Below are 72,089 nucleotides of genomic sequence, written 5' to 3' on the forward strand. Positions count from 1 at the left end.
AACGTCCAGCAGATCCATCAGATGAGGAGCTCGCTCTCCTTCCCAGTTTGTCTCTCAGGTTCAGCTGGACACACGATATTTGCCAAAGCAGCTGGTCACCAACCATGACGTCTAAATATGAAGTTCCTCTGACTGCTACCTGAACAGGAAGCTGTTCCCATCAGAGCTGCTCATGACGCTCACTTCAGTGACAGCTTTGTGTTAAATAGAAGGCTTCACCTGCTTCAGCAGACCCCCACCTGCTTAAACCAGACTGTTAAAGAAATGTTTGGACCCTCAGAGCTGATCTGTGTTCAGTTTGAACATAATCAAATGTAGGGTCTAATCACAGCTGAGAGGAACATCTAACAGAATGAGCTACAGTAACACCATCCCTGCCAGCGGCCTCCTCACACCACCACATATTTAACTCCACCCAGAGCTCCTGCTCCAGCTTAGCTGCATTTCAGACTGAAAACATGTTGATGGATATCAGATATTATAGTGCCAGGACATTTTTCCTGAGAATCTGTTCTGGGAAAGTTTGGAGATAACATTCCTAAAGTCCAGGAAGACTGCCCCCCCACCAGCTTCCTTTGTTTTTGTGTGATCAGGTTTTATTATTGTAGTCAAAGTGTTTAAACTTTATTAGTGAAACGCTGCAGCTGAACTGGGAACACAAAGAAAAAGGACACGAGCAAAATGTTTGTTTCACTCTGAGAGCGAAGAAGCTGTCAGAGTCTGAGGGAGGAGGGGCTTCTTTCTACCCCCACCCATCCACTCTGAATCATCCAATAATAATCTACATAAATGAACGATGATACAGTTTAACTCCAGCATTAATCATAAACTAAGAACAGAAGCAGCAGTGTGTCTAATGATGTGTAACATAGAAAGATGAATAGATTTTCTACATGCAGAGTTTCATAAGTTTGACCTTTTCTGCAGATTCACTGGATAAATATGAGTGATGCTAAATCACAGTCTCAGCAGCACAAATACACCAAACATCAAAATCCCTCATTTATTTGAAATGTCAAACACACATGTACGTGTCTACATATTCTAATGAATTCATACTGGCATTAATGATCACTCAGCTGGAAGGATGGAGGAGTGCAGGAGGAGGAGCAGCACAGGTGGGCGGGCAGGTGAGCGCCACATGAGGCAACGAGCTTCAGAGCTCAGGTAAATCAAACAGAGGGAGTCCTTCACGTTCCACAGGTCTGCAGGAACCAGAGAGAGCACGGCTGTAGTGCTGACACCAGACAGTTCATGAGAGAACAGACAAGAGAACAGGGTTCCCAACACTCATGACGGTAGTGCCACACTGAAGTTTCCATTAAGTGCTTCAAATGCTGAACTTCCACTTCCAAAGAACCAAAGCTTTGGGTTAAAAAAAAATCATGATTGAATTATTTAATTAAAAATCATGATTGATAAGATAAGATTTGCGGGGAAATTTGCGCATTACAGCAGCTCAGTACAGAGAAAAAATGAAAAGAATGAGTAAGAACAAATAACTAAACTAAAACTAAAATAGAATAAAATAAAATAGCAAAAAACTATACACATATACATGAGCACTATATACATAAATATATATATCAATTTCAATACACACATTTACATATAAACACACACATCAAAACACTATATACAGATATCAAAATATTATATACATTTGTAGCCGGTAAGGTACACAGCATACACGGTATGCATTATATGGGTGAGTGTAATAAATAAAATGTATCTGACTGTATGAATAAAGTGATGGCAGAGGAGGTAAAGTGTCCAAGTGACTCAAGACATTATGAAGCGTCATACAGTCTAACTACTGTTGGGATGAATGACCTGCGAAAGCGCTCCTTCCTGCAGCGAGGATGTTTCAGTCTCTGACTGAAGGAGCTGCTCAGCTCACCCACGGTCTCATGAAAAGGGTGATGGGGGTTGTCCATGATGCTTTGCTAACATCCTCCTCTCACCCACCACCATCACAGACTCTAGAGGACATCCCAACACAGAGCTAGACCTCCGCACCAGTTTGTCGATCCTGCTCCTGTCCCTTTCGGTGCATCCACCCCCCCAGCAGGCCACTGCATAGAAAAGGGCAGATGCTACCACTGTGTCATAAAAGGTCTTTAACAGAGTCCTGCAGACACCAAAGGACCTCAGTCTCCTCAGCAGGTGGAGTCGACTCTGGCCCTTCTTATACAGGACGTCTGTGTTTGTACTCCAGTCCAGCTTGTTATTGAGATGAACACCCAGGTACTTGTAGGAGACCACTGTCTCAATGTCCTTTCCCTGGATGTTCACCGGTGCTGTAGGGGGTGGCTTCCTCCTGAAGTCTATGACCATCTCCTTCGTCTTGCTGGCGTTGATTTGGAGTGCGTTGTTCTCACACCAGCCGACAAAGTCACTGATGACCCCCCTGTATTCCTGGTCGTTCCCATCTGATACACATCCAATGATGGCCGTATCATCTGAGAACTTCTGTAGGTGGCAATGGTCTGAATTGTACCTGAAGTCTGAGGTGTACAGACTGAACAGAAAGGGTGAGAGGACAGTGCCCTGTGGCGCCCCCGTGCTGCAGACTACTACATCAGACACACAGTCATGGCACCTCACATACTGTGGTCTGTTGGTGAGGTAGTTGATGATCCATGCCGTCAGCTGACTGTCCACTCCGGCTCCCTCCATCTTCCCTCTCAACAGTGCAGGCTGGATGGTGTTGAAAGCACTGGAGAAGTCAAAGAACATGACCCTCACAGTGTTCCCCGCCTGCTCTAGAGAGTGAGAGAGGGATCTGTGCAGCAGGTATATGACGGCATCGTCCACCCCAATGCCGGGCTGGTAGGCGAACTGCAGGGGGTCCAGCGCTGAGCTCACCAGTGGGCGGAAGTGGTGCAGGATGAGCCTCTCCATGGTCTTCATCAGGTGAGAAGTCAGGGCCACAGGTCTGTAGTGGTTGGACTCCCTGGGATGTGCGATCTTTGGCACTGGAACTATGCAGGAAGTCTTCCACAGTTCAGGAACCCTCTCCAGATTCAGGCTCAGGTTGAAGATGTGCAGGACCACCTGACAGAGCTGGTCTGCACAGTCCCTGAGCAGTCTGGAGATGATTCCATCTGGACCCACTGCCTTCCTGATCTTTGTCTTCCTGAGCTGACTTCTCAGCTGATCAGATGTGAGGTGGATGTGAGGCTGGGTTGGGGTGGGTGATTGGGCTGGCTCCGCTGTGGGTGAGGGTGAGGAGAGTGCAGGCAATGATGGCATTGCACCAGGAGAGAGGGGGGTCAGCATACGGAAGGGGGCAGATGGGAGCTGAGGGGTGGGGGAGGTGGTCAACGACCCAGAGTCAAATCTATTGAAAAATAGATTCAGGTTGTTAGCCCACCCCCGGTCAGCAGACACTGTGGCTCCTCCATTGTCCTCAAAGTGGCCAGAGATTTTTTCATGTTTCTCCAGACTTCTCGGACTTTGTTATGTTGGAGCTGTTCCTCCATCTTCCTCCTGAAGCTCTCTTTGCCACTCCGGATCTTGTTGTTGGATAAATTCAGAAACGTATCTAAAACCAGAGGCCATATGAACATCTCCAGAAAAGTTCAGTTTGTTTTCTGCCCTATGCTATCTTTTAGACACTTGAGCACATGAACAGGGAACAGGAAAGCACACAGAAACACTGACCTCTTTCAATGTCGCACTTACAGCAGTCTTTAGAGGTCTCTAAGCTCAACAGAAAGCTGATTTTGCACCCACCTTAACTGCATGACATCAGTATAACCTCAAGCCCATCAGCCTTCTCAGAACTATCATAGAGAGTGTGAAACTCAGATTGGTCGAAAGGTCACACACATGAATCTTCACACCTTGATCTTACACTTTTAATATAATACACATTTAATATGAAAGGTCATGAGGTCATAGAAAAATTCCCCTACTTAGACATTCTTTTACATAGTCAACTTAAATGAAAAATAGAGATACATTTAATACAAGCATAATTATTATACAAAAATGGTCATCATACTATTACAGAATTCATTTTTCCAACAATGAGCTACCTCCTTCATTCCCTGAAAGAATCAGCTGACAGGTTTGTGGTCCAATCAGGTGATTCACTGATACCAATCTTTTTTAAGTTCATCAAACACAACAAAAAATAATCTTGTTATCTTCACTGCATTTCATCTGCGTAATTCATTTGGTATAGACCCTTTTCACATGACGTCACACAACTTCTGTTGTGTGATGTCATGTGAAGCCTTGATGCTGGGGATCTTTACTTCCGGTGGGTGGAGTTTACACAGTCTAATACATTTGCCACAAATAAGGTTTTAGGATATACTATGACATTAGGTCCTTACAGTATAGACTGGGGTTGCAACATGTTTGCACCATTTTATATATATATATATATATATATGTATATATGTGTGTGTGTGTGTGTATGTATATATATATATATATATATATATATATATATATATATACATACACACACACACATATATATTAGGGGTGGGACTCGATTAAAATTTTCAATCGAGTTAATTACATGGTCTGTAATTAATAAATCGCAATTAATCGCAAAACCATATATCAACAAATTAAACATTTTCAATTAAAAAAATCCTTTTGCTACTAAAATTTTTTTTTTTTTTTTAGCCTGTCATGTCTGGTAGATCTTGCAAGCAGAACTGTGATCTGAATGCGTTGTTGTGCCAAACATATTTGCTACTAAAATTTTGAATGAATAGACATATATGTTTAACAACAAACATGTTTATTTCTTTTTGAAATGTTTTTTTAATTGTTATTAAACCAACAGATTGGGCAAAGTGCTATTATATTTATTCAGATTTCAAGTATTTCAGGAACCCCTGATTGTTTAACTTATCTGAAAAAAAAAAAAAGTCAACAGCACACTAGCCAATAATGATAGCACCATTTCTTGTACAGAACTGTAAAAATGAAAAATAAATACAACAACTATACAATATTGCAACTCTTGTGAGAGTTTAACATCTGGTGTAAACAAAAATTAAAGTGCCATTTCTAAAGTAACAACCGAATTATGGCAAAATAACATATTGCATTTAAGAGCTTAGAATTTAACACAACATTCAACCTGCAATTTTTTGTACAACCAAAACATATAACACTGAGGCTACTCTTTCTCCTTGAGCCAGTTACTGAGACAAACAAGCCTGTTCACATTTTCAGCGCTTAAGGCTGCTCTTTTCTTCTGGATGATGTTCCCAGCAAGTGAGAACACCCTCTCACATGGGACAGAAGTGGCAGGACTTGCTAGGTATTTTCTAGCCAGAGCGGAGAGCTGTGGATGTGCCCCTGCATGCACTGACCACCATTGTAGTGGGCAGTCTGTCTCACTGATTGTCTGTTCTGCTTTATAGAGTCAGAGTCAGAAGAAAAGCACAAGAGGCCTTTCTTTTTTGGTGGCTCATCTGTGGGCTCAGAGGTAGCTTTTATAGATCCATCTTGAAGGAGTTCTTCATGCTTTTTCCACACGCCTTCTCGCTCTTCTCTTGGAAGACACTTTAAGTCCTTAAAGCGAGGGTCAAGCACTGTAGCCATTTTGAGCCAATCATAATTAAGTGCAGCTCTGACAAGTCCTTTATGAAAGCAGTCTTGAATTTCACAATGTAGGTAGAATCCTCATCAGAGACCTTCATAGTGTGGTCCAGGAATCGTAGGACAGGCAAGACCGCAGAACATGAGATGTAAGTCTCTCCACCGAGAAGATCAGTCACATACCTGCAGTGAGAAAGAAATAAAAATAAATTAGTTTATCAATTACAATGATCAATTTAGGCAATAATTATTTAGGAAATATTTTACATTGTTCCATTTACCTGCATGGTTCAAGGATGGCGGCCAACTTCTCTAGTTTTGTCCACTCTGCTGCTGACAATAAGACCAGTTTGTGCCTCTGTTTGTCCAGAGTAGCCTTTACTGCCTCTTTGTTTTTGAGAAGACGACAGATCATAAACAGTGTGGAGTTCCACCTTGTGGAAACATCCTGGATTAGGGTTTCATTTTCCTGGTCAAGTTTCCTTTGCTCTTGATACAGTTCCATTGTGTTGGCTGGACTGTGTCTGAAATGACCCACAATCTTGCGGCACTTTGCTAGTACATCATTAAATCCACAACTGTCCAGGCACACCGTGATTGATCTCTGCAAAATATGTGCAACACATGGCATGTGCTGAAATGGGAGCTGTCTTGCTGCTGCCATCATGTTTCTGGCACAGTCGGTGCCAATTGTTGTAACCTTTTGCTCAATTTTCCAGGACTCAGCCACAGAAAAAAACTGGTCTGCGCAGTTTACTGCATAATGTCTGTTGTTGACTTTTTCTACAGTGAGGACGAAAGACGCTAATTGCCATCCTTTGTTGACAATGCATACTGTGTGCGCGGTCATGGCAAGGTAGTTAGAATTGCTGATGGAAGTCCAATGGTCCCCTGTCAATGCAACACACTCAACTCCATTCAGTATGTCTTGTTTTGACTGCTTTTCGTCATCATAAAGCTGCGTAATCTTACTCGCCATGGTTTTCCTACACGGGAGTTCGTAAGCAGGGTCCGATGTCGCTATCTGTAACACAGACTGTAGCCCCTTATCCTCTACCACCGAAAGCGGTCTACAGTCTGTTGCAATCCATTTAGCCAGGGAGTTGCTTAATTTCTCAGATGTAGACTTACTTATTTTGGCCCTGAAACCTGTCATCTGGTCCAATGTGGGCTGGCTGAAACGTTTGTTTGTGCCACTGCTGGGGACGCTGACATTAGCTCTGGGGACGGCTGTTCCTGCCGCAACATGTTTTGCATTGAGATGATATTTTAGGCTTGAGTAGCTTCGGTGAAAAGCAAACTCCTTTTTGCACAACTTACATACAACAGTAGTCTTTTCGAAAGTCCCATCAGAACGTTTTTTAAAGCTAAAGTTGTCTCTCAGTGGACCAAGAGGAGCGGCTTCGTCGTCCATTGTTATTTATGGATGTCGCTTGTGCATCAGATTTACAGGCATGCTAGAACACGTGAATACAAATGTTCCGGCTCCAAACTTTAAAAAATGTGATTAATTGCGATAAAATTTTTAACGCGTTAAAATCTTTGTAATTAATTAATCGAAATTAACGCGTTAAAGTCCCGGCCCTAATATATATATATATATATATATATATATATATATATATATATATATATATATATATATATATATATGAGCCCCCAGCTATTTAAAGATGGTAATGCATTTCTAAGATAAATATAAGAGTGAATTGTAGGTATTGCTTTCCATATATGCCCTGTATATTATCTTTGCCAATTTACAATAAAATTTTACTATCAGAATTTGCAGCAGCTTAAACTAACTATTAAAAGAGTTATTTTGCATTATAAACATGTACAGAGAGGTGATTAGTGTGACTGTCATAGTATGGAAGGTCACATGACATAATGAAATCTATGTTAAAACTGACATATCTCACTTTGCAGGTCCTCTTCCAGATCCTCACATCATGGCCAGCAGGGAAAAACACGTCCACTACCAGAGATTTGCAAGTTGCTGCATGGAGTTGAAGGGGATGAGGAGCTTATCCTCTCACAGAGGCTTGATCATTTCTATCATGAAATCTACATGGATGTCTTCTTAAGTTGTAAACCCTGAGGAATCTAGTTTAATGTTGAAATGACATTGATATGGTAAATGGACTAGTTCTTATATAGCGCTTTTCTACTCAGTATGAGCACTCAAAGCGCTTATACAACCTGTTTGCATTCACCCATGCACTCCCATTCATACAAGCACTTCCATTTTTACGAAGCTAAGTGCTTTTAATTACCTAACATTCACACACATTCATACTACGACAGAACGGTCGGAGAGCAACTTGGGGTTAAGTATCTTGCCCAAGGATACATTGGCATGTAGCCCGGAGTAGCCAGGATTCGAACTGCTGACCTTCCGATCAGTAGGTGACCTGCTCTACCTACTGAGCTACAGCCACCCCAAAACAATGCAAAACAATGTCGGACTCTGTAGTTTTCTCTGGGCCCCTCCCCAATCAGACCAGGAGCGACATGTTTAGCCGCATGTTCTCCTTGAATCGCTGGCTGTCTGAGTGGTGTCCAAAAAACGACGTGGGCTTCATAGATAATTGGCAAAGTTTCTGGGGAAAACCTGGTCTTGTTAGGAGAGACGGCATCCATCCCACTTTGGATGGAGCAGCTCTCATTTCTAGAAATCTGGCCAAATTTATTAACCCTCCTAAAACCTGACTACCCAGGGTTGAGACCAGGAAGCAGAGTTGCAGTCTTACACACCTCTCTGCAGCTTCTCTCCTCCTGCCATCCCCCCAAAACCCCATCCCCATAGAGTTGGTGCCTACTCCCAGACCACCAAAAAACAAAGCTAAAATCAGCAAAAAGCTATTTAAGCATAAAAATTCAAAAACAATAAATAATACAGCTTCATCAACTACACCAAAAAAATAAAACAATTAAATGTGGATTATTAAACATTAGGTCTCTCACTTCCAAGTCCCTATTAGTAAATGATTTAATAATTGATCAACGTATTGATTTATTCTGCCTTACAGAAACCTGGTTACAGCAGGATGAATATGTTAGTTTAAATGAATCAACACCCCCGAGTCACAGTAACTGTCAGAATGCTCGAAGCACAGGTCGAGGAGGAGGATTAGCTGCAATCTTCAATTCCAGCTTATTAATTAATCAAAGACCCAGACAAAGTTTTCATTCTTTTGAACGCCTGACTCTTAGTCTTGTCCATCCTAATTGGGAAAATCAAAAACCTGTTTTATTTGTTATTATCTATCGTCCACCTGGTCCTTACTCAGAGTTTCTGTCTGATTTCTCAGACTTTTTATCTGATTTAGTGCTCAGTTCAGATAAAATAATTATAGTGGGTGATTTTAACATCCATGTAGATGCTGAGAATGACAGCCTCAACACTGCATTTAATCTATTGTTAGATTCAATTGGCTTCTCTCAAAATGTAAAGGAGCCCACCCACCACTTTAATTATACTCTGAAACTTGTCCTAACATATGGCATAGAAACTGAAGACTTAACAGTATTCCCTGAAAGCCCCCTCCTGTCTGATCATTTCTTAGTAACATTTACATTTACTTTAATGGATTACACAGCAGTGGGGAATAAGTTTTTTTACAGTAGAAGTCTTTCTGAAAGTGCTGTAACTAAGTTTAAGGATCTAATTCCTTCATTGTTAAGCTCTTCAGTGCCAACACAGTGCAGAGCAGCTACCTAAACTCTGCTCCCAGTGAGGTCGATTATCTCGTCAATAGTTTTACATCCTCACTGCGTATAACTATGGATACTGTGGCTCCTCTGAAAAGGAAAGCTTCAAATCAGAAGTGCCTGACTCCGTGGTATAATTCACAAACGCACAGCTTAAAGCAGATAACCCGAAAGCTGGAGAGGGAATGGCGTCTCACTAAATTAGAAGATGCTCATTTAGCCTGGAAAAAGAGTTTGTTGCTCTATAAAAAAGCCCTCCGTAAAGCTAGGACATCTTACTATTCATCATTAATTGAAGAAAATAAGAACAACCCCAGGTTTGTTTTCAGCACTGTAGCCAGGCTGACAAAGAGTCAGAGCTCTGTAGAGCCGAGTATTCCTTTCACTTTAACTAGTAGTGACTTCATGGATTTCTTTACAAATAAAATTTTAGACATTAGAGAAAAAATTATTCATAACCATCTCAAAGATTATTCTTCATGTTCGGCTGCTTTCAGCACTGCTGGTATTTGTTTAGACTCTTTTGCTCCAGTTGATCTTTCAGAGTTAACTTCAATAGTTACTTCCTCCAAACCAGCAACATGTTTATTAGATCCCATTCCTACTAGACTGTTCAAAGAAGTCTTTCCAATTATTGATGCTTCAATCTTAAAAATGATCAATCAGTCTTTATTAGTTGGCTATGTACCATAGACCTTCAAGGTGGCTGTAATTAAACATCTACTTAAAAAGCCATCACTTGACCCAGCTGTCTTAGCTAATTATAGGCCAATCTCCAACCTTCCTTTTCTCTCAAAGATCCTTGAAAGAGTAGTTGTAAAACAGCTAACTGATCATCTGCAGAGGAACGGTTTATTTGAAGAGTTTCAGTCAGGTTTCAGAATTCATCACAGTACAGAAACAGCATTAGTGAAGGTTACAAATGATCTTCTTAGAGCCTCTGACAGTGGACTCATCTCTGTTCTTGTCCTGTTGGACCTCAGAGCAGCTTTGATACTGTTGACCATAACATTTTATTACAGAGATTAGAGCTTGCTACACGAACCTGCCCTACATCTACAATAACCCTTTATTACAATAGGTATTAAAGGTACTGCACTGCAGTGGTTTGAATCATATTTATCTCATAGACTTCAATTTGTTCATGTAAATGGGGAGTCTTCTTCACACACTAGGGTTAATTATGGAGTTCCACAGTGTTCTGTGCTAGGACCAATTTTATTTACATTATACATGCTTCCCTTAGGCAGTATTATTAGAAAGCACTGCATCAATTTTCATTGTTATGCAGATGATACTCAGCTTTACCTATCAATGAAGCCAGATGACACACATCAATTAGTTAAACTGCAGGAATGTCTTAAAGATATTAAGGCCTGGATGACCTCTAATTTCCTGCTTCTAAATTCAGATAAAACTGAAGTTCTTGTTCTCGGCCCCACAAATCTTAGAAACATGGTGTCTAAGCAGATACTTACTCTGGATGGCATTACTTTGGCCTCCAGTAACACTGTGAGAAATCTTGGAGTCATTTTTGACCAGGATGTGTCCTTCAATGCACATATTAAACAAATATGTAGGACCGCTTTTTTGCATTTGCGCAATATTTCTAAAATTAGAAACATCCTTTCTCAGAGTGATGCTGAAAAACTAATTCATGCATTTATTACTTCTAGGGTGGACTATTGTAATTCATTATTATCAGGCTGTCCTAAAAGCTCGCTGAAAAGCCTTCAGCTGATCCAAAATGCTGCAGCTAGAGTACTGACAGGAACTAGAAAGAGAGAGCATCAGGTGACCCTGAACCATCCCTTAGTTATGCTGCTATAGGCCTAGTCTGCTGGGGGGTTCACATAATGCACTGTTTCTTCTCATTCACCTTATTTACTTTGTTTATACACCACTCTGCATTTAATCATTAATTGATATTAATCTCTGGCTCTCTTCCACAGCATGTCTTTCTCTCCCCTCAGCCCAACCGGTCGCAGCAGATGACCCCCCCTCCCTGAGCCTGGTTCTGCTGGAGGTTTCTTCCTGTTAAAGGGAGTTTTTCCTTTCCACTGTCGCCAAGTGCTGCTCATAGGGGGTCGTTTTGACTGTTGGGTTTTCTCTGTATTATTGTAGGGTCTTTACCCACAATACAAAGCGCCTTGAGGCGACAGTTTGTTGTGATTTGGCGCTATATAAATAAAATTGAATTGAATTGAATTGAATTGAATATGCCTTTCGTAAATACATTTTCTCTGCCAATGCAAAATGGACTTAAATTGTGTATGTACTTCACACACACATATAGTTTTTTCTTATTTTTTTAACAATCATTGCTCCATGTACAATGTTTAATAGAATTATTAAACGTTTGCAAGAAACTGCCACAGACGTTGTTTCTGCTCACAGTTGTTTTTGAGCCTGACTGGTTGTATTTTATGTTTCCTCTGTTCTACCCGTTGAAACCACTTTAATCTCAGTGCTTTTATTTAGCTTGTGTTTTGTATAATAATTTGAGCTAGCTACTTGATTCATGGAACTCGTGTTGAATCCAGGGAACAGAACTGAGCACATGAGTCAATAGTTCTTTAATCTGTTGACTGTTTTAGTTGTCAAATATTTCTAGAAGATTTAAATGATTTGATCTCCTTTGATAGGAGAAAGCTTTTTTTTTTTTAATACGTGCTGTTTTAATTTGCTGTAGTGTGTGTTTCTAATCTGATACGGAAAAAAGATCCTGATGGCTTGGAAGCCTTTCCTCTTTTTGCTTTCATCCTAAATCATCTTTGTCAATTGGTCTGGCACTTCTAGGGGAGACAAAATTTCTGTTTTTTTGGTGTGTTGTTCACATATTTGCATATTCAAAATAAAACAAGTGGCACAAAAAAGTGATAATTTCTGACGTGAGAAATGCTTTTTTCCCCCAATATCACTTAAGTTGTTGTCATTATCAGGCATGCAATTCAGATAAGATTGAATACATGTTCAATATGAAATGCTACTTTAAAATAACTCTCATTTTAAGTTAGGAATAGTAAAATAGTGAATAGAATCTGCATTTGTGCTCAATCTGTTATAAATTCAATAAATTTCACTTTCAGAAATAATTTAAGAATCTAAAAAAAATATTTGAATACAAATTAAATTAGCTGTAGCTCAGGAGGTAGAGCAGGTCACCTACTTATTGGAAGGTCAGCAGTTCGATTTCTGGCTGCTCCAGGCTGCATGCAAATGTATCCTTGGGCAAGATACTGAACCCCAAGTTGCTCTCCGACACAAGCATTGGAGTATGAATGTTAGACGATAACTCATGGAAGTGCTTGTGTGAACTGGTAAGTGTTGTATTAGTGCTCAGCAGAGTAGAAAAGTCCAATATAAGAACTAGCCCATTTACCAAATAGTTTTGCTTGTACATGTACATGCAAAAATCAAGTTAATTCTACTTCAGAAAAATCATTACAAACATAACATAACAAAATTAATTATTTCATACAAAGTTTTTTTGTTTGATCTACATAATGAAATGAAGTTGCTTTTACTTGCTAATTTCATTTACTATATTGAAAAAGTTGAGTGATTTATACAAAGTTTAGTTTTGCTTAATCTACTTGACAAAATTAAGTTCACTTTACTTGGATTTTATATTTCATGTAAAGAAATAAGTAAGTACTTTAAACACAGAACAGTCTTGCTTTATCAACATAAATAAATTATGCAAATAGTTGCCTTAATTTTATTATGTAGAGAGGGCAGGATATTTTTATCAGTGTATACGTAAAATATATATCAACACACATTTCTGTCACAATACACACATATTAGATTGCTAAAGCTAACTAACCCCGCAAACACACATGCACCAAGCTGAAAATTTTTTCTGGCAAGAACCCTGCACACAATAAAATCTTCCTCCACCAAATTTCTGTTAAAATATGAACATGTTATCAAAGCTATTGGGGTTATAATAAAATACATTTTTCATGATTAAAAAGTTTCAGTACTTGTGTTCATCTCCTTCACAGGTCCTTAAACTTCTTTTCCCAAATGCTGTTAGTTTATTCCACACATATCCCAGAGCTGGTCTGCTTCCTTCATCCACTCTGCTTCTCATCTTCAGTTTCTGGACCATCACTGTGTCTCTTTCCTCCTTCTCAATCTTCTCAATCAGGAAGCCCAAGTGGGCAACAGTGGACACTGAATCAGCTTTCAGGGCGATCTGCTCCAGTCTGACAACATGTTGGTACGACTCATCCAGTAACTTTGATCGCTCTGCTGTCAGCTGCTCCATTTCTTTTTCAAGATTTTCCAAAAGACTCTTCTTCCTCTCACTTTCTTTTTTATTCTTTTCATAGTTCTGTTGCATTTCTGATTTGTTCAGCAATGAATCATCTTTTTCCAGTTTGTTAATCTCCTTTTTAAGACTTTCCACCTCAGTCCTCTTCAACTGACTTTCTGACTTATTAGTTTCATATTTCTTTTTCATTTCTTCATTGGTCTTCTGAACTCTCCTGGTCTTGGTCACATATCTCCACTTTTCTTTCACATGAGTTGACACAGGACACTTCTTGGTACAAACAGTGCAGCGGCCTTTTTTCATGACCTCACAGTCTTTAGGATACCAGGCCATTGTGCATCCAGGATAGTGACAGTTCTCCTCACAGACTGTACAGCAGACAGCTCCTTCAAAAAATACCACCCTCCACATCCCACCATCAATGGGTTCTTTATCTTTGTAGACCTCATCAATTTCTACAGTGAAGTTTTTGTTATTGTTCATCTCTTTTTCGTGTTTTTTTAGAGTTTCTTGAATTTTTTCAAGTTCTTGGCTTTTTTGTGCTCCTTGTGTCTTTTGAGCTTCTTGACTCTTGAGAATGTCTTGAATGTTTTGTTCTTGTTGTTTCTGCAGAGCTTCTTGGTTCTCTAGAGCTTCTCGGATTTGTGTGATTTCCCTGTGTTTTAGTTCAATAAACTCGATTCTCTCTTGCAGGTTTTGGATGCAGGCTTTCAGTCTGATGCGTTCATTTAACACTTCAACTGTTTTCATCAGTTTCTGAGGTTTAGATTTCCCCAAGAAAACTGTCAAATGATCCATGTTTTTCCGTGTAAAGTCCCACGAATCTTTTATCATCTTATTTTCGTCTGGTCGGTCTTTATGTTGATGGTTATTAAACAGGAAGTAAAGAGGCTGATTCTTTTCATTTCTGGCACATTTAATTTTTGCATCTTCAAGAGCTTTAAGAGCATTTTCAGGTTGCATTCCATCTGAGTGTGTGATCAAAGCTACAATGTTTTTCTCCATGTTTTTTCCAAACAGAGACATCACTGCATCAAAGCTGTACTTAAGTCGGTCACTCAGTCGATTATCACTCGCCTTCATCATCAGACCCACTGCATGGAGTTCATTAACTCCATCATCTGATCGAAACAAGTCCAATAATCTTTCACTGATGATGTCATCGTGTTCAATCCCTCTGGTGTCTCCAAATCCAGGAGTATCGATAATGGTCAGAGAGTAGGGCAGAGCTTCATCTTCAAAACCAAAGATCTCGTACACGATCACATCTGAGGTCTGACTTTCTGTCTGACTTTCTGCCTGACCTTCCATCTGACCTTCTGCCTGACCTTTCATCTGACCTTCCATCTGACCTTTCATCTGACCTTCTGCCTGACCTTCCATCTGACCTTCTGCCTGACCTTCCATCTGACCTTTCATCTGACCTTCTGCCTGACATTTCATCTGACCTTCTGCCTGACCTTTCATCTGACCTTCTGCCTGACCTTTCATCTGACCTTCCGTCTGACCTTTCATCTGACCTTCTGCCTGACCTTCCATCTGAACTTTCATCTGACCTTTCGTCCGACCCTTGTCCTCCTCTACGATCTTAAACCAGACTTCATCCTCAAACTTCACTCCCATGGTGTAGTTGAGCAGAGCGTTGATCAGAGTAGATTTTCCTGCTCCTGTTTCACCAACAAGTAAGATGGTTCTATTTGTCTTGTTTGGATTTTTTTCACCAACAATTATTCTTGTCAGAGTTCCAATCTTCTCTTTCTTTGGTCTCAGCTGGTAGACAGCAGGAGGTCCTGAACGGATCAGAAAACTAGTTAGGATGATGTCTTCATATGTTGATGAGAAGAGACAGTTCCTGCAGAGAAAAACAGAGAATGTCTTCAATGGACAGATAAACATTATGATCATTATTATTGTTCTTATTTCTGGATTTCTGCCAATACCAATACAAATCCGATGTTTCTTTTTTTTTTTTTTTCAAACAATTATTTTTGAATGCCGAGATACATTTTACATAAGTCAACAGTCTTATGTAAAATGTATCTCACCAGAGGTGGCAAAAGTACTGACATTCTATACTTAAGTAGAAGTACAAGTACTTGTGTTAAAAAAATACTTTGGTAAAAGTTGAAGTATTGGTTCAACTTCTTTACTCAAGTAAAAGTAAAAAAGTACAGGCTCTGAAATGCACTCAGCTTGAATCTGTTCTGTAGGACACAAACTGTGAAAGGGAATTTAAACACAGCTCTGTTCTCTGTGTCCTCCATAGTAGAGGGTGACTGTGTCTCCACCTAAACACCAACATGAGGATACTCAGGGGTTACAGTGGGATTCAGAAGGTGGAGGAACCCTAAGATCAGCTGTAGTGGCTCTGCATGGGGAGAAGAATCACATCGTTCTATTGTAGCTGCAGTAAATGATGTTGGTGTGCAGGCTGTGATCAGCTGACCTGCTGCTGCTGTTCTGAGGTTTACTGCTCTGTGTGGATGAACTGAACTCACAAAGATGTAACCCAGTATTTCACAGCTATCTGAGCTGATCTCCATCCCCTACACTGACAGCATACAGGCTGTAGAAATGTTGGACTCAGTGAATGAATCTCAGCATCAGCAGCTTTGATTCAAACTCATCTCTGCTGCACTGATGTAACCTGTAACTCTGACCATGAACACAGCCTCTGTGCACCAACACAGAGCTTTACTGTAAATACAGTACAGCAAGCTAACCTGTTTAATACACGCTAAACTGCAGTATTTTCATACAATCTTTGAATAACACAAAGTCAGCATACCTCAGTTTGTTTTCAGTCCTTACCTTTTAATTCTAACCTCTCTTCTTCCTCTCCTGTCCTCTTTCTCCATGTCTGAGTGAACTTCTCTCTTTGCTCTCCTACAGCAGCTCTTCTTTTAGCTAGCAGACACACTGTGTGACAAACTGCACACACTTTGTGTGTTTGCTGATATTTGTTGAGCATTTAGAAACGTTGCATTTACCTGCCACACGTTGCTCCCTTCATGCTCGCTCCTCTTCAGTAGCTAAGCTGTTTATATGCCTGGAGCACAGCTTACGGACTTGGTCCAGCCCGCTGTGACCCCTGATTATAGTGCTATAAATGATACATTAATTATATGGGTTTGTGTATTTAATCCCTTTGTAGCCGATAAGCCCGGTGATGGAGGAAACGCCAATACGATTGTCTCTTATATGTTTTCTCAGATGTGTTAAAAAGTAACGAGTCTGTTTGAAGATGTAAGAAGTAGAAAGTACAGATACTTGTGTAAAAATGTAGGGAGTAAAAGTAAAAAGTAGTCAGAAAAATAAATACTCAAGTAAAGTACAGATACCTGAAAAATGTACTTAAGTGCAGTGACGAAGTATTTGTACTTCATTACTTCCCACCCCTGTCTCTCACAAAGCAAAATGAAAATTTTTTAGCTGTTGAAAAAGTTTCTGTTTAACCAGACTTTCTGTTGACTTTATTTTTCTTTTAATATGGTAATGTTAATATGTTTTGAACATGGTGTTTTATCTGTTTGTTTGTTTTTTTGATGTTGTGTTTTAATTTTTGTACAGCACTTTGTGTCTTTTTGTCTTTACTTACTTACAACAATCGCTCTATCACCTGAATAATGTTGCTCCTATGTGAGAAGGTGATGCATTGGTTTATGGTATGTTGCAAATTTAATTAGAGCTGCAACTATCGATTATTTTAGTAATCGAGTATTCTATTGATATTCCATCGATTATTCCAAGTAACTGGTTAAGAAATACTTTTTTCATATTAACAGTTCATCTGCATATTTTAACTTCCGTACTGCAGTTTTCCCTGTGTGAAACAAACAGGGTGGATGGAGCAGCTACAAAGTTCTCTTTTCTTCACTTACTGATCAGCTGGTTGATGAAGGACCTCCAGCTGTTTCCCAGTAAAGGTTTAATGGAGGTTACAGGGAGAAAAACTTTCTTCCGCTCCATCTGAGCTCACCGGCTTTGCCTCTTTGCGCTTGTGCAGACAGACTGCAGTAAAACAGCTGCCTGCTGCTGTTGTTGTTATCAGTGTTTATGTTGAAAAACTGGGGGCTGCATGAGCGCAATGTTGTAATGCTTTATATTCACAAGCATTCTCCTAAATATGTTTCTACTGCAGGTCTATATTTAGTCACAAATCAGGGATTAAAGTATCAAAAATATTTTGACTGGGAAGGGGTTCTTCCGGTACTGGATGATTACTAGTGCTAATGGTGGCGCTCGCTAGCAGTATGTCTGGTTGTAGCAATCTGTTCTGGCAGCTGAAGTAGAGAAAGAAATAACAGCTGAAATTCTCAGCACAGCGAGCACAACACACAAACACAGCAGAGAGCGGTGGAGGCGTGGAAAAACATGTCAGCGATGATCCACTTAGTGTCAAAGGAAATCCGTCGCAGCGACAGAGAACTTTTTAGAATCCGAGGGGTTTTTTTCTAACTCCTCATCCCCCACTCCATTCCAGTAGGCAGGGCTGGACTTGGACAAAAAAATCAACCCTGGCATTTTTGGCTTAGACCGGCCTGCAACTATGTCTTAAAAGAATTTGACACTGTCTTACTCTTATTCAGTGTGGGCACACCTTTTGATAATAATACTTTTATCCTTTTTTGTACACTTATTTTAGTAATGCTTAAATTACAAAGCTTTTATTCATCATTTGGCTTTTTTAAAATCTGTTATTTCACCTGTTTGAGTGTTTTTTAAAACATGTTTAACCAGCATAGAGGCTACAAATTCAAGCTACCCTGCAGCCTTTCAACACACCTTTAACCTAAATATCTAAAATGCTGTGATGTAGCCTAAAATGAACACTTGCTGCTTTTTTGCTTCTCAGCTTTGACCGTTTGGTATTTTATCAGATTAAGGTGCCATGGCTGCCAGATTTTGGGAAGTATGCAAATACCAATAAATACTGATACTAATCAATCGCCATTGCTCATCATTCTTATTAAAAGAGCTAAAGTTACCTCCATTACCTCAGAGTCCCTGTATTATCCTAACATTACTACCTGCTTACGTACTACACTTTCCCACTCACTCTGTCCCTCAGTTTCCAAAGCCTGCATCTCTGGCTGCTCCTCTCCCTGCTGCTGCTGTCTTCACCTACAGCAGTCGGCCCAAGCCTTGACGGCGCCCTAAGCAAGATTTGATTTGGGGCCCGCTTCATACCACTTCATTGTCCCCTGAACTTAACCATTATTAACGCTGGAGGGTTAAAGTTAATTATTAATTTTTTTTAGGATGCATTACTGTTTCAGCGTTTTCAATTCACTTTTACAATTCAAATTTATTTATACAGCGCCAACTCACACCAAACAGGCACCTCAAGGCACTTTATACTGTAAAGTAAAGATCCCACAATAATTACTGGGAAAACTTAACAGTCATGCTAATCTTAAAAGTAGAGAGGGTGTCTGTCCCCTGAATCCAAGCTGGGAGCTGGTTCCACAGAAGAGGGGCCTGAAAGCTGAAGGCTCTGCCTCCCATTCTACTCTTAAGTATCCGAGGAACCACAAGTAAGCCAGCAGTCTTTTTTTTTTTTTTTTTCTTCAGCTGTCAGCAGAGACGGTCGCACTTTTCTTCTCTCTCCTTTTTCCCCTGCTTTGCTGCTTTAGAGCGTCTCTTCACACAACTTCCAAACTGGAATTTATAATTATGGATCTGGTCAGCTGGTCTCTCCATTGTTTTGATCAAATTTTCACCATGAGGAGATTGGGGGAAGGAGAACCCTATTCCCTCTTATTGACATTCCAGCTGGCTACGTTATGGATTCCTGTGTGGTGTGGAAGATGACGTGCCTGGCCGTATTGTCAATGGAATATACACACACATTTGGCTTATTGACACTGGGGTTTCTCTGGATTGGACCGGGAGATACCTGGCTTGTCGTCGCAATTCAGGAAGTCTAGGCAGCTGTCTGGCCTTGGTAAGGCTGCTTATGACGGGAACGCAGGAAGGTACAGACTCAAACTCAGCCTCCGTAACCTTATACTGTGTATGTCTGAATGTATACACAGTATGAGATGATTTTTTTCCTCACTCATCTTTATATGTTTTCACTATTGTTTCTGTCTTTTTAATGGCAGTGCCTCCAGAAGGGGGGGCAGCATGGCCACAGTTCACCTATCTCCCCATGTTTGTTCTGTTTGTCTTCTTGGATGGGTGTTCTGTTAACTGTAATTTCTCCATTGTGGGATCAATAAAGTATCATCATCAGTCTGAGAGTGAAGTGCTCTATTGGGGTAATATGGACTATGATCCATTGAAGAGAAGCCAGTATGGGAGAAATCTGCTCTTTCTTTCTAGTCCCTGTCAGTACTCTAACTGCAGCATTTTGGATCAGCTGAAGGCTTTTCAGGGAGCTTTTAGGACAGCCTGATAATAATGAATGGATTTCCACAGGGTTCTGTGCTAGGACCAATTTTATTTACATTATACATGCTTCCCTTAGGCAGTATTAGAAAAGCACTGCATCAATTTTCATTGTTATGCAGATGATACTCAGCTTTACCTATCAATGAAGCCAGATGACACACATCAATTAGTTAAACTGCAGGAATGTCTTAAAGATATTAAGGCCTGGATGACCTCTAATTTCCTGCTTCTAAATTCAGATAAAAAGAAAAGGAAAGTTTTAAGCCTAATCTTAACAATAGAGAGGGTGTCTGTCTCCTGAATCCAAGCTGGGAGCTGGTTCCACTGAAGAGGGGCCTGAAAGCTGAAGGCTCTGCCTCCCATTCTACTCTTAAGTATCCTAGGAACCACAAGTAAGCCAGCAGTCTGAGAGCGAAGTGTTCTGTTGGGGTGATATGGTACTATGAGGTCTTTGAGATAAGATGGGGCCTGATTATTCAAGACCTTGTATGTGAGGAGAAGAATTTTAAATTCTATTCTAGATTTAACAGGGAGCCAATGAAGAGAAGCCAATATGGGAGAAATCTGCTCTCTCTTTCTAGTCCCTGTCAGTACTCTAGCTGCAGCATTTTGGATCAGCTGAAGGCTTTTCAGGGAGTTTTTAGGACAGCCTGATAATAATGAATTACAATAGTCCAGCCTAGAAGTAATAAATGCATGGATTAGCTTTTCAGCATCACTCTGAGAAAGGATGTTTCTAATTTTAGAAATACTGCGCAAATGTAAAAAAGCGGTCCTACATATTTGTTTAATATGTGCATTGAAGGACATATCCTGGTCAAAAATGACTCCAAGATTTCTCACAGTGTTACTGGAGGCCAAAGTAATGCCATCCAGAGTAAGTATCTGGTTTGACACCATGTTTCTAAGATTTGTGGGGCCGAGTACAAGAACTTCAGTTTGATCTGAATTTAGAAGCAGGAAATTAGAGGTCATCCAGGCCTTAATGTCTTTAAGACATTCCTGCAGTTTAACTAATTGATGTGTGTCATCTGGCTTCATTGATAGGTAAAGCTGAGTATCATCTGCATAACAATGAAAATTGATGCAGTGCTTTCTAATAATACTGCCTAAGGGAAGCGTGTATAATGTAATCAGAATTGGTCCTAGCACAGAACCCTGTGGGACTCCATAATTAACCTTAGTGTGTGAAGAAGACTCCCCATTTACATGAACAAATTGGAGTCTATGAGATAAATATGATTCAAACCACTGCAGTGCAGTACCTTTAATATCTATAGTATGCTCTAATCTCTGTAATAAAATGTTATGGTCAACAGTATCAAAGCTGCACTGAGGTCCAACAGGACAAGCACAGAGATGAGTCCACTGTCAGAGGCTCTAAGAAGATCATTTGTAACCTTCACTAATGCTGTTTCTGTACTGTGATGAATTCTGAAACCTGACTGAAACTCTTCAAATAAACCGTTCCTCTGCAGATGATCAGTTAGCTGTTTTACAACTACTCTTTCAAGGATCTTTGAGAGAAAAGGAAGGTTGGAGATTGGCCTATAATTAGCTAAGACAGCTGGGTCAAGTGATGGCTTTTTAAGCAGAGGTTTAATTACAGCCACCTTGAAGGCCTGTGGTACATAGCCAACTAATAAAGACTGATTGATCATTTTTAAGATTGAAGCATCAATAATTGGAAAGACTTCTTTGAACAGTCTAGTAGGAATGGGATCTAATAAACATGTTGCTGGTTTGGAGGAAGTAACTATTGAAGTTAACTCTGAAAGATCAACTGGAGCTAAAGAGTCTTAACAAATACCAGCAGTGCTGAAAGCAGCCGAACATGAAGAATAATCTTTGAGATGGTTATGAATAATTTTTTTCTCTAATGTCTAAAATGTTATTTGTAAAGAAATCCATGAAGTCACTACTAGTTAACGTGAAAGGAATACTCGGCTCTACAGAGCTCTGACTCTTTGTCAGCCTGGCTACAGTGCTGAAAACAAACCTGGGGTTGTTCTTATTTTCTTCAATTAATGATGAATAGTAAGATGTCCTAGCTTTACGGAGGGCTTTTTTATAGAGCAACAAACTCTTTTTCCAGGCTAAATGAGCATCTTCTAAATTAGTGAGACTCCATTCCCTCTCCAGCTTTCGGGTTATCTGCTTTAAGCTGTGAGTTTGTGAATTATACCACGGAGTTAGGCACTTCTGATTTGAAGCTTTCCTTTTCAGAGGAGCCACAGTATCCAAAGTCGTACGCAGTGAGGATGTAAAACTATTGACGAGACAGATAGAATTCAGAAAGCCAAATAAGCCAGTGATGTGGTTCAAAAATGCTTCTAATCTGTACACTTTTCTCTGATAATTAAACTTCTAAGTAAGAATAAAAAATAGCAATAAATACAAGTAAAGTCATTCACCCCCAAGTGTTATGAATTGAACATACTTGTACAACAGAGCTTCTTTGGCATTGTCCATCCTGCTTCTCATCTCCTCCAGTTTCTGGACCTTCTCTGTGTCTCCTTTCTCCTTCATCTTCTTGATCAGGAAGTCCAAGTGAAAGAAAGTGGACACTGAATCAGCTTTCAGGGCGATCGGCTCCAGTTTGACAACATGTTGGTATGACTCATCCAGTAACTGTTTCTTCTCTGCTGTAAGATTTTTAATTTGTTTTTCAAGATTTTCCAGGAGGTTAGTCTTGTTTCCACTTTCTGTTTGATTCTTTTCATTCTTCTTAATTTTCCTTATCCTGGTCACATATCTCCACTTTTCTTCCACATGTTCTGATTTAGGACACTTTCCAGTACATGAAGTACAGCGACCATCTATAAAGATCTCACAGTGAGTCAAAGCCATTGTGCATCCAGGATAGTGACAGTTCTCCTCACAGATGGTGCAGCTGAGAGCTGTTTTAAAACCGGGTCTACACATCTCTTCTCTAATAGGTTCTTTATGTTTAAAAACCTCAGTAACAAATGGAGTGAACTCTTCATTCTGCATGTTATCCTGTTTCTTTAGAGCTTCTTGATTCTGTTTCATCTCTCTTTCTTTTACTTCAGTAAACTTGATTCTGTCTTGCAGGTTTTGGATGCAGGCGGTCAGTCTGATGCCTTCCTTTAACTCTTCAGGTGTTGCCTTTGGCCTTAGAGATGCTGTGTTTTGCAGGAAGTCTATGAACGCTTTCATTCCTTTCTCTGATCTTTGGTAATTTTGTTTCAGGATTTCATCTTCCTCCTCTGCTCGGTCTTCATGCTGGCAGTTATCAAACAGGAAGTAAAGAGGCTGATTATTTGCATTTTTTGCAGATTTGATTTTTGCAGCATCAAGACTCTGAAGATCTTTTTTTGGTGTTCTTCCATTTGAGTGTGTGATGAGAGCTACAGTGTTTTTCTCCAGGCCTTCTCCAAACACAGATGTCAGTGAATTAAATACATATTGAAGTTGGTCACTCAGTTGATTACTCCCAAACTTCATCACCAGACCCACTGCATGAACTTCTTGAACTCCATCATTTGACTGAAGCAATAACATTAACCTTTGACTAATGATGACATCATGCTCAGTTCCTCTGGTGTCTCCATATCCAGGAGTATCAATGATGGTCAGAGAGTAGGGCAGGGTTTTATCTTCATAACCAAAGATCTTGTACACGATCACATCTGACGTCTGACTTTCTGTCTGAGTTTTCTCCTCCTCTATGATCTGAAACCAGACTTTATCCTCAAACTTCACTCCCATGCTGTAGTTGATCAGAGCGTTGATCAGAGTAGATTTTCCTGCTCCTTTTTCACCCACAAGTAAGATGGTTTTATTTTTCTTGCTATGATTTTTCTCACCAACAGTCATTCTGGTCAGAGTTCCAAACTCCTCTTTTTTTGGTCTCAGCTGGTAAAGAGTAGGAGATTCTGGACTATTAGCAATTTTGGAGATGATGTCCTTGTATTTGGATGAGACATCACTGATCCTGAGATGCAAAATTAGAAATCAGTTAAGTGTCACTTATTGTACCATAAGAAAATTATCTTGGTGTCTGCGTTAGACAGATACCTGTCACAGAAAATACATTATAATTACAGACCTTACTTGGAAGAAATCTGTAATACTGTGTTTTCAGTGTCAATTGTTTTGTTTCTTACAAGTAAACTAATTTTACTCAGATTGTGCTCCAAATGATTCAATCAGTCCATTCATGCTTCTTGTTGGAGGAGAAAAATAAGTTCCAATCATACATTGTAGTATGTATAAACATGTATAAGGAGAATAATTATATATGCATATATATATATATATATATATATATATATATATATATATATATATATATATATATATATATATATATATATATATATATATAATAATCCACATGTTCAAATCGTAATCCTAAGTGTATCGAATGATGTGAGATGTGTTATGATGTGCATTCCTTCCATGAATTAAAACACACAAAAAAGTCATGGTTAAAAAATATATTTTGATTTTTTTATGATCGCAGTTCATGGTGGAAAATGGTATTAAGTATGCATGATTGATACAATGGTAAAATATTCATAGCATTGCTGCATTAACAGTGTCTTATTAATTAATTATTTAATTTCTAAACAATTTAGAAAAAACAAACTGACACTGATTTTCTCACTAAAAACAGCAGGAAAAAGAAAGCAGTAATGGACAAACTAAATAAAATCTAACCTTCAAAAGACATGTTCCTCCAGTGCCTATTGTTTGAAGTTTATTGTGTGATTGGATATGGTGTTTATGGTGTTTCCACATGTGTTTTATGAAGCTCTGTGAAATATTCACTATTGCTTTTGAGAACTTCATGTTTGATTCATATTTACTATTTGTCTCTTTTTCTCTTCAACCCCCTTTGTTACTATGACCCATCCTAAACAACACTGCTCTTACATATGTGTAAGCAGTGTGCAAACTTTAACTTGACAAAAATTACCTAGCTTTTTTTTTTTTGTTTTGGACCTTTGTTTGTGAATCCTAACATACTGGCACATTTTATTAGAATTATTTGGCAAAAAATATATATGTAAAGCACACCAAACATTACAGAGCTGTTTTAATGAAAATCAACAGTGACTGTACCCTAATCCTGGTTTGACAAACACTCAACAGGAGCTGAGGTTGTGCTTGTGATTCCAGCTGAATGACCTGAATTGTCAGGTTTGTGGCTGTTGCAAGCGAGGCAGAGGACCCCAATGCAGGACTCATAAGGCGGGGAGCTTAATGATAACTTAAAGCTTTAACAGCAAATGTGGCATAGATATAACATGAACTTGAAAAGAACTATGAACTAAGAACGTGGCATGGAAATGTTAGGGATTATTTTTTACTCAATGAATGAAGGACAAATGTTTGAAATTAAACTCCAGCAAGTTAATTAATAAACAGTGGATCAACCAAATAATAAACAGTTAAACAATACATTAGACATAGAGCAACAGATAGAAAGTGCTGACTAACTTCTCTGTCTCAGTGCATCTTATCTTGAGGTTCAGCCACTGTACATACAATTAAAACATCGCCAACATCACCATGTTCTGTTATTAATCTGGACAAGATTGCTCTGTATTGATTAAATAGAACATCAGGAAGAAGATGTGTTTTATGACTCCACTGCTGATCAGAAAAATGAGGGTCATGAAAAACCAGCTTGAACAAGACTGAAAACCAGGCCAACCCACAGCAGCCAGATTGTTTATATATAGATAAGAGGCAGTATAAAGATGTTTGGTTAGACAGGAACTTAGGCTTGGGGAGAGAGAGAGAGCACACTCTTACTCTGAGTCCCCACATGCATGTGTGATTTCTTGTGATTCTTTAATACATTAAATGTCTTACTTTTTTAATTAAAGTGTTACAGGTGTTTTCCTTCACAGAAAACCTGTTTACCTGACAGATGGTGACCCCGACGTGATAAGGACTGATAACAGGTAATAACAGGGGATTTGTGAAGGAGGATGATTGGCAAAGGAGGACGAAGGGGAGTATTTTCTCCAGGACTCACCTTGGGACTTTAACTCCTTAAGACATTCTCAGGGGGTGCGTCATAAAAAAGGTAAGCAGAAACCTCTTGTTTTTAAATAACCAAATACTGCAAAATTTGATGCTGAAATTTTCTGTGAGTGAGGAGGAGGTAAGGTCTTGAGGGAACAAATTTTAGAGAATCTGTTAAATAAACTGTTGAAGTTTGCACATAATAAAGCTTCAGAAAAACAAAAAGGGGTTGACATTAATTAAAAACGAGTTAAAGAAACAAAATAAAGGGAGTGATAAGAGTTGATATGAGTGAAAAAGGATTGTGAGATGAAGGAAATGTAAAACTGCACTATAGCAATAGGCTATTGATCAAATTTATTTATTTATTAAAACCAAGAAGTGTGTGTGACTGGAAAAATTTCTATTGAATAGAAATAACTCCTAATATCCACAGCATGAAGTATGGTGTGTGAGAATTGGCTTTATACCATGAAAGATGACGAGCAGTGATGTTTTTGCAGTAAAGTCTAAAGAGTATTGTCTATTTTTTGAGTCGCTCCCTAAGTGGTGGCATGCTGGAACCATTGCAGATATCAATAGAGCTAATTTAAGTGTTTTAGCTGACCAGTGGCATGAAACTGGATTAAAGACTAGTAGCTGTAATCTCGCCATCAGTGGTGGTGTGCTAAAAGCATTCAAAACACATAATAGAGCTAATCTATATGTCGGGCTTGACCGGGAGCATGAGACTGGGTTAAAGACTTAAAAACAATGACTTGCTTGTAGAATAGACTCATGGCTGTTTTTTACATAAAATTGAACATAACCAATATTTTGGGCAACCTTTCATGGTATATGTTGGCAGACAATAAAAATTGTAACGAAAGTGTTATATGAATAAATTAGAGACTAAGAAATTTGCATAAAATTGTTAGTAAACATTGCAACAAAAAGTATGAATGAGGAGGCCTCTGTGTGTGTGTGTGTGTGTGTGTGTGTGTGTGTGTGTGTGTGTGTGTGTGTGTGTGTGTGTGTGTGTGTGTGTGTGTGTGTGTGTGTGACCTTGTTGGAGTATAAACACAGATTACAGAACTCAGTGGCTCAGAAAAATAATTTGAGAGCAACTCTGGTTTGTAAGGACTTGTGCTTTAAAACACATTTTAATCATACCATTGTTGTTTTTAGCTTAGTTTTAACTCAATGAATAAAATAACAAATGTTTAAAATTAAACTCCAATTAATTAATTAATAAACAGTGGATCAACCCAATAATAAACAATTAAATAATACATTAGACAGAGAGCAACTGATCAGAAAGTGCTGACTAACTTCTCTGTCTCAGTTCATCTTATCTTGAGATTTGGCCACAGTACGTACAATTAAAACATCACCAATGTCACCATGTTCTGTTATTACAGTTTTTCTCAATTGCCAAAAGACTAATCCCTGTGGTCTGAACCAAATGCTCAGTGTCTTGAATCCATTTATTGAAATGGTGTCCTTTTTGGCAGAACCATAAGCACTTTTCAACTAGTTAGACACAACTTGCAAACATATTTTCACTCACTAAAACACATTTTGCAGTGTGATGCACTTGGGTTGCATAATGGTAAGTACAGGTAGCAAAAATGAAACTCAGTGAAAGCACAGGTGTCTCACCTTAAACACAACAACTCAAAAATGATCACACATGGGGCTAATGATGTGAAGAAACCAATATAAGCTAGTACAAGGAGCCCTGGTCAATGAGGTTTCACTATAGACAGAAACAATCAGAGAGGAAGAGGAGTAGATACTGTATGCACTTTTGTTGTTGTAAAGTTTATATATATATATATATATATATATATATATATATATATATATATATATATATATATATATATATATATACACACACACACAGTGGCTTGCAAAAGTATTCATACCCCTTGAACTTTTCCATATTTTGTCACATTACAACCACAAACATAAATATATTTCTCTGGAATTTAATGTGAAGGACCAACACAAAGTGGTTACAATTGTGAAGTGGAAAGAAAATTATACATGATTCAAAACATTTTTTACAAATAAAAAACTGAAAAGTGCGGTGTGCAAAAGTATTATGTATTATGTTTGTGGCTGTAATGTGACAAAAGATGGAAAAGTTCAAGGGGTATGAATACTTTTGCAAGCCACTGTAGATGTGGGTAAAATAACACATAGGTGGAGTCACTCAGTCTGGATCTCAGCAGATCTTGTTTAAGTTCAGAACAGAGAAAATGTGCTCACACAAATGTGTGGAGCCAAAAAAGATGAACATTTGCTTTGCAAATCTTATCCAGCTGCTGGTGTTGTGCCAAAAAGTGATCTTTTGCCGAAAAGTGATTTCTGATGTTTCGATGTGTTTTTGATGTATAATGTCTCTGCTTATGTTGGTAAATAAACTGTAGTCAACATGATTTATAAAGGCCTTAGGAATAAAACAAACAAATGATCTGTGTTACTGTACTTTATATTCAACCTAATTCTTTTTGGCCACAAACTATCTTTATAGAGCTGTGATGTTATATTTGTTGCAACATCTGGTGCCCCCTTGGGCAGATCTCTGACAAAATGAGTTTTTACCCTGATAAATAAAGAACATATAAAAACCACTTTGCCCAAACTTGATTGCAGCTTTTATCCGTGTTCTTTCTCACTCAAAATGAATTAATATCATTCATGAGAGATATGACAGATTATAGGCCAAAAAGTCATTTACACCAGTTTAAATACAGCAAATACATTTTTTGGCAAATAACAAAAATCACTTTTTGGCATACCACCAGTAAAAAGGCATGTGAGCGACAGATGCTGGTGTCAGCTGTCACACTGAACCTCCGTTAGGTCCAGCTGCAGGTGAGGTGAAGCGACATCAGGGTCAACAGCAACATGTTGTTTTTGATAGCGGCAAAATCCAAAAACGGTTGTTGACTTCACCAGCAGTAACTGTTGTATACCACTTCAACCATGACCTTCTGTAGAGCTGGAAGTCTGTGGTGCGGGGCTCCATTTGTTACAAGTGTCTCTGGAAAAGTGCAGATGTGAAATCCGGACATATGAAGGGACCGCTGTATGTACACAGAACAGGGCATCATGGAGGATTTCACCTTTCCAGGCTATTTCAAAGAGTCTCCAAAACTCACCGAAGTCACCGGGAAAAGTTTCTAAATTTCTCTCTAGTCAGTTTTTTGGGGGAAAAAAAAGTCGCTAATCTAACACACTCCACAAGTTCAAGGGGTATGAATACTTTTGCAAGCCAGTGTATCTTTTAGTCTTTTTTTCCTCTGAGTTAAGTAGAGTCAGGGTCAGTTAGGTCAGAGAACAGACTGAAGGGGATGACCTGTTAGTGAGATAATTCACGACCTGCAGTGGGAAAAAAATGTCAACAACTGCAGCTTCACAAGTGTAGAGTGATCACAAGTCTGGAGCATTCACTGTCTCAAGTACACACTTTTAGTTTGTCTGTAACTATGTAACACTGTAACTATGACAAGTTAAAGTACGAGAAACTCCATGTTTGATGGGTTCAAAGAGATCATATGGTTGAGTTATAGCTTATCAGGTTTGTATTGCAATAATTGTTTAGAAAAAAACCAGTAAAAGTTAATTGTGTTATAATAAGGGGGTTAAACTTAAAAAGTTTGTAATTGATTTGTTTATTTCATTATTTATTGTTAAGAACTACATTTTAAAAGCATTATCAGTTATCTACAAAAGTGGTCTGAATCCGGTCATCTAAGATCGATTGCTTTTGTCTCCACCCACTAGCCAAGGGGAAATCACGGCATTTTCCTCATTCGAGTAAATGTTCTCAGTGAGGAAACATCAGGTCGTCACTTTTGTAATTACTTCTCCCCTTTAGGGGTGTAATATTTTGGAGGCAATATTTTGGGATTGTCCCTCAGATGTCTAGCTCCCACAACCTGGGGGCTGAATTCTGAGGCAACAGAATCCCCCACACAATTCAACCCAGGCAGACGAGGAAGGTGTTGCACTTCACGGAGATGTTTTCTTTGTCAGCAGGCAGGACTGAATTAGCATTGCATGCACTGGTTCCAGTGTGGAAGTGAAGAACATTTCCAAGCTGGGTGTAAAATCACATCAGACCATATAGAGAGAATCCTCCTGAGACCCGAGCTCCTGTTCACGATGCATTTTCAATTTCTCCTAGTTATTTGTGATTAGATGGACCTAAAATGTATATAAACTAAGATTCCTCTTTGAACAGGAAGTTGTATTTTGTTACGTGGTTCACTGCATGAAAAGTGGGGTTTTCGACAGTTTCTTGTATTTAATATTGCCGCGCGCCTTGAGCTTTAGGGCTCTCAGCAGGAGGCTTTGGCCAGAACAATAAACTGTAGGGAAACTGCCGTGGACTCTCTGTGTCAGTGCTCCCTCAGCTCCCCCCTCTCCTCAGGTCTAGGGCAGGCTCTCATATGTAAAGGAGGATTCTGTGAGTCATACAAATGCAAATCAAGTACTCACCAGTGGTCACCAGTACTCGCCAGTGGTCTACCCCTCCCAACAGTTGTAAGCAGCATATTTTTATTTTGAGATATATGTAATCAAATTTACATTATCATCTTTTAAGCCTTTTTCCATTACAACGTGACTACACATAAATTATACAGCGAAACATTCAAACAAGACTAAACTCAGAAGAAGTCATTCTATTTTATAAATTAGTATTATCTAGTTGGAAATATACTTTTGGACGTTTTCAGCTTTTGTCCCTTTTTCCAATAAGGCTGTGAGCTTCTGTCTGTGAGCTTCTGTCTGTGAGCCTTTGTCATGGAGTTTTTTGTGAACCCTGAACTTTAGTGGACTGAGGGAGATAAACAAAGGCTATAACTTGATTTTGGTGACACTACAAGCATTATTTTTATTGAAATTCAATTATTGATGCTTCAATCTTAAAAATGATCAATCAGTCTGTATTAGTTGGCTGTGTACCACAGACCTTCAAGGTGGCTGTAATTAAACCTCTACTTAAAAAGCCATCACTGACCCAGCTGTCTTAGCTAATTATAGGCCAATCTCCAACCTTCCTTTTCTCTCAAAGATTCTTGAAAGAGTAGTTGTAAAACAGCTAACTGATCATCTGCAGAGGAACGGTTTATTTGAAGAGTTTCAGTCAGGTTTCAGAATTCATCACAGTACAGAAACAGCATTAGTGAAGGTTACAAATGATCTTCTTAGAGCCTCTGACAGTGGACTCATCTCTGTTCTTGTCCTGTTGGACCTCAGTGCAGCTTTTGATACTGTTGACCATAACATTTTATTACAGAGATTAGAGCACACTATAGGTATTAAAGGTACTGCACTGCAGTGGTTTGAATCATATTTATCTCATAGACTCCAATTTGTTCATGTAAATGGGGAGTCTTCTTCACACACTAAGGTTAATTATGGAGTTCCACAGGGTTCTGTGCTAGGACCAATTTTATTTACATTATACATGCTTCCCTTAGGCAGTATTATTAGAAAGCACTGCATCAATTTTCATTGTTATGCAGATGATACTCAGCTTTACCTATCAATGAAGCCAGATGACACACATCAATTAATTAAACTGCAGGAATGTCTTAAAGACATTAAGGCCTGGATGACCTCTAATTTCCTGCTTCTAAATTCAGATAAAACTGAAGTTCTTGTTCTCGGCCCCACAAATCTTAGAAACATGGTGTCTAAGCAGATACTTACTCTGGATGGCATTACTTTGGCCTCCAGTAACACTGTGAGAAATCTTGGAGTCATTTTTGACCAGGATATGTCCTTCAATGCACATATTAAACAAATATGTATGACCGCTTTTTTGCATTTGCGCAATATTTCTAAAATTAGAAACATCCTTTCTCAGAGTGATGCTGAAAAGCTCATTCATGCATTTATTACTTCTAGGCTGGATTATTGTAATTCATTATTATCAGGCTGTCCTAAAAGCTCCCTGAAAAGCCTTCAGCTGATCCAAAATGCTGCAGCTAGAGTACTGACAGGGACTAGAAAGAGAGAGCAGATTTCTCCCATATTGGCTTCTCTTCATTGGCTCCCTGTTAAATCTAGAATAGAATTTAAAATTCTTCTCCTCACATACAAGGTCTTGAATAATCAGGCCCCATCTTATCTCAAAGACCTCATAGTACCATATCACCCCAACAGAGCACTTCGCTCTCAGACTGCTGGCTTACTTGTGGTTCCTAGGATACTTAAGAGTAGAATGGGAGGCAGAGCCTTCAGCTTTCAGGCGCCTCTTCTGTGGAACCAGCTCCCAGCTTGGATTCGGGAGACAGACACCCTCTCTATTTTTAAGATTAGGCTTAAAACTTTCCTTTATGATCAAGCTTATAGTTAGGGCTGGATCAGGTGACCCTGAACCATCCCTTAGTTATGCTGCTATAGGCCTAGGCTGCTGGGGGGTTCACATAATGCACTGTTTCTCATTCACCTTATTTACTTTGTTTATACTCCACTCTGCATTTAATCATTAATTGATATTAATCTCTGGCTCTCTTCCACAGCATGTCTTTCTCTCCCCTCAGCCCAACCGGTCGCGGCAGATGACTGCCCCTCCCTGAGCCTGGTTCTGCTGGAGGTTTCTTCCTGTTAAAAGGGAGTTTTTCCTTTCCACTGTCGCCAAGTGCTTGCTCATAGGGGGTCGTTTTGACTGTTGGGTTTTCTCTGTATTATTGTAGGGTCTTTACCCACAATACAAAGCGCCTTGAGGCAACAGTTTGTTGTGATTTGGCGCTATATAAATAAAATTGAATTGAATTGAATTGAATTGAATTGAATTGTGTGTGTGTGTGTGTGCGTGTGTGTGTGTGTGTGTGTGTGTGTGTGTGTGTGTGTATGTGCATATTGCTTTGTAAATAAAAAAGAAATTCAAACTTGTGCCTCACAATTTGTTTCTCTTAATTGAATTCCTTTTAGTTGAGGTTATTAGCATGGCATGAATACAACATAACATACAAGGTATATCACAGAAATAATAATTAAAAATAATTTTTATTACCGGGTTATTATTTATTAGGGAGGGGCTTACCCAGGCCTGTCTTTATAAAGGCCAATGGGGGACAGATCTACCAGCCAATCACATGTGAGTGCTGAATTGTGATGGCACTTTTTTCATCCAATGACAGAGAAGCCACGTGGGTCTGTTACCGCTGCTTCGGCTTGCAGCGCTGCTACTCATATGTAAAGTAGTAAACGCCTGCCGGCTCCCCCGTACCTTTACCCCCCGCTGCTTCTGGTGGTACGTAAATGACCATATCCGTCTCAGGCGAACGAAAATGCGCTGCCCCGTATGCTGACGAAAGCTGCCGTTTACTAGCGGCGCCCGCGTCAGTATACGGAGACGAATATGCTTCTTTTCGTGCAGTGGTTGTTACATACTTTTGTGAGAAAAAAAAGATGTCCTCAGATGTGGACACTGGGATTAACAAAGTATAAAAAATTCTATTGAGCAGAATGAAGTATAAGGTGCAGTAATGCCAAAATGTTGGCATTTTGGTCCTAGCACAGAACCCTGTGGAACTCCATAATTAACCTTAGTGTGTGAAGAAGACTCCCCATTTACGTCTGTGTAGATTCTCAGTTATCCAGGTCATAGTAGTCTCTGGAGCTTGAAAAAGGCGACTGGACTTCTTTTTGTTTCTTGAAGACGTTTCACCTCTCATCCGAAAGGCTTCTTCAGTTCTCAACCAAATGGTGGAGAGACCCAGGTATTTAAACCCCTGTGGGCGTAGTCCCCTGGAGGTGGTTATGACCCTCTATTGAACATGTGCTTGAACACATGTGCCCAGGTGTGAAGGGGGCGTGGGTCATATTTAATCAGTGGTTTCAGTTGAAACCAACTTAGGACTCCGCTCCATTGTTTCCTGTGGCCTATTGAGGTCACTGGAACAAAGGTGTGAATGGGGGTTGAGACGTCTGGGAAGGGAGCTCAGGACAGCACTGTAAGCGGGGGAAAGTTGGTGACGTAATCCACCTCCTCTGTTCAATGATGGTCCACTGTGAACAACCATCATTGAACAGAGGAGGTGGATTACGTCACCAACTTTCCCCCGCTTACAGTGCTGTCCTGAGCTCCCTTCCCAGACGTCTCAACCCCCATTCACACCTTTGTTCCAGTGACCTCAATAGGCCACAGGAAACAATGGAGCGGAGTCCTAAGTTGGTTTCAACTGAAACCACTGATTAAATATGACCCACGCCCCCTTCACACCTGGGCACATGTGTTCAAGCACATGTTCAATAGAGGGTCATAACCACCTCCAGGGGACTACGCCCACAGGGGTTTAAATACCTGGGTCTCTCCACCATTTGGTTGAGAACTGAAGAAGCCTTTCGGATGAGAGGTGAAACGTCTTCAAGAAACAAAAAGAAGTCCAGTCGCCTTTTTCAAGCTCCAGAGACTCCCCATTTACATGAACAAATTGGAATCTATGAGATAAATATGATTCAAACCACTGCAGAGCAGTACCTTTAATACCTATTGTAATAAAGGGTTATTGTAGATGTAGGGCAGGTTCGTGGGTAAGACCGGACCAGGATGAGGTATCGGTTAGGATACAGGAAGAATGAGGAGAGATGGATCTTCTGTTACTGGCTTGCCACCCAGTAGCTTTAATGATGTCTGAGTAATCAGTTTCTGGAATAACAAACAACGTAATCAATTACTGCTATTCTAACAGGAGAGAATGTAACTAAGTTGTCTCTAAATAGCATACATGTTTGGGTTCTACAATCTCCATAGAGTACCCGTTTAACCGCATATACAGGTATACATAAATACACACACACACACGCGTGCGCTTACCTATGTATCAATAAGAGGACGTATCGGCCAGTAGCTTACGTAACATGCCCCGAACGTAGTTTAACACAAACAACTGAATTAACACCATAATCACAATAATATTCATGCATGCCCCATCCCATGGAGATACAATTCCTCCCTCCCGGTCGGTAATGTCCCAGCGCATGTGCTGAACATGGATTAACAGAAGTCAGTCTGAACATTGCGCTGAACCCGGAAATGGGTCGCGCTGCGTGCGCTGAATAGAGTTATGAGTAGAACTTAATAACTCAAAGGACACTTACTTCTTGTCATTCACTTAGCTCTCAGAACATCCAGAAGGGGGGAAACACGCAGTCTATATGGCTCGGGCGATCGCACAGGGTTCGGTGTGGTGTGGTCGCCATTACACCCTCTCGCAGTTCTCTCTCTCTCTCACCTGATACGCTAAGGGCGATCATGCAACGTCGGACAGGCTAGCTGCAAGATTTAAAGGGCCTGTACAGTTTCGGACCAGACCTTTCATACACCTATAGTATGCTCTAATCTCTGTAATAAAATGTTATGGTCAACAGTATCAAAGCTGCACTGAGGTCCAACAGGACAAGAACAGAGATGAGTCCACTGTCAGAGGCTCTAAGAAGATCATTGGTAACCTTCACTAATGCTGTTTCTGTACTGTGATGAATTCTGAAACCTGACTGAAACTCTTCAAATAAACCGTTCCTCTGCAGATGATCAGTTAGCTGTTTTACAACTACTCTTTCAAGAATCTTTGAGAGAAAAGGAAGGTTGGAGATTGGCCTATAATTAGCTAAGACAGCTGGGTCAAGTGATGGCTTTTTAAGCAGAGGTTTAATTACAGCCACCTTGAAGGTCTGTGGTACATAGCCAACTAATAAAGACTGATTGATCATTTTTAAGACTGACGCATCAATAATTGGAAAGACTTCTTTGAACAGTCTAGTAGGAATGGGATCTAACAAACATGTTGCTGGTTTGGAGGAAGTAACTATTGAAGTTAACTCTGAAAGATCAACTGGAGCAAAAGAGTCAAAACAAATACCAGCAGTGCTGAAAGCAGCCGAACATGAAGAATAATCTTTGAGATGGTTATGAATAATTTTTTCTCTAATGTCTAAAATTTTATTTGTAAAGAAATCCATGAAGTCACTACTAGTTAACGTGAAAGGAATACTCGGCTCTACAGAGCTCTGACTCTTTGTCAGCCTGGCTACAGTGCTGAAAACAAACCTGGGGTTGTTCTTATTTTCTTCAATTAATGATGAATAGTAAGATGTCCTAGCTTTACGGAGGGCTGTTTTATAGAGCAACAAACTCTTTTTCCAGGCTAAATGAGCATCTTCTAATTTAGTGAGACGCCATTCCCTCTCCAGCTTTCGGGTTATCTGCTTTAAGCTGTGCGTTTGTGAATTATACCACGGAGTCAGGCACTTCTGATTTGAAGCTTTCCTTTTCAGAGGAGCCACAGTATCCAAAGTCATACGCAGTGAGGATGTAAAACTATTGACGAGATAATCGACCTCACTGGGAGCAGAGTTTAGGTAGCTGCTCTGCACTGTGTTGGCACTGAAGAGCATAACAATGAAGGAATTAGATCCTTAAACTTAGTTACAGCACTTTCACAAAGACTTCTACTGTAATAAACTTATTCCCCACTGTTAAATGTAAATGTTATTATGAAATGATCAGACAGGAGGGGGCTTTCAGGGAATACTGTTAAGTCTTCAGTTTCTATGCCATATGTTAGGACAAGATCCAGAGTATGATTAAAGTGGTGGGTGGGCTCCTTTACATTTTGAGAGAAGCCAATTGAATCTAACAATAGATTAAATGCAGTGTTGAGGCTGTCATTCTCAGCATCTACATGGATGTTAAAATCACCCACTATAATTATTTTATCTGAACTGAGCACTAAATCAGATAAAAAGTCTGAGAAATCAGACAGAAACTCTGAGTAAGGACCAGGTGGACGATAGATAATAACAAATAAAACAGGTTTTTGATTTTCCCAATTAGGATGGACAAGACTAAGAGTCAGGCTTTCAAAAGAATGAAAACTTTGTCTGGGTCTTTGATTAATTAATAAGCTGGAATTGAAGATTGCAGCTAATCCTCCTCCTCGACCTGTGCTTCGAGCATTCTGACAGTTACTGTGACTCGGGGGTGTTGATTCATTTAAACTAACATATTCATCCTGCTGTAACCAGGTTTCTGTAAGGCAGAATAAATCAATACGTTGATCAATTATTAAATCATTTACTAATAGGGACTTGGAAGAGAGAGACCTAATGTTTAACAATCCACATTTAATTGTTTTATTCTTTGGTGCAGTTGATGAAGCTGTATTATTTATTGTTTTTGAATTTTTATGCTTAAATAGCTTTTTGCTGATTTTAGCTTTGGTTTTTGGTGGTCTGGGAGCAGGCACCGACTCTATGGGGATGGGGTTTTGGGGGGATGGCAGGAGGAGAGAAGCTGCAGAGAGGCGTGTAAGACTGCAACTCTGCTTCCTGGTCTCAACCCTGGGTAGTCAGGTTTTAGGGTTAATAAATTTGGCCAGATTTCTAGAAATGAGAGCTGCTCCATCCAAAGTGGGATGGATGCCATCTCTCCTAACAAGACCAGGTTTTCCCCAGAAACTTTGCCAATTATCTATGAAGCCCACGTCATTTTTTGGACACCACTCAGACAGCCAGCGATTCAAGGAGAACATGCGGCTAAACATGTGGCTCCTGGTCTGATTGGGGAGGGGCCCAGAGAAAACTACAGAGTCCGACATCGTTTTTGCAAAGTTACACACCGAGTCAATATTAATTTTAGTGACCTCCGATTGGCGTAACCGGGTGTCATTACTGCCGACGTGAATAACGATCTTACCAAATCTACGATTAGCTTTAGCCAGCAGTTTCAAATTTCCATGAATGTCGCCTGCTCTGGCCCCTGGAAGACATTTGACTATGGTCGCCGGTGTCTCTAGCTTCACGTTTCTCAAAACAGAGTCGCCAATAACCAGAGTTTGTTCCTCGGCGGGTGTGTCGCCGAGTGGAGAAAAACGGTTAGAGACGTGAACAGGTTGGTGGTGTACCCGGGGCTTCTGCTTAGGACTACGCTTCCTCCTCACCGTCACCCAGCCGGCCTGTTTTCCCTGCTGCTCGGGATCTGCTGGGGGGGAGCTAACGGCGGCTATGCTACCATGGTCCGCACCCGCTACAGGGGCCTGGCTAGATACAGGATTTTCCAGGGTGCGGAGCCGAGTCTCCAGTTCAGAAAGCCTGGCCTCCAGAGCACAAGTTTACTGGGCGCGCACCCAAACACACAATCATAACAGCCCAGAGTGAGGAGGCAGCGCAAGAATGAACTCCAGTAAGTGGGGAAAATATAGAAAAAAAAATAAAGTGTGAGAAAGAGAGCGCACTTACAGAATGGATCCGAGCTCTGATGGGAGACAGTGGCGTTAAAAGTGGGTGTGCACTATATGCAGTGCATAGGGGCGCCGCACAAGAGAGGGCGGGCGCCCACCAAAACGATGTGACGAAATTATAATTTCTAGTCGTATTTTCTCTATTTAACAGCTGTGCATATGAAATGATGAGTAACAGAGGAACGGCGCTGATTCGGCACCCCTGTGCTCCTTCACACACCCCCCCCCCCCCCCCCCCCCCCCCCCCCCCCCCCCCCCAAAAAAAAAAAAATTGTGTCCGCATACACCTCTGAAAGTAGCTGCGGTCCTAAAGGGAGACATACCAAAGGCATTCCCCAGATTTTGCAAGTGTGAAATATGTGCTCACCATGCTGGTTTAGTTCAACATGCTGATACAGAGAAGCACACACACAAAACTGTGCACCCTTCTCTTCTATGAGGCTAAGAACCATGGGTTTGACTGCTCCAAAACACAATGAGACAAAACAAAGAAGTGAGCTATACTACTATAGAGATATACTGTTTAAAAGCAGCCTCAGGTTTACACAGTGTTGTGGGTTGCCAGTTGGGCTTCTTTTGGGCTTGTTTTCATAGAGCTGGTTGCTTGTTTCTGTCACGAAATCTGGCAACACTGGTATAGTCTCTTATGGTACTTTCCCACCGCTGAGGAGCCGGTTTGCGTGCCAGTGCTCATGCTGTTCCCAGTAAACCGGCGAAAAGCTTAAGAACGGGCCTGCATTCCCACCGTGTTTCTGTGAACCGCTCCTTTCATATGAATGTGGGCGGGTCCTCGTCTGGACACGGAAGCCGAAGAGTGCAAACGTGGGAGAACAGGCTCCCCTGTCTTGTGCTGTGAACACATTTCACGGTCCAAAAATAATCTACTGCAGCATCTGTGTGCAGCACAGAGGGAAACAGACAAAAAATATGAGCAAGATGACAAGTACGCATTTTGTGTCCTTTTATCTGTGATATGAACTGATACAAAGCAGCAAGTTCACCGGAACCCCGGCGGTGGAAAAGCGGCCTGTGTGTGTGTGTGTGTGTAATGTTTATTGTAGTCGTGTGTGTGTGTGTGAGAGATATTTATTGTCTTTTGTATGCGTGTGGGGGTGTGTGTGTTTGGGTCGTGTTTGTCTGTGGTGTGGGCGGTAGGTGCTGGCCTTGAGCACGGTGGTGCCCTGGGGGTGTGGCCACTTCAGGACATGGACCTGTCTTCCCCGCACTGCAGTTGGGTGTAGGAAACTGGGGTGTTTAGTGAGTCACTAGTTAGCTGGCTCTCTCCCTCCCTCTCAGTCATATATATCCTGATCCTTCCCCTCCTCCCACTCAGTCAAACATCACATCACAAACACGTAGGGTCTTGAGGGAGGGGGGCTCGTACTGCAGTGAGTAGGGCCACTTCTTCGGCTCTGCTCGCTATGCTGCGTGATGTCCCACTGCCTTTTCCTTCTTTAGAATGCTGATATTTAGTCTCCACAGTGTATTTTTGGGTCTATTATTCAGGTGTATACATTAAGTTCCTGTTGAGCAATCCTGTACCCTATCTATCTGTAATGTTATATGAGGTTTATTTTAATGATGATTCAACAAAACTTTTTATCCCTCATTATCAATGTTTTATGATAAAAACTGTCCATTAGGAAAATTCACATGAAAGTCATCATATGTGGATAAGCCATGGATCACAATGGATATTCAATTCAATTCAATTCAATTCAATTTTATTTATATAGCGCCAAATCACAACAAACAGTCGCCTCAAGTGACTGCATGATCATAGTGAATGCATGTAGAAATAAACATTTGCAGTAACACTTTATAATACCTACACACTATATAAGCATGAGTAGGATATTCATTACATTTAATTTGTCATTTATAAAGCATTACTCCTTAGCATGTCATTTATAAACATAGAAAGTCTCACATAATATTGTTTAGTATGACTATTGCACATTTGTATTTAAAATTATAATGATAACAGTTAAAAATTGATCCAGTTACTCAACTCAAAATGTAATTCTTTAGCTGATCTCCACAGCCATCCATTTTCTTCCACTTAATCACTTATCTCCCACTTAAATGGGGGGCCCAGGTCCATGACAGGATTAATGTGAAGTAATTGTGATCAGGAATTAAATGTCTGGTTCACTATTAGTGCAACAGATAACTGAAAGAATCTTTCAAAAGAGGAAATTGACCTCAGAATGTGCATGTTTGTCTCTCTGGAGCCATTAAGTTGAAAAGAACACTTTGCCACTTGAGTTTTCAACATTTCCTAATTCACACCATTTCCATGTAAGAAAACAGCTGTTTCAACACAGATTTTTAACCACTGGATAAATTTCAGAGGGTTTGCTTTTGATATATGATTTTGACTGTAAGTAATTAAGTCAAATTTAGAAGCCTCTTTGTTTCAAATAAAAGATAAATACTATAAAAAGTCCATAGGCGTAGGAACCGGGGTCGGGGGGTGGGGGGCATGTCCACCCGAATATTGGAGACAGGCACTTTTGTCCCACCCAAAAGTTACACCGCGGAGAAGAAAAATACTTGATTTTGAAATCTTTAACTCACCTGCTTTTATTTTGAAGGCGCAACATAGTGTCATGTCACTGCGCTACCTCCGCCTTCCTCTGAAGGGAGTGTTTGGGAGGCGGCGACAGCGGCAGGAATCAGAAGCTCTTTTGAATGAGGTAAAACAGTCTGTTGGGAATGTTGCCCTGAATATGGCTTGTTTATAACTTCTTGTTGTCAGTTTACTTTCATATATAGGACAAAGTTGACTTACTGGACAAGAAGTTAATTTGTCAGCAGTTTGTTGCTGCAAATGAGAGGCGGAAAAAACCATTTAGGCTCTTTTGCCCAGGCCAATGTTTTTTAACCCTTTGTGTGCTCCGGCACCTGTTTGGCCAATTATTAAATGCAGGGCGGCAAAGTGCAACAGCACACTGTGATGTCAGTGTGCTGTTGTCTATTAAATGTGAGAGGTATCACTGTTATTATTTCTGTTGGTTATTAATATTTTATTGATATTTATTTTTTGTTTTTGTTGGCCAAACAGAGTTTCAAACTGAATAGGCATATTTTAATAGCTGTTTTTTTACTTAAGGTTGAGATTAATATGTGAATAATTCGTTCTTTACATTATCTGTTAGGGTTCTTTCATGTCAGAACGTTGTTTAATTAAAGAACCAGTTCTGTTGCCAGTCAACCTACATAAATGCATTTTTGACCAGTATTAAATGTTTTGACCAATAAAACATATCAAACTTTGCACTTTTGTGCGCTACTAAATTATTTTTGTGCTACTAAAATATTTAGCTTGCTAGTACCAGTGCGGCCACCTGATAAAGTAAGCGTACAGCCCTGGAATGACATGATCATTATGCTTCATAAAAGACTCAAACCATTTTGTTTGGTGGTTTGTCCACATCTTATGATTATAAAACATATACATATGTAAATTATACATGCAATAATATAGGTGTACACAACACTGTTTTTCCAAGAAACATCTGAATAAGAAGAAAGTAAAAGATCAAATAGCATTTTTTATGCTTTGCTTATAGTATCTAATCATCTGTCAGGTTTCCGATATGTGTCCCCCCAATAGTAAACTCGTTCCTACACCCTTGCCTAAGTCAAAGTCACACAAATTGGATTTTCACTCTAGTTAGGACGCAATTGTTCCTAACATTAATTCCAATAAAATCATCACCTAAATCAGATCATACAAGTTGGATTTCAGCCTACCTCTAATAATAACTCTGGTCCCATTGTAATACATTGTAATAAATGTGATCATAAAAGTCATATGATTTTAGCGCTAAAGCCCTCTTCAGCTCCCATCCGCCCACTTCCAATATGTAGATCTACACAAACACCATGCATTGGGTCGTTTGTGTACAACTACACATACTAACAATGCGTGGAAATTGCTTGAGTGTCTATACAGTCACGTGATGTCTGGATTGGCTGCACTGGGCAAATCAGTTTATTTCACCGGAGATGATCACGGCAAGCACAAGAGTCAATTGTAAGCTACAAACTCACACTTATGAGCAGAAATACGAGATTATAAAAATTGCATAAGCAAATCCAGAGATGAAGCAGAAACACATTGCGGCAAAATTCAATATTAGACCCCCAACTAGACTAGTTTATTTGTTAATTTGTGTAATATTTGCATACTTTGTATACTTAAGATTTTTAAATACAAAATTGAGAGTCTTTCTTTTTCTTTCTTTCTTAACTGCCTAACACAAAGAGACACATAACCACTCGCATCAAAAACACAGCCTGACAAACATGTCTTTGGAGAGGTTCAAATATTCAACCTTCTTACTCTAATATGTTCTGCCCTCTCCTACTTTAGTTCATGGAAAAGGTACTGCAGTGGTTGACTCTATTACTAGAGTCACTGAAAAAATCCAAGTCGAGTTTATTTTATCTAAAAAAGGTTTATTGCTTTGTCAGCACCATCTTGAAAAAGCCAATAACTTGAGATTTTCAAAAGGCTAAGGCTTGAACAAAAATATACAGTGATCCCTCACCTATTTCGGGTTTTACATTCTAGAGAACCCCGCGATAGGTGAAAATCTGCGATGTAGTGGCATTACATTTGTTTCATTATTTTTTTATATTTTAAGTCTTTATAAACCCTTTGCACACTCCAATAAAGCTTTCTCATTCTCTTACTATAACTTGAATTATGATGAATTATGTAGCTGTGCAGCACTGGTGGTGATGAAGGTGGTGCAGTATCTTCACCCTGAGCCTTAACTTGTTTTTCCACTAAAGGCGTAGGTGTAACTTATCTCTTCATCCGAGTTAGGAACATAATTATGGGGTGTTACAGAAATACCTATACTGCAAAATCGCATTATATAGCAAAAACTCCTCAGTACAGAATTAGATATTATTAAAATGTTTTTTTCTAAACAACATGAAGTGAACAAGTGAACTTTTTTTTTTGCCCCATTATTAAAAATAACTGGAATTTTCCTTCAGAATGATGAAAATGACACAAACCTGTATGTGCACGCTTTTACTTTTTTTTTTTTAATAAAAACTAATAAACTAATAAAGATGCTGTTGTTTTGGTGAATCCTTGTATTAAACTGTTATACTTATCTTTAAGAGGCCACCCAGCCAGACTCTTAAGCTACTCAAACAAAAAATAATAATCTTTAAAAACCATCGTGCTTAGCTGTTGTTAAAACAGTGATATCTGCTACTTTTATCACTTGTATCTTAAAGAACACTGTGATTTTTTAAAAAAAAGAAGTCTAGGTACGTGTATCCAGTAAGGAACATTTCCCTGGAATGTTTCATTTAAAATGAATTAAAAAAGAAATGTAATTAATTTAAACAATCTGTCAAAATATTTTTTAATATTATTATTAATCACTGCTTTTGGTTTTGTTTCTGGTAAATTTTTTGGCATGCAATTGAACAGACCTTAATGAGCCACAGTCTTTTAAATGCCAGGAAGGTAACAGTATGTCACAGATCAAATGTCAAACACTGGAAAAAAAAAAAAAAAAAGACATAAAATCCTTTTACTAGAAATAAGACTAACAAACAATCAAACAAACAAACAAGAAAATAAATAAATAAAAAGGTTTGGGGATCATTTTTAAACTTGGTGAAAGATTTGGAAACATCAGAAACTTAGTCTAATGACTTATTATGGTAAATTATGCAGTGCTTTGTTCTGTGTTTTGAATAAACACAAAACAACAAAAATTAAATAAGAAGTGTTTTGATATGGATCACAGTGTTGGCAGATATTGTTTTTCCTGTTTGTTTCCTTTTCTATTCTGTTTTAATCGTTGTCATTGTTTGTTTTTTCTAATATTAATAAAATGTTACTGCAAAAAAAATCACATGCTTTGACACTGCTTTTTTTTAAAAAACAAAAAAACAAATTGTATGCATGAGCTTAAACCATGCATTAAAACATAAAGCTCGCCTTTTGTTGTATCTAAACTGTCCTTGTACTTACGTAGCCATGGTGTCTGCTGAGATCCCAGTGTAAGGTTTCAAAGCAGTCTGGTTTCTGGATTACAATGACAAAAATATTAAATAAAGGGTCCTAAATATGTTTAAACTATTACAAAAGGTATATTTAAAAACAAATGCAATACATGTACTCAGAAACCCTCCTAAAAAAAAGCAAACTGCTGCTCCTTTGATAAATCTTGGCATTCACACTGATTTAGTAAATGATTAGAAGAATAAATACAATAAGGTTATACATTTTTGGTGAGAGAATTTTCTGTTTTAAATTTTAATCTACTGGCCTAAGCATCTACAATGATCTTACCAGTGTTGTTAGTGTTAGGAAGCTCTGCGATGAAGGTGGAATGAGCAAAGAAGACACAAGGTTCAGCAGTTTTTTTTTATATATACCCCACCAGAGGAGGAGGGGGCATAACATCATGTGATTTCTTATAAAACACAGTCTTTGGAGGAAGTCAGACCAAATGCCTCAACCCCACCCCCGGTCCTTTACAGAGTGACTATGCAGCTTTGTCTTTCAGTTTCAGTTTGACATTCAGTTATGTCTTCATGGTTTAAAATTGTTTTGTTTTATTTCTTTAGTTTCATTTTTTTACTTATTGTACTTATTCATGTCACCACGTGTGCGTGTCAGTGAAGAAATTGTTGAGAATCACTTGTTTTGTATTTTGTGAAACATCAAAGTCGGAGCTGGAATCTCATGCAAACCTTTTTTTCTGCTGTTTGTAAGCTATGTTCAGACTTAATAGTTAAATAATAAAACTAACGTGTTGGTGGAATCCTGTGCGGGGCTGCTAATCCTGACACACTGATACAAAATCAGAAACTGAACAGATAATAAATCAGAACTATAAGCAGAACTCATACTGGTGACAGACGCTGTCACTTGGTGTTGGCTCTCACTGCAGTACTGTATCACTTCCTGTTTCTGTTTTGGAGCACAGTGGTGTTTTGCTGTCTGTTAGCTGCAAAATCTGTGTAGTCTGATTTATCTGGATAATGACATATTTCAGTGTAATCTTCACCTGCTTTATTTAGCACTTTCCTGCTCTGTGTGTCACATGTTTAGTTACTCCTCGGCCACCTTTAGTAGTAATGGTACTTTTAAGAAATGTAGTCTGTTTGTAGCTCTGGAGGCCAGGCTTAGTGAATTGGAGACTCAGCTCCGCACCCTGGAAAATCCTGTATCTAGCCAGGCCCCTGTACAGGGTTCTTACACCTTTTACAGTATCAAATTCAAGCACTTTTTAAGCACTTTCAAAGTCCATTTTCCAGCACATTAAGGGGTCATTCATAATTATCCACATTTTCCAAAGTTTACAAAGAGTACTCTTTTCAGACCCCCTCCCTAAAAGTGTACAAAGAAAATGTTTTTCTTTGTACACTTTTACTATTATTTGTCATGACGTTTAATTTCTCCTGGTTCTTTGGTATTTTAATGTAATACTAAAAGGAAGTATTAAAAACATTTTGGTATTGAAAAATTCTGGGCATCTTGGTGTCAGATATACTCTTTCTTGTCTATTGAAACATTGTACTGCACTGCATGTATGCAAAATGTACATGTTGCCACACTGTACACAGTAGTAGTGGAGCAATTTACAGTGGTATGCAAAAGTTTGGGAACCCCTGATAATCTATCATCTAGCAGATGAACACAGTGATATTTGAGAAGTGAAATGAAGTTTATAGGATTTACAGAAAATGTGCAATAATTATTTAAACTAAATTAGGCAGGTGCATAAGTTTGGGCACCCTTGTGGTCTCATTGATTTGAATACCTTTAGCACTAATTATTGAAACACTAAATTTGTTTTGTAAGCTCATTGACCCTTGACCTACATACACAGGTGAATCCAATCATGAGAAAGGGTTAAGGTGGCCAATTACAAGTGTTTCTCCTCTTTGCATCTTCTCTGAAGAGTGGCAACATGGGAGCTTCAAAACAACTCTCCAATGAGCTGAAAACAAAAATTGTTCAACATCATGGTTTAGGGGAAGGATCCAAAAAGCTCTCAGAGATTTCAGCTGTCAGTTTCCACTGTGAGGAACATAGTGAGGAAATGAAAGACCACAGGCACAGTTCTAGTTAAGGCCCGAAGTGGCAGGCCAAGAAAAACCTCAGATAGGCAGAGGTGAAGGATGGTGAGAACAGTCATAGTCAACCCACAGAGCAGCTCCAAAGACCTACAACATCATCTTACTGCAGTTGTTGTCACGGTGCATCGTTCAACTATTCAGCGCACTTTGCACAAGGAGAGGCTGTATGGGAGAGTAATGCAGAAAAAGCCTTTTCTGCACACACGCCACAAACAGAGTCGCTAAAGCATATTATGACAAGCCAGCTTCATTTTGGAATAAGGTGCTGTGGACTGATGAAACTAAAACTGAGTTATTTGGACATAACAAGGGGCGGTATGCATGGAGGGAAAAGAACACAGCACTCCAAGACAAACACTTAGTACCCACAGTAACATTTTGTGGTGGTTCCATCATGATGTGGGGCTGTGTGGCCAGTGCAGGTACTGGGAATCATGTTAAAGTTGAGGGTCACATGGATTCCAGTCAATATCAGCAGATTCAATCCTGGGAAAGACACCACCTTATCTGTCATCTCTTCTTCATGTAGCCCACAATAAATATCGAACAAGGTCAAGTGAATACATTAAGCTCACCATTCCCAATACCTCTACTGTTTTTGGCTGCAACTCCTTTCACTTTGCAGCAGCAAATGACTGGAATACTTTACAAAGCTCCCTCAAACTTGCAACTTTAACATCTCCTACTTCTTTCAACCATAAAATTCAACAGCTTATAGTTGATTGTTGCTCATGCTGACCACCCCAGGTCACATTAATTTACATACCCATATACACTTTCTCCTATAATATACTCATACATGCGTACAATCACACAAACACATTAAGGTCCACTCTCTCCCTTTTCGCTAACTCGTGTACTCTTCTCATTCCTGTTTTTACCCAGTTGTCATCATTTACATGCATGCTCCATGTTAAATCTCTGATTTATTGATTGATTGATTGCTTTTGGTATGTTTGTATGTTTCTATTTATGTGTATTTATGTGTAGTGGACCTGATTTGATTGGGGCCTCCTGGCCAGGTCATGTTTGTAAATGAGAACTAGTTATCAAACATTTTTACCTGGTAAAATAAAGGTTTAAAAAAAAAAATTCTTGAGAACAATGTTGAAGAATCAGTGACAAAGTTGAAGTTGTGCCGGGGCTGGATACTTCAACAACACAACGACCCTAAACACTGCTCAGAATCTACTGAGGCATTCATGCAGAGGAACAAGTCCAACGTTCTGGAACGGCCATCTCAGTCCCCAGACCTGAATATTATTGAAAATCTGTGGTGGGATTTAAAGCGGGCTGTCCATGCTCAGAAACCATCAAACCTGACTGAACTGGAGATGTTTTGGAAAGAAGAATGGTCCAAAATACCTTCAACCAGAATCCAGACTCTCAGGAGTCTCTCATCTAAATGCTACAGGAAGCATTTAGATGCTATTATTTCTGCAAAAGGAGGATCTACTAAATATTGATATCATTTTTCTGTTGGGGTGCCCATACCTATGTACCTGCCTAATTTTGTTTAAATAATTATTGCACACTTTCTGTAAATCCTATAAACTTTATTTCACTTCTCAAATATCACTGTGTTCATCTGCTATATGATATATTTAACTGAAACTGCTGATCTGAACTACCAATGATTTATAAAGGAAAATCATGAAAATTATCAGGAGTGCCCAAACTTTTGCATACCACTGTATTTCATTATTAACTCCATTACTCACGTTTCAATCAGTATTTAGTGATGTGGTGTTCTTTGCTGCTCAAGGATGACAGTACAATGATGATAATTTGCTCCTTTTTCATAAAAAAATACATTAAAAATTTTTTTAATGTACATTCTAAAAACCTACATATATACATCACATTGACTTTTTAAAATTAAATATTTTGAATTTTTTTGTGTGAGTTCTGTGACCCTGTGACTTAAAAACAAGACAAATAAGTCATGAGGATTTGTTTTAAAAATAAGCTTTATTGAAGCACTTTAAAATTCAAATTAACATTTATTTATTCATTCATTCATTTATTATTTATTTAGCCAATTTGGAAGGCATATAGTTCTTAAATGGGCAGTGACCTCTGAATGCCATTTACCTTTCATCCACTGTGACATTAGGGACTGGGTTATAGAGTAGTGGAAGTTGCCCAACCCACTTGTCCTATGCTGCACTAATAGTTGCCAGCTTGTCTCTTTTCTGTGTCACAGCCTCTCGATTATCAAATCATATTATGAGAAAATGCAAAAATTCCCACTGGGCTCTGACTCAGTGTGCTCATTTCCTCCCTGCTTCTGTTTCCACTCAGTCCAATGCCGCAGCAGATTCTCTAACACTCCTGCCATTTGGTTACTTGCTGTACCTAGACTGATATGGGTAGCTTCTAGCAGGTCCAGAGTGCTGTTAATCTGAGCCATTGCAGCATAGGCAGCATCCCTGTAATGCTGTACCTAATCCAAAGAGGGCTAAAGAGCTCGGTCCTATACTTTGGCAGAAGGTTTGCCCAAAAGGACAAAATAGCTAGGGCTGCCTGATGAGGTAGCTACCTCACCGGTGGCAGGTTCAGCCACAGCAGCCACCTCCCTCTTAGTGAGTAGTAGGTTCTGGTCAACCCAATCCTCAGAGTGGCTGAGGGCCAGGCCCATCCCACTGCTGACCATCTAGCCCATCCTGATACTCGTGACTGTACTGATTCCACCCATCGTAGCCCCCACCACGGCTCCTTTGGCTCCTGCTGCAGACTGTACACCTTTCCTACTAGGTCTGACACCACTTTGTATGTTCGTTGGTGAAGAATAGGCAGCTTTTCTTCCATCTTATCAAATCTTTCAAGGCATACTCATTTACTGTGGGAAGCTGTAAAAGATTCTGTTGTCTGGAGGTTTGTCACCCTGGTAGGGTCTCTGGCAAATTGCTGCTTTCTCGGCAGACTGCTGCCATTACTTTGAGGACCAGCGCGGTGAGCACATGCACAGCTGCCCGTCGGCGCTCCCAGCTTAAACTCGAGGAGCGGAAAAATGATCAGTCCACAAGGCTTTTAAAAAAATGACAAACAAGAAAAGGAAGGTCATTTTATCTATAATTTTAGTTAGTTTTTTAAATTACAATACAGTTTTAGTTAGTTATCATTTTTTCCTTTTAATTTTAGTTTTTATTTATTTCAGTTAACAATGTTTTTTCAATTTCAGTTTTCGTTATTTCATTCGTTTTCATTAACTATAATAACCCTGGTTATAGGGTGGGCCAACATCATATTAAAACCTATGGATTAAGAATGGGTTGTTATTCAGGTTCATGTGTGTGTAAAGGCAGATGAGTATTTAGATCTTAAAAGCTATAAAATGAAAGACCATATTATATATTTTTTTTCAAAGTTAAACCATCAAGTCTTTTGAAAGTTGCAAATTCCCTTAAATTAGTATTCCTTAATTGATTTTAAAATTAAACTTAAAGTTACCAGAAGATATTGAGAGCAGTTGATGACAAAGACCACAACACTCGGACTTCCTCTGTCATGAAATTGTATCAGCTATTGCGTTAAATACTCCTGACTTCTGTGCACTTCAAGATATTTTAGTTTAGCCAATAAAACAATCTCATGGTCTTGTAGACTAATCCACAGTATTTTATCCCCTTTACTGATAATTTTCCTATAAATTTCATATTCAAATATCAGACATCTTCAAGTGTGTGTGTGCTTCTGAACTACAGCTGTGACTTTCTAACTGCTTTTCCTGGACTTTATTGATAATAAGTTTGATAAGACAAGTGTTGCTTCATTCTAATTGTTTATTTTTGGATCACAAAACATACAAAATGAAAAGATTCAAAGAATGAAGTCTCAAACAGGATCCTGCTGGCCATCACCACCTACACCTGTAGCTGGGTCAGACCCTGCATTTCCAAGACTTTGATGATCTGAAAAACCATTCAAACAGAAGGAGGAGGATTTCCAGCTGCATGTGTAAATAAGCCTATCCAGTTATGAAGCTTAACTTTAATCTCCTTTAATCTGTGATTAACTTCCGCCAGGTGAGGAAAGCCTGCAAGGATTGGAAAAGGATGTGCTGGGAGTCAGGCTTTCTCTCAACGTACAGTGCCTTGTGAAACAAATAAAAAACTGAAAAGTGGGGCGTGCAATATTATTGGGCCCCTTTACTTTCAGTGCAGCAAACTCACTCCAGAAGTTCAGTGAGGATCTCTGAATGATCCAATGTTGTCCCAAATGACTGATGATGATAAATAGAATCCACCTGTGTGTAATCAAGTCTCCGTATAAATGCACCTGCTCTGTGACAGTCTCTGTGTCGAGCTGTTTTGCAAGGAAGAATGGGCAAGAATTTCAGTCTCTCCATGTGCAAAACTGATAGAGACATACCCCAAGCAACTTGCAGCTGTAATTGCAGCAAAAGGTGGCGCTACAAAGTATTAATGCAAGGGGGCCGAATAATATTACACGCCCCACTTTTCAGTTTTTTATTTGTTAAAAAAGTTTGACACATCCAATAAATTTCATTCCACTTCACGATTGTGTCCCACTTGTTGTTGATTCTTCACAAAAAATTAGAATTTTATATCTTTATGTTTGAAGCCTGAAATGTGGCAAAAAGTTGAAAAGTTCAACGGGGCCGAATACTTTCGCAAGGCACTGTATACCGAGCCTCGACTGCCCGGTCAGCAGACAGCTGGTGAGGGGAGCTAGTGGAGCAGCAGGAACAGACATCTTGGAAAACATTGGAGCACTTTAGCAATGAAGCAATAGCTCGATAAATTGATACTTGAGGATATTTGACATGCATACATCTACATTCTCACCTAAAAACATCTCAAAAGTTAATTTTAATTTTGTGTCACAGTCATTGTTCAAACTTTTTGGCCAGTCACCTAAACCATTGTCACGTTTTTTTTCCTGCGCAATGAATCATGGGACATGGTAGAGCATGAAGGATACACTGAACCCATCCTTAAATCCGTGGCAAAGAAGGACGCATTTGGAGGAGCCTTTGAATTTGGACAGCCTTTTTCACCACGCTGTGAGTGGGAAGATGCACATCCATGGCTGATCAGCATCAGTGGGGAGGAATTTAAGGTGTTAGATCCCACAGGTATATCTGTGACAGCTTCTCCATTTCATAGGGTCCTGGCCACACATGCCAGCGGAGTATTACCCCAACCGATACTCTGTGACACTACTTAAAGCTGTAGCGGGGTGACTCGCCTGGCTTCTTACCACTGATAATCCTAACGTTTGCCCCGCTTCCTCTGCACTCTGATGCCGCCAGTCAGGAAGGCTTATGCAGCTGACCCCCTAAGTACAGTCCCGTTAGTTGTAGTGGCTAACCCCTCATCAATCAGTGCACGTGGAAATGTGCCAGGTCAAAGTTTATAGGCTAGGCAAAAAAGCCCAAGGGACATAAGTGAAATTTAAGTGGATTTCAGTAGACTAGTGTGACCAAAACAGAGCTAGATGTTAGAGCTTAACTTGCCTAGAATTTTACTATTGCATGAGACTTAAATGCACCAAAAACGGGAAATAATTCTCAGAAGAATTATTCTGACTTTTTAGAGTCAATTTTATTTTGCAGGTTTCAGCTCAAAGCAGATTGCAAATAGCTCAAACTCAATCCTTAATTAATCCTTAAAATTCAGTAATCAACTTGAAATTCAGAATTCAGAATCAATATAAATCAATCATAGCACATAACTTCAATATTACTAGATCTTAATCGAGATGGAATACTTATGAGCTGGGTTGTTGAAGAGGGGGCTTGGAAATGTATCCAATTCTGGTTTAAACTCCTATTTTTTGGGAAGGAAGGACTTCGGATGAGCCTCTGCCGAAGCGACCACACCCAAAATCCAGTCCGTTAAAGCTGCCTCCATGAAGTGGGGAAAAAGGAGAAGTCCAAAAGAAAGATTTTTCTGTTCTTCTGTCAACTGTCCTTTTTATAATCTTCTCGATGCTATCCAGAAATCTTCTCTGACTCAGTACAAAGTCCAAAAGATAGAATTTCCACAGCGAAGGAGCATCCAACTTCAACTGAGAAGCAGGGAGAATACCGGCAGGACTGTTTAAAGTCGAATTAGTATCCACAGAGGGTTGGGGCAGTCCTCTCCGTAGGGCAGTTCTGGTCCGGGTAGTAAGCTCCTGAGATTCTCGTCTGATGCTTGTTGCACATCACCTTTTATAGTTTAAATCTAAGACACAACCTAGCTTTTACACATCATCATGACAGACCATCACCCCACTGCCTTTATCCAATTATGGTATTTAACCCAGACATTACTTCATTTCTTATTTAATATGAGATTTTAAGTACTTTTCCATTCCTGGGACATGTTTCTAACTTTGCTCTTGCTGTGTCTTGAGTGGATGTGTTCTTGGAGGAAAAAATCCTCGCTGACAAAGTCTTAATGCATATATACAAAGTTTATTACAAAAAATAGAAAGTGTCAAAACTGGAGCTCTTCCCTTTGCATCCTGGGAGAGGATGCCCAATCTTCCTAACTCAACTCCGCAAGGGGAGAACAAAGGTTATATAGGGTTGGTAAAACCCCCCACATTCCTAACTTTCCATACATGGCTATGAAAACAACTTCAACCTACAACCTATACCTGAACATATGGTCAATTCCTTATATGGAAGGCCAGAGAGGCTACAAGGGCCCTCTCTGCATTCCTTTGTGCTGCATCTCAAGTTACCCTTTTCATGAGCCCTGAAGGCCTTAAGGAAACCATACATGCATATATAGGGTTTAACATAGCAGTACAGACCCCACACTCTGCTCGTCTCCAGGCAACAGTTTCAGTTCCTCTTTTTACCCTTGGCTCATGATTGCACAATTTCCTTAATACATTGCATACAGATCACTTCTGTGTTACACTTACACACATTATTTGATCGTAAATCATATACTTCATTCTCTAACAGTTCTATAAATTTGAATTATGATTGTTCATTCAGCACCAAGCTTAGGCTAGCGGGCAATCAAGATCTCAACTCACTTGACAAAGGCGACCTGTAACATTAGTGCACATGGCGGTCTGTCTGATATAAGGCAGCATGGATCAGGAGAGCAACACTGCAGAAACATCAGAGGGCAGAAAAGCCAGGCATCAGTGTCACAGTTCTTCATACCACAGTCATCACTGGACACTGATATGGTACAGAACATTATGTTATTATTGTTCAGTTTCCTATTGCACTTTAGACTATTGTGGTTTGACTGATTGTTTAGGATGTTGAGGGTGAATGATTATTAATTGAATATACAGTAGTATTAGTATACATATATATGGCCTTTGAAAGAAGAAATCATACCAATAGATGAAATGATTTCTGCTTCCCGGATGAACGCTGGCGCGTTTTGGCTGCCGCTATCCTGGCTGCAATCTTTTTATGTTTTTATGCTTATTGATCTTGTGTTCTGATCTCTGAACTCTCAACAATGTGGCCCAACAAGTCGTCTTTTTGGATCATACTTTTCTGGATTATTCTTTCCTTGTGTTGGAAATCAGTGGCGCTGGAAATCCAATACTCGAACTTCTACAACACCGGCTCCGGCTTGCGATGCCGCTTCCATCTGCACTGTATCTCCACCCGGAAATGATCTGGCATCCCCGCAGAAGGTATACCCACCGAGGCTCTCATCTAACTCGACTAACCAGATCGGCTAATGCTGCCCTGATGACAAGCACCATCACCTTCGGCCTCCTGAATATTCCCTCTCTCACCAATAAGGGACTTTTGCTGTCTGAATACATCCACAACAGTAAGTTTGACTTTATGTGTCTGACCGAGACATGGCAGCAAAATAATGACTTTTCCCAGTTAAATCAAGCTACGCCTCCTGGGTTTGTTTACATGTCTTGGTCACGTGACACCGGTCGTGGTGGCGGTCTTGCACTCTATCAGATCTCACCATATCTGACCATAAACTGGTATCCTTTAATATCAACTTGCCGTTCACAAATATCAATTTACCTCGCTCTATTTCCTTTAGAAATTTAAAAATATTGATCTGACTTTGCTTGATAAACTTCATAGTCTTGCTAGTAAAGATAATCTATCTACTCTGGATGACCTGGTTACTCATTACAACAGTGGACTTCAGAACATCTTGGATGATATTGCTCCTGTTAAAACTCGAACTGTTTCCTTTTCTCATCCTGCACCCTGGTATACTCCAGATCTCCGGCTCCTAAAAGCTATGGGTCGCCGTCTAGAGCACCTCTTTAGGAAGACTGGACTTATGGTTTATAAAGATATGTATGCCAACCATATTCAAACCTATAAGAATGCTCTGTCTACAACCAAAACTGAGTATTATGCTAATCTCTTTACATCTGCTGAAGCAAATCCTAAAATACTGTTCTCTACTTTGAATTCTATTCTCAAACCTCCTCATCTGCTATCACGTGACATGTACACTGTTGAACATTGCAACAATTTTATGGACTTCTTCAACTCTAAAATTGAACAGATCCACCAGCAATTAGCCTCTCAGAGCCATTCTGTGTCTGCCCCATCCCAAATAGTGTCCTGCAATTCACCAACCGTTACTTTTTCCAGTTTTTTGCTTCCATCCACTAGTGAAATATCTGCCATTATTCAGAAATCCAAAGCTTTCACCTGCCAATTAGACTCTGCCGACCTACCTGGTTAAAATCTGCTTATCACCTCTGTCCCCACTTATAACAAATATCATGCACCTCTCTCTTACTTCTGGTCAAGTTCCTTTGCCATTTAAAACAGCAGGGGGCTGATCCCAGTAATTTGAATAATTTTCGGCCCATCTCTAATCTTCCATTCCTTGCTAAAATTCTTGAACGAATTGTAGCCAACCAGGTCTACAATTACCTCTCAAATAATAATCTTTTTGAGGAATTTCAGTCTGGTTTTCATCCTCTACACAGCACAGAGTCTGCATTAGTCAAAATCACAAATGACCTACTAATGGCAGCTGACTCTGGCCTCTTAACCATACTCATTCTTCTCGACTTTAGTGCGGCTTTCGACACTATTTACCATTCAATCCTCCTTCACAGATTAGCTTCACTAGGTTTTACAGATATTCCTTTTCTTTGGTTTCAGTCATACCTCTTCGGACGCACCCAATACGTTCAGCTCAAAACTGCCAGTCATCCATCACCCCAGTCTCCTCTAGTGTTCCTCAGGGCTCTGTCCTCGGTCCTCTTCTCTTTGTTATCTACTTACTACCATTAGGACATATTTTTAGGAAATACGGCATTCCATTTTCATTGTTATGCCGATGACACCCAGCTCTATGTCTCTTCTAAACCAAATGCTCTTCTCCCCCCGCCCTCCTTTTCTGACTGTCTTTCTGAAATAAAATCTTGGTTTTCTGACAATCTTCTCAAATTGAATAATGATAAAACGGAAATCCTGCTGATTGCTGCCAAATCTACCCTTGCAAAGTCCAATCACTTCACACTCACCATTGATAATTTCACTGTCCCCATTTCCTCCCAAGTTAAGAGTCTGGGTGTCATCCTCGATAGCACTCTTTCTTTTGAGGCTCATGTCAAAAACCTCACTCGGTCTGCTTATTTTCACTTACGTAACATTAATCGTCTCCGTCCTTCTCTTACACCTGCCAGTACTGCAACTCTTGTCCACGCCCTTGTCACTTCTCGTTTGGGTTACTGCAATTCACTTCTTGCTGGTCTACCACTCAAACTTCTCTGTAAACTCCAGATGGTTCAAAACTCTGCTGCACGTATCATTACCCGAACCTCCTCTACTCAACACATCACTCCTATCCTTCAGGACCTACATTGGCTTCCAATCAACTACGTATCAAATACAAGATTCTTCTTCTCACCTTCAAATCTCTCCATAACCTTGCTCCCCCCTACATTGCTGCTCTAATCCATTCCTATACTCCCTCACGCCCACTTCATTCTTCTTCGTCACTTCTCCTCACTATACCTTCTGTCCGCTTAGCAACTATGGGGTCTAGAGCCTTTTGTCATACAGCACCCCATCTCTGGAACGCTCTACCGCAACATTTAAAGGTCAACAGCTTATCTCTTTTTAAATCTCGGTTAAAAACCCATCTGTTCAAACAAGCTTTTGGCCTGTAACTGTGTGGGTTCTTGGATTTTACCTTGGTCTTAACTAATCTGGGTTCTTTTTGGTTTTTTTTGTGCTTTCTCTTTTGCTGTTTCCTCCTTGATTGTTTTTTACCTGTAAGGCGACCTTGAGTGCCCTGAAAGGCGCCCATAAAAAAAAGGTATTATTATTATTATTATTATTTAGATTACCAGTAAACCTCTGATACTTGAGACTTTGGCAAAATCATGTCCCACCCAAAAAGTACAAATTCCACTGCACATTAAATGTAAAAATTCATAAAATTCATAAAACATAACTGGGGTTTTGGCACAAATATTATGATTTTGATTTAGTGATTTATATGAGTTATTGATATGCGGACGCCCACAAAATCATTTGTCCCAAGCCAAGGGTCTATAACAGGGGTATTCAACTGGTGGCCCAAGGGCCAGAACCGGCCCATCAGTCATTTTGGACCGGCCCACTGCCCATTTACTTCTATTAAATAAAAATTTTAAAAGAAGCTGTGACTAAACTGTAAGCACAGCATGTAGTTCACACTCCTTACAGGTGGTGGCGGTAATGCAACATAGATTACCAACCACCATTAAACTCAAGAAGAAAAAGAAGAAGAATGGCATTTTATCAGTGTTGCCAACTTGGCAACTTTGTTGCTAGAGCTAACAGTTTTTCAGACTCCCCTAGCGAGTTTTTTCCTAAAAGCAACTAGCGACAAATTTAACGAGTTTTCACGGTGATCGTCGACTTTTGGAGAGCTTTTTATTAACCTGAAATCCTCCGCTATTGCCGTGTTTTGTGTACATACAGCCTTCGTACTGTGTCCGTTCAGATGCTTTGGCATCGCCTGGACCCCCAAGAGTACTGAACTGTTGGTATGTACCGTAAGTCACGTGACCTTAATAACAGAAGTGAGTCTGATCGTGTCCTCATGATGCAGCTGACGGATACAACGCCGCATTGAGCAGGTGGGCACGTTGCTGTGATATGTCAGCATACCTGCTCTCTGACGGGGACGGTCGCATTCTATCTCTCTCCCTGCCCTCCCTATCTCTCCTGCTTGCTGCTTGCTGTGAGAGCGTCTCTTAGACACTGTCCTAATAAGAATAAGATTAAGAAGCAACATGGATCTGGCAACCTGGACCCTGAACACCAATGATCGTATTTTCTCCACTATGAGATCGGGAAAAGGGGAGCCTGTTTGTCCGAGTGGAACAGATCGATTTGGATATGTCATTGATTCTTGGAGTTCGTGGAGACCTGTGTGCCTCTCAGCTCTTGAGATTGAGGACGTTGAAGACGTCTTTAAATTCGACTATTTGGTAGCGGTATCTCTTCTGTTTGGGCTTGGAGGATACCTGATTTACCGGAAAATTAAGAAAACCTGGGCAGCAGTTCGACATCTGCCGAGGCTGCAGGCAGTAGCGGTTTCTGATATGGGCGACATGGGCAGCCGCCCAGGGCGGCATTTCATCTAGGGCGGCATGACCGCCCCCCTTCCCCCAATGCATTGCGATCGCCGCAGCAGCGCCTACCGCACTACTCCACTTGTGGGGTAATGGGCGCCCTCTGCCTGCTGTGTATTGCATGTAGTTTTCTGCAATGGTCAGACAGGTTGTAACAGAAAGAAAGAGGCAGGCGGGGGATTCTCTGTCTCGCTGTCACTGCTTCACTAGTTCGTCACACACACACAGTGCTGCCCCGCCCCCTTCTCCTCTCAGCCTGGGGTGCGAGTCAAGTGAAGCAGTGATGGCGTGAGAGTGAGACAGTCAGCCGGGTTCATTCATTCATGCCTGTACAGTTTTGGCCTGGTTACAGCCAACAGTAACTGCTGAATTATAAATAAAGGCAACTCACCCAAAGCTCTGTATATTTACCTCCGCCAAGGAGGTTATGTTTTCGGTTGCGTTGTTTGTTTGTCTGTTTGTCTGTCTGTTTGTCAGCAGAATTACTCCAAAAGTTATGAACGGATGTCACTGAAATTTTGTGGAGCAGTTGGAAATGACAAGAGGAAGAAGTGATTAAATTTTGGTGGCGATCCAAATCACGATCTGGATCCAGGAATTTTTTTAAGGATTCTTCAGTATTGCGGGATACAGGCAGAGCCTTCCCCTTTAAGAGACACCACCCACTTTTCTCTGCCCCGTGTGTGTGTATGCGGGCTAGCGTGGGAGATGAGCGCGAGGGAAAAAGTGTGTTCGGTGGCGGTGGAAAAAGGAATAAAAGTTCTGTTGCTAAAATCCTTCGACTTGCTGCATTTCTCCGCCTTGCTAAAGGTGACCCACATGGATGAGCAAGTTAGTTACCAGCCACGAGCCAAGCAAAGTAGAGACCAGAGGTCTCCCTACTACGGTTAGGAGCCGCGATCTGGTCGAGGTAACACACTATTGCGGGATAGGGGGTTATTGTTGTCTGGGAAAGATGAAAGATTATTTCAAAGTATTTAGATACACGTATTACAGCATCAGTGACCCTATGGCCTTGGCGGAGTTTTGCGCTCTCTGAGTGCTTCTAGTTAAATATATATCACACCTGGTGCTATTAACATGAGTTTCAATGGAGGTTTTGTTGTGTTGGGCTGGCAACTGTCAGTCAGATCTGACAACCCTGTGGATGGGCGGTGGTTATAACCTATTCAGCTTCAGTGCAAATTACGGCAGATGGAAAGGAAAAGGTCAAAGCCATCAGGTGTGCAGTTTAGGAAAAAGAGAAAAGAACAACACGAGAAATAAGCAAAGATGAAGGTAAGCAGAAGCTGTGTAATATTTTAGTTTCTTCCATGTTTTTTCAAATAAAATTTAAAAGAAATTCTGAGTGTGCCTGTGATGGTGGGGAGACCTTCTGTTAAAACCTGTCTGTCAGACCATGGCAGAAAGCTACATGCACCACACAGCAGGTGCTCATTACCCCCCAAGTGGAGTAGTGCGGTAGGTGCTGCTGCGCGATTGCTATGGGGGGTTGGGGTGGGGGTGGGAGGGCGCCGGCAGGGATGCTCGCCCAGGGCGCCAAACAGGCTAGGACCGCCACTGGCTGCAGGCACAGGTGGATGGGCTGTGCAGAGCCGTACAAACTCAGACTCAAAGCCTGTTGGACCTGAGCCGTAAAGCGGACACGTAGTCCAGCTGAGAACGTGCTCGCAGGCGAGAGGGGTTAGATCTGGAGACAAGGTTCAGTTCTGCACGGTGAGGACGGTAACTAATGAATTTGGATTATTGGATTTACTGAATGGGTTCCTCAGTGAAACTGAAGGCTTTTGGAAAAAAAACAAGCAGCCTGTTCCAAAACAACATCTGCATTATCAGGAATTCAGCTCCCTAGCCAGCCTTGGACTGGTAATCATATCTCTCCAGGACAATGTGTGATGGTCGCTCTTCCCCTCAGCACCTCTCTGTGATTTGTGAAGCTGGATCTGGTGTACCACGGCCGCTGATGAACTTCCGTCACTATCAGCGAACTGTTTTGGCTAGGAGTTGGCAACTGGCTCCACAATGCCCCCACCCTCCCGTCTCCGTCTGCATCCCCTCCTGCCCCCCCCCCTTCCCCACCATATTGCTATCCTGGCTTTAAATGTGCAAATATGCTTTGCTAAGGTGGGTTTTTTTTAGACCCTGGTATGGTGCTCATCTTGAGCACCGTACCAGATGCTTTTTTTAACCTAACTACCCAATGATGTGTGTTTGTTTCCTTTTTCTGGGGACTTTTTCTGGGTGCCAGTGAAAAACGGCAGTGGCTGCGGACACCCATCTCCCCTATGTTAGTCTTGTCTGTTTTTTCTTGAATGGTTGTTCCGAACCCAATTTTGTTATGACAGAATGTCGTTACATAATTTGTTGTATAATGATTAATTTCGTTGTATGTATAATGACAATGAAGTTCTATTCTATTCTATATATGTCTATGGATTCACAAATCCTGCTGACTGAAGGATGGAAGTTTGTTCATTCAGTCTGTTTACATATTTTGTTATCTTACAGAGGAGGAAGCACTTTGGTGAAGTCTACCTCACTGCAGACTGGCTTTTTAAAGAACAAGTCAGCCTTTTGCAATTTTTGCTCTGTAACTTTTATGTTTACATTTTAATAGCACAGCTGTGAGTCTTTTGTTATGGAGAAAAAAAAGCATTAATTTATTTGGGGAGCATTATTATTTAAATATGCCAGTGGTTTATTTTTGAGCAATTTCTCATGTACATCTACAGCTGGATGTTAATAAAAGTGTCTGTGTGACATTTGGGACATGTAGCTTTGACTCAGAGGTGCCTTTTTGTTTATATCTTTGGGAAGAAAAAATATTAAGATATATTTTGTATATCACCATTCAGGTAAAAAATATCAAGATATTATTTTGGTCCATATTCCCCAGCCCTAGTAATGCTAAACATATTTTTTCTTCACTTTTTGTCTCTCCAAATATGTTTTTTGTCTCTCCTACAGCCTCAATTACAACTACATGCAAATAACCAATTATGCAAATTAGTGATGATGTCATATAGCAACTTCTAGCGACTTTTAGGACATCCAATAGCTACTTTCCTTGCTGACAAGTTGGCGGGAGGCCAGACAGTAGTTTCTGATGAAAACATGTTGCATTCAAAAGAGAAGAGACGTAAGGTGGACAGCGAAAATAGAAAATTTAACGACAACTGGACCGATAAATATGCACAAGAGTAAGTGTCCCGAGAAATATGTGGCCCACTGGCAAATAGCCTCATGACAATTTGGCCCATAGAAAAATGTAATTGAATACCCCTGGTCTATAATTTTGATTTGATGAGAAACAGTTTAAACGTCTTTATAAAATATCTCAAAAAGATGAAAAAGAAAAAATGAAAAGTCTAAGTCTTAAAAGGTCTTAGCAACATTTTAATTTGTGGTCACTTAAAGTTTGTCCCAAGTTTTTTTTAAAAGATTTTTATTTTAAAAAAAGCAATAAAATCAGGTAACTCCATGATTTGTTCCATTCCTGAGTGTTTTTCCTCTTTAGGTAAAAACATCCCCAGGGTTCACAAAGAGAGTCCCTGCAGCAAGAACAGTTATGCACTTTAAATGTCTGTGTGTGTGCACTGTCTCTTCCTGTTAAGCTGTGGCCTTGGTTGCAACATCTGCTTTTCTATTTCCTGTGCTGATAGCATCAGTTCCTGTGGTGTGTGCGATGCATTTACAAATGGCTAATGCTTTTGCAGCTGAATGACTTCCAGAAGACTCAATATAAGGTCTTTATGATTAATAGGTCTTCCGGTAAAAGTTATCATTCCTCGGTTTCACAAGTGCTCAGTGAAAACATGGACTGAGAAAAAGGTGTACAGGCTATCAGTATAAAACATGACTTTTTTCTGAATGCACCTATAATAACAACTTCTTACTTTAATCTTTTCTTTGGGTTTAAAGTATGTCCTAGTTCTGTACAAGCTTAACAAGCTAAACATATATTTTCAACCCCAAATGTTTGCTTTATATAATTGGGACATGCCACATGCTCACTCAGTATCTCACTATGGGAAGCGCCCTCTGGCGTGACCAATCATGGAAGCTCCACTACCACCATGTCTGTCCTAGACAGACCAATCACTTCAAAGACACAGGGTTCCCCAACCCCCTTATAAGAGTGCCCTGGCCCCACATCAGGCATTCTCGCTTTCTTCCCTGTGAATTTTATTTTAAGTTCCTCAGTGGTCTTTCCACTTGTTCGCCGACGCACTTGTCAAGTTAGTCCCTGAACGTGGTTTTTTCTTGTTACAGGAATAGTGTTTTATTAAGTTTTTAGTCATATTTTACATAGAGGAGGAAGGAGGGAGACCCCAGATGGAGCGCCCACGGTTAATGGGCAAGAGCCCAGAGAGCCAGAGGCAATGAGCAGCCCACACCCCGGTAGGCCAGCCCCAACAGCACAAGCCGAGAATGCTGCCCCAAGACCCCGGGCGCCCAACACCCAGCAGAGCCCCTCCCCTGTGCCAAAGAGGCCCGAGCCACCCCCAGGCCACAGCTGCCTAGGGAGAGGGCCAAAAGCCATGCCAAGCTATCCGGCCACGCACCCCAGGAGCAGCAGTGGTGAGAAGCAGTGGTGAGCAGCAGTAGGGAGCAGTGGGGAGCGCTCCCTTTCTCTTCCTGCTCTTGTCGGAGATGGTCGCACTATTTCTCTCTCTCACTGCCCTCCCCATCTCTCCACTTGCTGCTTGCTGTGAGAGCGTCTCTTAAACACTGTCCAAATAAGAATAAGATTGAGAGCAACATGGATCTGGCAAACTGGGCCTTCACCATCACTGATCGAATTTTTTCCACTATGAGATCGGGGAAAGGGGAGCCTGCGTGTCCGAGTGGAACAGACCCGGTTGGATACGTCATCGATTCTTGGAGCTCGTGGAGACCTGTGTGCTTCTCAGCCCTTGAAGTTGAAGACGTGGAAGACGCCTACATATTCGGCCTTTTGGTAGCGGTATCTTTTCTGTTTGGGCTCGGAGGATACCTGATTTACCGGGAAATCAAGAAAATCTGGGCGGCAGTTCGACATCTGCAGAGGCTGCCGACCCAGGTGGACGGCCTGTCCAGAGCCGTACAGACTCAGACTCAAAGCCTGGTGGACCTGAGCCGTAAAGTTAACGTGCTCGCAGGCGAGAGGGGTTAGATCTGGAGATAAGATTCGGTTCTGCACAGTGAGGACGGTAACTAATGAATTTGGCGTCTCCGTCTGCATCCCCCTCCTGACCTGACCTCACCCACCATATTGCTATCCTGGCTTTAAATGTGCAAATATGCTTTGCTAAGGTGGTTTTTTGGACCCTGGTATGGTGCTCATTTTGAGCACTGTACCAGATGACTTTTTTTTAACCTAACTACCCCATGATGTGTGTTGTTTTCTTTTTCGGTGAACTGTAAAGGTAGCGCTGCAAGTCGGCTGCATAACCTCAGGACACCTGTCCCCCCGTGTTGTGTTTGTGTTTGTTGTATTCTTGGATGGGTGCTCTGTTAATTGCAATTTCCAATGTGTGAACCTCTTCACCCACATGGCAATAAAACCTTCATTCATTCATTCATTCATTCAAGGAGGGGTAACTCCCACCTTCCACAACTGTGTCTGTCATGGTTCGGCTGTGTGGCAGGCAAGAAGGAGGACCCCAACGCAGGATATGCCAGACAGAGGTAATATAGAAACTCAGCTTTATTTGGCAGAGCTAACAAAAGGCAGGACTGGGCAGGACCAGTGGCAAAGAATGCAGAACAAAATTAAACTCCACTAGATCTCCAGCAAACAGGGAAAACTGACAGAGGCACATAGCATGGGAAATGAAGAACAAAATGAAGAACAAGACAAAGACGGCGACACGACAACAGGCAGAGAAAACACAGGACTTAAGGTTGCAGTGGCTGTTGTGGGACCGAAGGTTTCTCCATTCTTGAGCTGGTAGAAGTTGATCTCGTTGGCCAGGCTTCGGAATCCATACCCCCAGACATCCCCTGATGGTAGACGCCACTGCTCATCCACAAGCCCCTCAGCAGGGCTTCTAACACGGCATACCAGCATGGTCTTCTTGGCGGGCGGAGGCATCGATGCTCTGAAATGATGAACAGGCGTTTGGCTGATGAGAGAAACTTTATGGATAGTTTGGGCCATAATTACAACTGTTGGAAAAAAAACTTGGTTTGAGGCCTGGAATGTTTTTCAGATTTTCAGTGATTAAACACACACACAAACAGCGTAATTTATCGCCACGACATCGCACTGATTGGCTCCCAGCTTGTTACCTGTGGACGGTCGCTGATTCAAAATTATGACATCTGGCCGGACCTCTGGCCAGATGTCATATTTTTGAAAAGATCACACATGGCAGCTTATCAGATAAATGATAGGGGTTACGGCTGAACGATCAGACAAACTGTTTAAGTTACAATGGGTTCTGTGCATCGGCCCTACGGCGTCAGAGTTTCAAGCGGATTTTAAGTTCTGTTATTTTTTTAGGCGGAATAAAACATAAACACATAAAATTAAATAGCGATTTCCACCACGGACCACAACCGCACTGCGTTTTGGCCATGACGATGAGGAAAAAGGAGCTGCACTGAGTCAATCGGATTAAAAACAGCTGGTCTTATTTTGTTCATTAAGAAATAAAATCTCCCCGATCTGTAGGTGCACACAGGTTGTACACAAGCATTCCTGACCTACATTTCACTGTTTATGAAATATGAAAAATTATGAAAACTATTTCGGGGTATAGAAATATGATATATCCGGTTGTAAAAACCCAAACCCAAACCCAGCCTCACATCCACCTCACAGCTGATCAGGTGAGAAGTCAGCTCAGGAAGACGAAGATCAGGAAGGCAGCGGGTCCAGATGGAATCAGCTCCAGAGTGCTCAGGGATTGTGCAGACCAGCTCTGTCAGGTGGTCCTGCACATCTTCAACCTGAGCCTGAATCTGGAGAGGGTTCCTGAACTGTGGAAGACTTCCTGCATAGTTCCAGTGCCAAAGATCGCACAGCCCAGGGAGTCCAACCACTACAGACCTGTGGCCCTGACTTCTCACCTGATGAAGACCATGGAGAGGCTCATCCTGCACCACCTCCGCCCACTGGTGAGCTCAGCGCTGGACCCCCTGCAGTTCGCCTACCAGCCTGGCATCGGGGTGGACGATGCCATCATCTACCTGCTGCACAGATCCCTCTCTCACCTAGAGCAGGCAGGAAACACTGTGAGGGTCATGTTCTTTGACTTCTCCAGTGCTTTCAACACCATCCAGCCTGCACTGTTGAGAGGGAAGATGGAGGGAGCCGGAGTGGACAAGCAGCTGACGGCATGGATCATCAACTACCTCACCAACAGACCACAGTATGTGAGGTGCCATGACTGTGTGTCTGATGTAGTAGTCTGCAGCACGGGGGCGCCACAGGGCACGGTCCTCTCACCCTTCCTGTTCAGTCTGTACACCTCAGATTTCAGGTACAATTCAGACCACTGCCACCTACAGAAGTTCTCAGATGATACGGCCATCATCGGATGCGTATCAGATGGGAACGACCAGGAATACAGGGGGGTCATCAGTGACTTTGTCGGCTGGTGTGAGAACAACGCACTCCAAATCAACTCCAGCAAGACGAAGGAGATGATCATAGACTTCAGGAGGAAGCCACCCCCTACAGCACTGGTGAACATCCAGGGAAAGGACATTGAGACAGTGGTCTCCTACAAATACCTGGGTGTTCATCTCAATAACAAGCTGGACTGGAGTACAAACACAGACGTCCTGTATAAGAAGGGCCAGAGTTGACTCCACCTGCTGAGGAGACTGAAGTCCTTTGGTGTCTGCAGGACTCTGTTAAAGACTTTTTATGACTCAGTGGTAGCATCTGCCCTTTTCTACGCAGTGGCCTGCTGGGGGGGTGGATGCACCGAAAGGGACAGGAGCAGGATCGACAAACTGGTGCGGAGGTCTAGCTCTGTGTTGGGATGTCCTCTGGAGTCTGTGATGGTGGTGGGTGAGAGGAGGATGTTAGCAAAGCTGACATCCATCATGAACAACCCCCATCACCCTCTTCATGAGACCGTGGGTGAACTGAGCAGCTCCTTCAGTCAGAGACTGAAACATCCTCGCTGCAGGAAGGAGCGCTTTCGCAGGTCATTCATCCCAACAGTAGTTAGACTGTATAACACATCATAATGTCTTGAGTCACTTGGACACTTTACCTACACTGCCATCACTTTATCCATACAGTCAGATACATTTTATTTATTACACTCACCCATATAATGCATACTGTGTATGCTGTGTACCTTACCGGCTACAAATGTATATAATATTTTGATATCTTTATATAGTGTTTGACGTGTGTGTATATGTGTGTATATGTAAATGTGGGTATTGACACTGATATATATATTTATGTATATAGTGCTTATGTATATGTGTATAGATTTTTTGCTATTTTATTTTATTCTATTGAATTTTAGTTTTAGTTTTTAGTTTAGTTATTTGTTCTTACTCATCCTTTTCATTTTTTCTCTGTATTGAGCTGCTGTAATGCACAAATTTCCCCGTCGTGGGATCATTAAAGTTTTATCTTATCTTATCTTATCTTATCTTATCTTAAAATTATGACATAAATCATATTTTTATTGCCCCTCATAAATCACTTGTTTTGACATAAAAATTCACTCTTTATGATCATGATGAACATGAGAGCCTTTTCACCGGGAACAGGAACATCGCATCGGCATGTTGATGCTGTTTATGGAGATCGTGAAGACTGATGACAAGCCTGCTCCAGAAATGATCAAATTATAGGTTTTAAAACGTTAACATTTATTTGACTGTATTCTAAACATCTGTCTGTTGTAAGTGGTGGAAGTCTTCTGGAATAAAAATAATACTATATTAACATCTGACCTGTTTTTGTTCACAGCAGAGCATTACAAGCAACTTGCAGACTTAACAAGAACGAACTTCTTACTTTCTAGTTGGAACACCAGCAGACTTGATGACATCACAGCTCAGCTCCAGAACATTACAATGAACTTACATTACAGAACAGTTTTGTGGGGCTTTTTGCAAATTTTTCCGTACTATTGACAATGTTTTTTTTTTGTTTTTTCTTTTTTGTCATAACCTTTCAGGATGAAATCAATACTGGCTGAGAGGGTATCATAAGAAGACTGTGCATTTTCCTGAATGAGGATCCTAATGACCTTGTGCAGGAGTACATGGTAAGTGTGTTCATGGGTGATATCCTAAGTTAAGAGCATAATATTGAATGGTACTACTTGGATACCATAATTATATTTTTAGATTCGAGGACATGATCACTGTGATGTAAAGTGGTATTTCACAGTTAAGTGGAAGTTCTTTAGATTTGGCAGAAACCAGTTGGACTTATGGATAAACTGAATATGTTTTTGAGGTCAAAGATCTCTGATTTTGCTTTTCAAGACTTCATGCACTCCTAACATTTTCAGACAATTGTGTAAAAATAAATATTCATTCTTTCATGTTGTCACTACATAAATTAATCCACATTGATTTTCATTTGTAACTTGACTGGTTCACAAAGGCAAACAACTGCACGGTGTTGATTCGAGTTTTTATTTTTTAGTCTGCAAGGTAATAGTTGAAATAATAAAGTATAAAAATGCAATCTAGATGTGTTTTAAAAAATCAATAAAGAAATACATTTTTCAATCACCAGGACATGACTGAGGATGCTATGCAAAATGCCATAGAAGGAACGACTGTTGGAATCTACATCTCAAGAGGAACTCCCAGCAGTGACAATAAGGATGTGGGTCATCGAAGGAGTGGTGGTGCTTCGTAACCTTGACAATGTGGCTCATGCCTCTGCCATGTTGTTTGGACTTTTTTACACCTTGGATCTGAGTTATCCACCAAAATTTCACAACACCTTTGAAGTTTTTAAAAAAATAATAATGGAGATAGATGCAGCTCATCTTTCAAGAAAAGCCCAAAGCTTGAAATGTAAAATGCACTGTTATATGTTAACTAATGTGACAGCAACAATTACTCATTACAGTTAGTGATGACATGCAAAGAAAATGAATTGATGTTTTATGACATTTTTTTTTATCAGTGGGAAACTTTATACCAGTTTTATTGTACATTTTGTTGCAATGTAGGCATCAACACACTCATAATGTAAAATGATAGGATGGTTTTCTGACTCTAAATGTGCCATTTTGACTTCTTCCAAGTTATGGAATAAAAGGCTTGTTAGATAATGTTTGTAATGTCATCATTTCAGATTGCACTGAAAAAAGTAAACCTGCACTGTCATTAGTGTAATGTGTTTATTTGGATTCCAATAAATAAAAAATATTAGTTTGCTCTTTCAAACTAATCTGTTTAATTTATGCTTATGGGTGAATTAAAATTTTTTACCTTACTATAATGGTACTGATAGCAGGGCACCAAAGTGAATTTTTTGAATTCAATGAAAGCACTTTTTTTAGGTTGAGTATGATTTGCTCATGCGTAGTCTTTAAAACTAAGTTCTGGCGGTATAGTTTTACTTCCGCCTGAAACCAGAGCTTCCATTTCAGCGAAGTTGTTACAGAACGGCGAGAACGGGATTGAAGAAAGGGGCAGCTTCTGTTGAGAGGTAAGCATTAAACTCTGATAAAACGTTGTTAAATCTGAATGGAAATATCCTGTCTTAGATTTATATGGGCTAAGTTAATATGAGATAATATAAGTTCCAGGGGGTGAGCGGAGAAACCTTGTGCTATGAATTGTTCTGATCAGCTTTGCAAAGAAACCACACCGACAGGGTTCCGCTGCCGGTTCCAGCGCGTTTTCCAACGCGAACGCACTCGGTCCTCGGCCGAAAAACGAGTTCAACTCGGGCCCGCAAGCTAGCTGGTCTCGAACCAAGAACGCTTGACAAGAGCGGCAGAGCAGTTAAACAGAAAAGCGGTGAAAACGCAGGCTCGTTCTTGAGCTGTTTGCAGGTGCAAGCACTGGCACGCGAACCAGCACCTCAGCGGTGGTGCATCAGCTAACAAAAGGCATGCACAGTTAGCTAGTTAGGATTATGTATTGAGTCTTACAGTGGTGCTAAATAATTAATTGACTCAAATATAACTCAAATAGTAACAAAATTAATCAGGAAACAAAGGTTTCTGAACACAGCGAGAAAGTGTGTTAATGTAAAATTAAAATACTCAATGTTAAATAATCTTTTCTCTTTTAACTTCAGAAAGTGTCCACCAGTTACACTGTATTTCTGCTGTGCAACCAACTTGGAAGTTCTGGGTCAACCTGTGGTAAGTTCTTTGTACAATGTGCATTTGTGATAATTGGATCATCCTTTGATAACCCTGTTCTCCTAACACCTCACCTCTTGTGTTTTTCCTCAGTTATCCATGCATGTGGAAATGCAAAGAATATGATCTTCTTCATATTCAAGAAGATCTGAACTTCTAAAACATTACAAACTTGATCATCTCAGAGCACCATGGCAGACATGGCACCTGTTTGATTGCTGATCGTTTTAAGTGAAGACAACAGCGTAAGAACGGAGCTGTGCAAAGGGATTCCAAACTCATTGGAAGAGCTTATTGATGAGGGTAAGAATACGTGTTGATTAGAGGGACACATAAGGCTGCAGTATAAGGACACCGATTTTGGAAACATATTTGTGAATCTGACCTCTACATCTGTGATTAGGGATCTTACAATTCTCAAAGTTGTTCAGTTATACCCTCATACCACAACTGTTGTCTTGTACCCGGTTGATCCCTCAATAAGTATCAACACTTCTGTAAGTGGCCTGGACAGTGATGACTCCTCCGTTTCTGCACATACTGATGACACAGTGTTGCTTAGCAGCCCCTCACCAGACTCACGAAGGACACAACAGTGGCCACAAGTGTTCCAAATCCCAAACTTCTCCTATGACACAAAATGCCAACTGCAGAAGACAAATGTGGAGTACATGAAAAGCCAAACAAAACTGACTCCTAGTTCAAAAATGTTGTCAGACATATTGGAGAAATAAGCTGAAAGTGTGTATGCATACACACCATATCCTGAAGATGGTCACTACAGCGATGTTGCTGAGGCACTCACAAGAAAGCACCCCTGCCTTAGAGAGCCAAGTTCTTTCAGTCAGAGCTATGGGTGGAAACAGAGGCTCAAGATAAAAATGGCCAACTACCGGGCCCAACTCAAGGCACATGGCACGTCTGCTGAGCTCACAGTGAATTCTTTAAAAGCATCCAGGGGATGCCTTTCTGGCAAAGAATGTGAAGAGACCTAGACAAGCTGAGGTCAACCGTTTTCCATCTTTTCCAATTGGTGAGACTACAGAAAGCTTGGAACAAGAGAGGATTTCCCTTTTGGCAGAAATGCAGAAAAGAAACAACCAGCAAACAGTAAAAGCAAAGATGGCAAAGACATTTGGATACCGAAGACAGGAAATCGTACAGAAGCAGCCCACCGCTGAAGAAATTTTGGTGAGATGGCCAGCACTTCTAATGGAAGAGGTATGCTTTGTTGTTGTTCTTCTGAGCAGTTTGTTTATTCATGTACCAATGGTTATACTGTAAGAATAAAGATAAGCAATTTCTGAGAAGAGATAAATTTATTAATATTAATTGCACATTCAAAAAAAAGCTGATCTTGAAGCAGTGTGATCAATCCCATAGATGTTTTTTGAAAGAAAATTTCAGTTCTGTCTGCATGCTCATTTTTGTTTTGCAGATCAATGCTGAGTTCCTGCGAATTCCAACAGTTCCTTTGGAGGCTAAGTTTTTGGCACAAGCGCTCCACCAAACTGCTGGAGGTCATTAGGAGGAAGGGAGGACGTGTGAAAGAGCAGACCTCCAGGATCTTACAAGTTGTAGATGAGGTATCTGAGAAGACTCAGTGGGATTTATAGCTGAATAGTTGTTTTGTGTAGGAGTGAGTTAGATTTTAATTAATAACAATTGTTCTTACTCAGACTGTTGACATCACCATCAAAAGAGAAGCTGTCCTTAAAGCTCTGATGATCTACCTGGGTGAGCCTGTTGAGCATCTTTTTAAAGAGTACCAGGTAAGGAGATCTGTTGCACTAACACTAGTAACATCCACAGACCATTTTTGTGGTTGAAATTCAACATTTCACTAGATATTTTTCTCCTTTTATTTTTGTCTATTGTATTTGGGCCCAAATTGAAGTAACGGCATGCCATAGTGGGAGAAACAAATACATTTAATTTTAACAGAGAACTCTTGTTGTTGTAGTATATCTGGTAAATTGTCTAGTGTTTCAGAAAGTAATGGAACTGTTTATATTTAGGCTGTTATGCTTTGGTAGAGGTCTGTACTCTTTTAGTTGTCATAAATAATTTTTTCTTGGTGTGTCTGCAGGATGAGCAGGAGGATGACCAACTGCAGCTGGAAACCATGGCGATCTTTGTCACTGGGAGAGAGGATCCTTTCCATCCACCCAAAGACATCAAGATAATCCTCGATGGAACACAGGTCCTGGATGATGGGCCTTCTGTTGCAACAGCTGTTGCCATGTTTTATGGGCTCATATATGCACTCAACCTAAAATATCCCAAAAATCTGCAGTACACTCTTGAATTCTTTCAAAAACTCCTGATGGAGCTTGGTGGAAAAAATATGTCCTCAAAGGTTTATAGGCTGAGTACCCAACTTCACAGCTGTTAAATTTGACTTAGTCACTTGATTTTACTTTTCCATTGGTTCTTCTACAGTACATTCAAGACGTTCGCATTCAGAGATTTAAATTGCACGATGACCTGAGTTTAGAGACATCGTCACTGTGCTGAAAAACTGAAGAGCAATTGGATTTGCAGTGTTTGTTTTTCAGACCATGAAAGGGGCTGGACCTTCCCCACCCATATGTTTGAAAGTTATGGAACTGATGATAATTCCTTTTGGAGTAGCTCTCACTTTATTATTTTTGATAACATATTTTATGTTGACCATTTTGAAGAGGGGGCAACTGCTGATTTTGTTTTAGGAAGACAAGGACAATATGTACCCATTATATGTTAACTAAAACTGCAGACATATTTTAATTTTTTTTTTTTCTCTCAATTTATAATGCAAAGCATTTTTGTTCAAAATGCCTGTTAATGTTTATACATTTTTCAAATATATGTAATGTTTTGGATGTTTACTGAACCATAAAT

General features: G+C 40.3%; 1 protein-coding gene and 1 long non-coding RNA gene across 2 annotated transcripts; both read right to left on the reverse strand.

Annotated features, from left to right (window-relative positions):
- Positions 1-13,025: 13,025 nt before the first annotated feature.
- On the reverse strand, positions 13,026-23,714 carry LOC115776314 (uncharacterized). Its single transcript, XM_030723938.1, has 2 exons — positions 22,404-23,714; positions 13,026-15,419 (listed from the first exon to the last, which is right to left on the reverse strand). Exons 1-2 carry the CDS (start codon positions 23,693-23,695, stop codon positions 13,268-13,270), a joined length of 3,444 nt encoding a protein of 1,147 aa, XP_030579798.1. The 5' UTR covers positions 23,696-23,714; the 3' UTR covers positions 13,026-13,267.
- A 10-nt stretch (positions 23,715-23,724) lies between these two features.
- On the reverse strand, positions 23,725-44,591 carry LOC115776318 (uncharacterized). The gene is made up of 3 exons (XR_004019443.1): positions 44,552-44,591; positions 44,231-44,284; positions 23,725-23,921 (listed from the first exon to the last, which is right to left on the reverse strand). It is a non-coding gene; the product is annotated as an uncharacterized LOC115776318 (long non-coding RNA).
- Between the last annotated feature and the right edge of the window lie 27,498 nt (positions 44,592-72,089).

Source organism: Archocentrus centrarchus, unplaced genomic scaffold (assembly GCF_007364275.1).
Source record: "Archocentrus centrarchus isolate MPI-CPG fArcCen1 unplaced genomic scaffold, fArcCen1 scaffold_30_ctg1, whole genome shotgun sequence".
In the NCBI taxonomy this organism is placed as follows: domain Eukaryota; kingdom Metazoa; phylum Chordata; class Actinopteri; order Cichliformes; family Cichlidae; genus Archocentrus; species Archocentrus centrarchus.

Coding starts and splice junctions, on each gene's coding strand:
- LOC115776314 (XM_030723938.1), bottom strand. CDS start 23,695: ATGGGAGTGAAGTTTGAGGATAAAGTCTGGTTTCAGATCATAGAGGAG. Junction 15,420..22,403: donor AAAGAAGCTCTGTTGTACAA/GTATGTTCAATT, acceptor TTTTCTCTGCAG/GAACTGTCTCTTCTCATCAA.